Genomic DNA, 72,089 nt, shown 5'->3' on the forward strand with positions numbered 1-72,089 from the left:
TATGAAAATTACAAATCAAATTAAAAAAAAAAACAAATTTGATAGAATTAAACTGTTTTGGTCACTGAAACCAAAAAATGTTTTCAGGGGCTTAAAACGTACAGATCTATTTGTGGTGGAAGCTTTTTGTGTTCCCCCAACACACCACAGAGACCAACACTCACATTGATATAACCCACAGTTATTGTTTGTGAATTCCCTAGGGTTTTCAAAGTTCTTGCCCCATTGATCTTTTCTGCTGAATCATATTTTACATATTTAAGACAGTTGCGTATATATGATGCATATTTTTTTTCTAGAGCAACAGAAAGGTGATAAGGAGCAGTCCATCTGTGACATGAGTATAGAATCCAATGGAAAGTTTCAGCAGCAAGGCCTGACTGATTTACAATTTCCACTTCCTACACTAGTATCTCCAGCACACAGGAGAGCTTTAATTTTCTAAAGAGACTAAAAACAACATGACTCACAGAAGCGAATTTCCAGCTTCAATGAGGTAATTTATGCACATCTTTCAGTAAATCCTCCCAAGGAATTTAACATTACATGGGAAAAAAATATTAACCTATCATGGAGGGATCTTGCAGAGAGCACAGAGAAAATGAAATACAGAGACCCATAATGATTCACAGTTGTGTCAGGTACCTAGCATTCTTGAAAGGACATATAATAACTGCTGGAAAACACATGTCCAGAGCAGCAAGTAAGTAAATCACAATCTAAAAGGAAACATGAAAACATGTTGACAGGAACCCCAGTCCTCCTGCTGACTGACGTCCTAACTTTTTTTCTTTCAAGGATGATGTTCTTGTATTCCTTCCCGAGAGTACCCAGAGCAAGGTACCTCTCCATACAAACGTTATTCATCCAGTAAGGTAGAAGAGGAACAGGCAGAGTCCCCTACCTCATTTATCTCTAGGAAAGAACAATAAAAACGTGAATCCTTTCGAGGTGGTAGAAAAAGAGAGGGAAGAGGCACACCTCAAGTGGGAACCAACAGGTTGAATCAAGTGTCCACGAAATCCAGCTTGAGTTCATTCATGGGCACTAAGTGTGTTTACAAAATGAAACAAAACCACACAATACTTCTATAATCAGAAGCACACTGCCCCTTCTAGGCTGTAGAACGTAAGCCCCAGATAAAATTCCAGGCCTGCATCACAGGAAATGAACAGTTTCAAAGGATGCTTAAACATGGGGAAGAGGGGGCGCCTGGGTGGCTCAGTCGGTTAAGCGGCCGACTTCGGCTCAGGTCATGATCTCACGGTCTGTGAGGTCGAGCCCCGCGTCGGGCTCTGTGCTGACGGCTCAGAGCCTGGAGCCTGTTTCGGATTCTGTGTCTCCCTCTCTCTGACCCTCCCCTGTTCATGCTCTGTCTCTCCCTGTCTCAAAAATAAATAAAAATGTTAAAAAAATAAAAAAAAAAAACACGGGGAAGAGGACAAAATAGGTGAGCCTAAGGCCCTTCTCTTTCCTCTTTTCATTCAAGCTGCCTCCACCCTTGCATGGAGAATTTGGTCATCCACTTTTATTTCTCCTCCTTCTAGTCACCATGCCAAACATATTCTTGGAAATAGTTGCCTCTTTTACCTAGCAGTGCAGGTACAACAGCTTCTGATTGCAGTGTTGCATTTCTTAGCTTGGAGCCCATCGATTCCATAACTTTTAAAAATATCAAGTTTTCCCTGTCCTTTTAATAATTCCCACAGCTTCATGCTACAGGATGTCTTGTGTTTTCAACTCAGGTTTCTTCCCAAAATCTGACTAAAACGAGCATGGACATAAAGTTTAGTTGCACTTTGGTATTTTCCCAAAAGAATTCACTTATACAGAACAGCCTTCAGAAGACATGTGCCCATTATTACAGGCACTTTAGGAGAGGAGAGATGAGACAGAGCACCCGGCAGGGCAAGCAGTTTGAGAAGCTCTCACAGAAATTACTGTTCTTCATTTATCTCCTGGGATGCTCAGCCAGTGAGGACTCCAGACTCCTCTAGATGCTCATATTCACTTTTCCACTCGGCTACGCACACTCTCCTTTCTCCCATGTCCTACCTGTCCTCCAGCAATTTACCTTTATCTCCATTTTGATAAAGAGAAATTAGTCTTCCTAAGTCTGCATGAACACCTAGGAGGAGCATGATTTGGAGAGTAAGTTAGCTTTCATTATAGACAACTTCTTAACAAAATGGTTTAACCTATACATGTACATGTGGATTGGTATCTACTTTTTCTCTCTTTTTCTCTTCAAGTATACTTGACGCACAATGTTACATCAGTTCGATGTACAACTGTGTCATTTGACAACTCTACAGGGTTAATTATGCTCACCACAAGCGAGCTACCATCTGTCACCATACACTGCCGTTATAATACCACTGAATGTATCCCCTGTGTTGTATCTCTTATCACCATGACTTATTGATTCCCTAACTGGAAGCCTATCCTTCGCTATCCCATTTACCCATTTTGCCCATTCTCTCTCCCTGTTCCACCATGGTAACCAGATGTTTCTGCTTTTGTTGTCCTTTCTTGCCATTTGTAACAATGTACATAGACCTAGAATGTATTCTGCTATGAAACATAAGTCAAAGAATGAATAGTATGTGATATCACATAAATGTACTAATAAATAACAAAACAAATGCACAAACAAGAGGAGAAGCCAACACATGAATACCTACTTTGTTTGATAAAGACCATGGATACTCTCAAGACCTATAAAAATTGCATGATTCCACACATTCCATAAGGTAACAAGCTGGTCTGTAACTATTTTCCAATCCTGGCTGAAGATAGGAGACTCCTAGATCAAGATCTAAGAATTGTATGGCTCATGACAGCAAACACCATAAACATCTTGATCACTCTAATATCACCTGTCAGCCCCCCACCCCCAACTCCTACAGGTAGATGATGCACATACCATGGGTTTGTGAGACCCTGGGCATAGGAAAACCCGGTATCTTCAAGGAATATCTAGCTCCTTCCAACCAGGTACCATAGAGCTAATCTGAATGCTCTGGAAATCACCCAAAATGCACATTGTAGCACAAGGGATACACCCCTAACCACTCTATAAACATACCAAAATTTGTGCACCCAAAATCATGGCAGACATCTTTTTATCCAAAAGCTATCACTGTGGTTTAGATTCCTTTAGAGACAGTGATGAATGATTTGGCTATACTCGTGTTTGGCACTAAAGTCTGTAGAACTTAACCATTCTGCTATGGAAATAGAGGAATAAGCATTCATGGCAGCAAGGAGGCACCTTGTACGTTTTTGAGTTCAAAACTGATATTGAGAATGTAGTCTCATGAGATTTGTAATCACTACTAGAGGCAGAAAAAGAGAACTAACAGAAGTCTCTTCCAAGACGACACTGATGTTAATCCATGTGAAGAAATGACTTGTTCAAGCAAATGAAGAGAGCACGCTAGAACATTTTCAGAATACACTGCAATTTGTTAGCCACGTTGGAGGAAAAAAAAATAAAGATAGAAACTCTCTGTCCGTACACAAACCACATAACACGGTTATTTTGAATACATTTCTGATTGAAATTGGAAAGATAATGATATGCTTTGAAAAAGAAAAATATTTGTGCCTGTGGTCTCTACATAAGAGAGGATTTCTAAAAAAGATTAAAAAAAACCCCACTAGCCATCAAAAGGAATTATAGAGGACCAACATTTATGTTTCTTGATCTCAGTGGCTTACAGATATGTGATCAGTTTGTGAAATTCCATTGAGATGTTTCTTTATGATCTGCACATGTGACTTCATTGAAAAGAACAAACTCCTCATCAAAAAATAGAAGTCAATAGATAAGTATCAATGTACACACAATGACACATTGAAATTAAATGTAGAAAGTAATGTCACACCGTGACTAGATTTTAAAGGCTTGCTTCAAAAAAGGGATGTTTTTATTTCTACCTAAAGCAATATGTTGCTGAGTATACAATGCCCACAGAAATAGAATGATACGTAGATCTATTTTCTGAATGTGAATACAGGAAAACACAACAAAAAAAATAATAAGTAGATAAGGTGTAAGGAAAAAACAAACATGGTAAATCCAAACCCCAATATCTTCAGTAGAATATGAAACATAAATAAACAATATGTTCCTGGTAACACAAAACTTTGCTTGAAGATACTACATTGAAAATTTCCTAGAACTATACCTAAAAGAGAATGATAAAATTGGAAAAATAAACAAAAAACAAAACAAACCATGTAGTCATAACCAATCAAACAAGCAGCAAAGCAATATATCATATAGAATAATCTTTAAAAGGAAGGAGTTTGTCCCTGTGTTATTACTGTTATTTTTCAATATCAAGTTACACTCTTTCATTATTCTACTCCATGGATAACAATCTTCGTGTATGTGTGCATATTTATACACACACATACATTTGTATTAAGCATACAAATATAAATACATGAATATAGGGAAACCTTTCTTTTCTTAGCTCATAAGACATAAAAACATTCGTCACAAAGGAGTGACATCACAAAAACGGTGACAGAGCTAGTTCCCACTCAGTACTTTTCAGAGTAAGCTCAGCTGCCAACTATTCACATTAGACATCACTGGGGAAATCTCAATACCCCAAAATAACAGGTATTGAAAAGAAATTCTTGTCCTTCCATTGAACCAATGCGAAATGTGAGTAGAACATGCTACCCTACTTTATTTTATTGGTTTCTGCAACTGATAGATATCCTCTTCCCACTCAGGTCCGAATGGGTGTAAGGACAGCCCAGGCTGTGAAACATCATAGGGACATCTAGCCTAAAAACTGGGTAGGCTGTTTAGAGCAGAAATATGCTCAGTGCCAGGGACTGGTGACCAGCTTCCCAAGGAATCAGTGCTCTGAACATGGTTCGGAGCATAGACTAGACTCAACACAGGGCTGAGTGGATATGAGGGAGGTCTCTGCCAGCTGTGGGTCAGGATCCTTGGAAGGTCACCCATCAACAATGGATGAGACCTATGTTGGACTTATATACCTGGGATGCCAGTGCTTTGAGGAACTACCTACATGACTTGCTGGTTCTGACTATTAGTGTCCAGTAGCCTTTGCATCTTTAACACCAACTCTGTCATGTGACATCTTCAAGCAATGCCCACAATGTTCCCCTCTCCATCAACCTCCACAAAACTGGGCCTGGGAAAGTGCAGTTATCTATGGCATCCAACAGCATCTGCTCCACAGTACCACTAGAAAATTGTTTAATCATGAGTAAAGAATCTGACATCCCTCAATCCCAGAAAACCACCAGGCTGGTTCCCAAGTTCCCTTCTGGGTCACATTTGTTCATCACAAGAATTGTCCTATGATCTTGCAGTGATCAAAGGGAGCTTCTTGTCAGAGCTTTCATCACATTTCAGGGGTTTTACATATTTGTTTTTGTAGGATCTATCTTCCTCTCAAAGCATACTATCCTCATGTTTTATCTGTCCTCATAACTCTCTCCATACCAATTGCCTGAAGTAATCCTGTAGACAATTGATTGTTTTCCTGTTCCTTCCATTTAAGTGGTGATAAGATTGTACTGAAATATTAGAGATGGGTCAATTGATCCAATTAGCAACCATTTCCCATTATATTAAAAAATTCTAGAGGTGCCTGGGTGGTTCAGTCAGTTTAGCACCTGACTTCAGCTCAGGTCATGATCTCATGGTTTGTGAGTTTGAGCCCTGCATCAGGTTCCGTGCTGACAGTGAAAATCCTGCTTAGGGTTCTCTCTCTTTCCCTACTCTGTCCCTTCTCCATTCTCTCTTTTTGTCTCCCTAAGATGACGAAATAAACTTAAAATTTTTTGAAAACTATAAGCTACTAAGAAACAAGAAGAGCCTGCATGGATTTCATGTCAGGGAGAGAATCTATCTAACACAGGAAAGAAAAGTTGTGATGGCTACATCATTGGAATGGAGATGAGGAGACAGACAAACCAGAGCAGATTTGGAAAGAAAAGGAGTAAAATTTATCCTTCTATAATTCAGAGTCACTTGTGCAGCCTACGTCAGATGTCCTTCCCCATAAGAAGAATTTATGCCAATGCTTCAGCCTAGATGTTTTTTTTAACCTCTTATCTTGGGCTGCATCATCACTCTTAACAGAATACTGTTTTCTTCCTATATTTAGAACATCTACTAAGCCCTCAGCACTGTGCATATTTGTTTCCTTCAAATAAAGGTGAACACAACCCATGACTCATGAATCTCCAAGTTTTCACCTCATCAAATTTTTTCACACAAGTGAATATCTTGGATGAGGTCACTCCCAAGAAGGGAAAGGAATAGTAACTAAAGAAATCTTATTCAGTGTTCCTCTCCCATTGAGTAGGAAGGAAATGTATCAAATAAATTACATGGAATTTAATATACTCCCTATAGAATTACTCCATATTCAAATTAACATTTGAACACCACGTCATTTCATGCAAGAGAATCTTAAAATCCCTGAGCCACTCATAGAAGCAAAAGTTCATGAACATTGGAACGTGGAAATAGAATACATTCTACAAGAATATTAACCAGGTAGACAAGAGAGGATTTGCATGGGAAGATTCTCAAACCAAGATATGCAGAGATTTAGGAGACATAAATTCATCACCAAAAATGTAGAGAAGTATTCCTGTTTTTATAAATCCATAACATTTTTGGTTGTCAGGAAATTATCAGTTTTGAGATTTAAATAATCCTCATTTCAACAAATATTCCCATTCCTTCTGAAGATCTTGGTTTGCATACATACGCATTCTTCTTCCTTATCAGTACTGTTATTCCAAAATCCATCTTTAGCTTAACATAATATATTGCATTCTGTGCATTTCAAAACTGTGAAAATCTGGGTTCAATATGCTCACAAAAACCACACTGAAAAAAAACAAAACAAAACAGAACAAAACACATAGGTTAAGACTTCAAATAGTGACTAAGAATCTGTAGAGAGGTCTTAGATTTGTAGTGAATTTGTTTAATTAGCAGTTGTTAAGTAGAACCGCTGAGCATTATTTTGTGAGCCAAGGATCAATAAACAAAAAAGAAACAATTTACTACTCATAGGCCATGGTGAATGTGTACAATGTCATGAGGGGCAAGATGTAGAGGTTAAGGTTGAGTGCAGGCAGAGAGAATGTCAGGAACTGGGCAGATGCCTTTTTGGGGGTGCATGGTTGGAGGACAGTGGAGCTCCTGAGCTAAGTCTAGAATGTACAGTTAACCTCAAAATCAGTGGAGAATGGCAGATGCTTTCTGCAGGGGTCCTCTCCAAAGGATGTGCAAGGTGAATGAATATACTCAGAGTGGACACTCATACAAATGATTAGAGAATTCCTATCAGGAGCTTCTGTTTGCTTGTGACTGTGGGGCTCTTATCTAGTGAGTTTGCTACTGGGTGGAGCTAGAGTCAGTTCAAACCCACCTCCTGCAGCCAGCCTGTTTATACAAAATGGATTGCAAGGCAGAAGTATCAGGAAATTGTTCAGCTACATTCTCAATAATACTCTTATATGATCGTTATTAAAAGCTCCTAATGCCCCATCACTTACCAAAAGGAAGGTAGAATATGTAAACTTTGGGAAAATTAAGTTCAAATAACTTGAGGTTTAAGGCCACTGGGCAAAGAGATCATTAGTGATAACATCCCACTGCTTAAACAAGTACCAGTGACTCTTGAATAATGCAGGGGTTCAGTGTACCCACCACCCATGCAGTTGAAAATCCGTGTACAAGTTTGACTCCCCAACACATCAATTTTAATAGCTTACTACTGAGAAGAAAAGTAGTCAATTAAAATATACTTCACATTTTATAGGTGTTCATTATGGTATTCCTACCATCAAGGAAACTCATCAAAAGAAAATATTAAGGAAATCAAAAGGAAGAGTACATACATTTACACTACTGTACTATAAATAAATCTTCCTGTAAGTTGGACTCACACAGTTCAGACCCATGTTGTACAAGGGTCAAGTGTACTTTGTGTTCCTGTTTACCTGCAACCTTGATGAAGATGGGGCAGGCTAAGGTTGCAGCAGGACACCACTTCTTTCATTATAAATCAGAGTTAACATATTAAAATCCATTCTGGCTTATTAATGAACAGATATTAATTTCAAATGTACTCTTAAGAAACCACTGCAAAATCACTGTATGATCCTTGGTCAAAATGCACATTAAAGTCTTTCAAGAACCATTCTTTTTCCCCATATGTATTGATTTGTGAGTTGTACTTTCCATGATGTTTGAATTAAAGCTAATTATTGAGTAAAAGTAGATTGATAATCATCTTTCATCCCTTTACAGAAGACTTAGCTATACTTTCCTCAGATATCTGAAAATCTCTTTATTTGAACTACATAACTAATATTCTTCATTTATAATAAACGCTATTATGAAGATACACTCAGATATTTATGAGCTGCTACTGTATTTTTTCTATACACTGACTGGCAAAACATTTAAATTCAGAATGTTTCTGTCTCACTTGAATGTAAAGAACAATGCCCTGAACACTTCTTGGTGACTGATATCATTGTTATATATCAATCCCAAAAAGCATCCCCATGTAGACTTCCTTCACATGTAGTACCTAACAGTGTTCTTTTTCTTTTATTTTTTTTCTTTTGTTACCATTTGCTTCAGGTACCTTTTTTTTTAAATAAAGTTTATTGTCAAATTGGTTTCCATACAACACCCAGTGCTCATTCCAAAAGATGCCTTCCTCAATACCCATCACCCACCCTACCACTCCCCATCAACCCTCAGTTTGTTCTCAGTTTTTAAGAGTCTCTTATGCTTTGGCTCTCTCCCAATCTAATCTCTTTCTTTTTTTCCTTCCCATCCCCCATGGACTTCTGTTAAGTTTCTCAGGATCCACATAAGAGTGAAACCATATGATATCTGTCTTTCTCTGTATGGCTTATTTCACTTAGCATCACCCTCTCCAGTTCCATCCACGTTGCAACAAAAGGCCATATTTCATTCTTTCTCACTGCCACGTAGTACTCCATTGTGTATATAAGCCATAATTTCTTTATCCATTCATCAGTTGATGGACATTTAGGCTCTTTCCATAATTTGGCTATTGTTGAGAGTGCTGCTATAAACATTGGGGTACAAGTGCCCCTATGCATCAGTACTCCCGTATCCCTTGGGTAAATTCCGGGCAGTGCTATTGCTGGGATATAGGGTAGGTCTATTTATAATTTTTTTAGGAAACTCCACACTGTATTCCAGTGTGGCTGCACCAATTTGCATTCCCACCAACAGTGCAAGAGGGTTTCCATTTCTCCACATCCTCTCCAGCATCTATAGTCTCCTGATTTGTTCATTTTGGCCACTCTGACTGGTGTGAGGTGATATCTCTGTGTGGTTTTGATTTGTGTTTCCCTGATGAGGAGCGACGTTGAGCATCTTTTCATGTGCCTGTTGGCCATCCGGATGTCTTCTTTAGAGAAGTGTCTATTCAAGTTTTCTGCCCATTTACTCACTGGATTATTTGTTTTTTGGGTGTGGAGTTTGGTGAGCACTTTATAGATTTTGGATACTAGCCCTTTGTCCGATATGTCATTTGTAAATATCTTTTCCCATTCTGTTGGTTGCCTTTTAGTTTTGTTGGTTGTTTCCTTTGCTATGCAGAAGCTTCTTATCTTCATAAGGTCCCAGTAGTTCATTTTAGCTTTTAATTCCCTTGCCTTTGGGGATGTGTCCAGTAAGTAATTGCTACAGCTGAGGTCAGAGAGGTCTTTTCCTGCTTTCTCCTGTAGGGTTTTGATGGTTGCCTGTCTCACATTCAGGTCCTTTATCCATTTTGAGTTTATTTTTGTGAATGGTGTGAGAAAGTGGTCTAGTTTCAATCTTCTGCATGTTGCTGTCCAGTTCTCCCAGCACCATTTGTTAAAGAGACTGTCTTTTTTCCATTGGATGTTCTTTCCTGCTTTGTCAAAGATGAGTTGGCCATACGTTTGTGGGTCTAGTTCTGGGGTTTCTATTCTATTCCATTGGTCTATGTGTCTGTTTTTGTGCCAATACCATGCTGTCTTGATGATGACAGCTTTGTAGTAGAAGCTAAAGTCTGGGATTGTGATGCCTCCTGCTTTGGTCTTCTTCTTCAAAATTACTTTGGCTATTTGGGGCCTTTTGTGGTTCCATATGAATTTTAGGATTGCTTGTTCTAGCTTCGAGAAGAATGCTGGTGCAATTTTGATTGGGAGTGCATTGAATGTGTAGATAGCTTTGGGTAGTATTGACATTTTGACAATATTTATTCTTCCAATCCATGAGCAGGGAATGTCTTTCCATTTCTTTAAATCTTCTTCAATTACCTTCATAAGCTTTCTATAGTTTTCAGCATACAGATCTTTTACATCTTTGGTTAGATTTATTCCTAGGTATTTTATGCTTCTTGGTGCAATTGTGAATGGGATCAGTTTCTTTATTTGTCTTTCTGTTGCTTCATTGTTAGTGTATAAGAATGCAACTGATTTCTGTACATTGATTTTGTATCCTGCAACTTTGCTAAATTCATGGAGTCTATCGGATTTTCCATGTATAATATCATGTCATCTGCAAAAAGTGAAAGGTTAACTTCATCTTTGCCAATTTTGATGCCTTTGATTTCCTTTTGTTGTCTGATTGCTGATGCTAGAACTTCCAACACTATGTTAAACAACAGCGGTGAGAGTGGACATCCCTGTCGTGTTCCTGATCTCAGGGGGAAAGCTCTCAGTTTTTCCCCATTGAGGATGATGTTAGCTGTGGGCTTTTCATAAATGGCTTTTATGATGTTTAAGTATGTTCCTTCTATCCCGACTTTCTTGAGGGTTTTTATTAAGAAAGGGTGCTAAATTTTGTCAAAGGCCTTTTCTTCATCTATTGACAGGAACATATGGTTCTTTTCTTTTATTAATGTGATGTATCATGTTTATTGATTTGTGAATGTTGAACCAGCCCTGCAGCCCAGGAATGAATTCGGCTTGACCATGGTGAATAATTCTTTTTATATGCTGTTGAATTAGATTTGCTAGTATCTTATTGAGAATTTTTGCATCCATATTCATCAGGGATATTGGTTTGTAGTTCTCTTTTTTTACTGGGTCTCTGTCTGGTTTAGGAATCAAAGTAACACTGGCTTCATAGAATGAGTCTGGAAGTTTTCCTTCCCTTTCTATTTTTTGGAATAGCTGAGAAGGATAGGTATTATCTCTGCTTTAAACGTCTGGTAGAACTCCCCTTGGAAGCCATCTGGTCCTGGACTCTTACTTGTTGGGAGATTTTTGATGACTGATTCAATTTCTTTGCTGGTTATGGGTCTGTTCAAGCTTTCTATTTCTTCCTGTTTGAGTTTTGGAAGTGTGTGGGTGCTTAGGAATTTGTCCATTTCTTCCAGGTTGTCCAGTTTGTTGGCATATAATTTTTCATAGTATTCCCTGATAATTGTTTGTATCTCTGAGGGGTTGGTTGTAATAATTCCATTTTCATTCATGATTTTATCTATTTGGGTCATCTCCCTTTTCTTTTTGAGAAGCCTGGCTAGAGGTTTATCAATTTTGTTTATTTTTTCAAAAAACCAATTCTTGGATTCATTGATCTGCTCTACTGTTTTTTTAGATTCTATATTGTTTATTTCTGCTCTGATCTTGAATATTTCTCTTCTTCTGCTGGATTTAGGCTGTCTTTGCTGTTCTGCTTCTATTTCCTTTAGGTGTGCTGTTAGATTTTGTATTTGGGATTTTTCTTGTTTCTTGAGATAGGCCTGGATTGCAATGTATTTTCCTCTCAGGACTGCCTTCGCTGCATCCCAAAGCATTTGGATTGTTGTAGTTTCATTCTCATGTATTTGTTTCATGTTCATATATGTTTCCATATATTTTTAAATTTCTTCTCTAATTGCCTGGTTGACCCATTCATTCTTTAGTAGGGTGTTCTTTAACCTCCATGCTTTTGGAGGTTTTCCAGACTTTTTCCTGTGGTTGATTTCAAGCTTCATAGCATTGGGGTCTGAGAGTATGCATGGTATGATTTCAATTCTTGTATACTTATGAAGGGCTGTTTTGTGACCCAGTATGTGATCTATCTTGGAGAATGTTCCATGTGCACTCGAGAAAAAAGTATATTCTGTTGCTTTGGGATGCAGAGTTCTAAATATATCTGTCAAGTCCCTCTGATCCTATGTATCATTCAGGGCCCTTGTTTCTTTATTGACTATGTGTCTAGATGATCTATTCATTTCTGTAAGTGGAGTGTTAAAGTCCCCTACAATTACCACATTCTTATCAATAAGGTTGCTTATGTTTGTAATTGTTTTATATATACGGGGGCTCCTGTATTCGGCGCTTAGACATTTATAATTGTTAGCTCTTCCTGATGGGTAGACCCTGTGATTATTATATAATGCCCTTCTTCATCTCTTGTTACAGCCTTTAACTTAATGTCTAGTTTGTCTGATATAAGTATGGCTAGTGGCATGATAAATAGTTCTCCATCCCCTCACTCTCAATCTAAAGGTGTCCTCAGGTCTAAAATGAGTCTCTTGTAGACAGCAAATAGATGGGTCTTGTTTTTTTATCCATTCTGATATCCTATGTCTTTTGGTTGGCACATTTAGTCCATTTACATTCAGTGTTATTATAGAAAGATATGGGTTTAGAGTCATTGTGATGTCCATAGGTTTCATGTTTGTAGCAATGTCTCTGGTACTTTGTCTTACAGGATCCCCCTTAGGATCTCTTGTAGGGCTGGTTTAGTGGTGACGAATTCCTTCAGTTTTTGTTTGTTTGGTAAGACCTTTATCTCTCCTATTCTCAATGACACACTTGCCGGATAAAGGATTCTCGGCTGCATATTTTTTTCTGTTCATCACATTGAAGATTTCCTGCCATTCCTTTCTGGCCTGCCAAGTTTCAGTAGAGAGATCAGTCACGAGTCTTATAGGTCTCCCTTTATATGTTAGAGCACGTTTATCCCTAGCTGCTTTCATAATTTTCTCTTTAACCTTGTATTTTGCCAGTTTCACTATGATATGTAGTGCAGAAGATCGATTCAAGTTACGTCTAAAGGGAGTTCTCTGTTCCTCTTGGATTTCAATGCCTTTTTCCTTCCCAAGATCAGGGAAGTTCTCAGCTATTATTTCTTCAAGTACACCTTCAGCACCTTTCCCTCTCTCTTCCTCCTCTGGAATACCAATTATGCGTATATTATTTCTCTTTAGTGCATCACTTAGTTCTCTGATTTTCCCCTCATACTCCTGGATTTTTTTATCTCTCTTTTTCTCAGCTTCTTCTTTTTCCATAATTTTATCTTCTAGTTCACCTGTTCTCTCCTCTGCCTCTTCAATCTGAGCCGTAGTTGTCTCCGTTTTATTTTGCAGCTCATTGATAGCATTTTTTAGCTCCTCCTGGCTGTTCCTTAGTACCTAGATCTCTGTAGCAATAGATTCTCTGCTGTCCTTTATACTGTTTTCAAGCCCAGTGATTAATTTTATGACTATTATTCTAAATTCACTTTGTTATATTGTTTAAATCATTTTTGATCAGTTCGTTAGCTGTTGTTATTTCCTGGACGTTTTTCTGAGGGGAATTCTTCCATTTCGTCATTTTGGATAGTCCCTGGAGTGGTGCAGGACTGCAGGGCACTTCCCCTGTGCTGTCTTGAATAACTTGCGTTGGTGGGCGGGGCCGCAGTCATACCTGATGTCTGCCCCCAGCCCACCACTGGGGCCACAGTCAGACTGGTGTGTGCCTTCTCTTCCCCTCTCCTAGGGGTGGGATTCACTGTGGGGTGGCATGGCCCGTCTGGGCTACTTGTACGCACATTGCCAGGCTTGTGGTGCTGGGGATCTGGCGTATTAGCTGGGGTGGATCGGCAAGGTGCACAGGGGCGGGAGGGGCAGGCTCAGCTCGCTTTTCCTTCGGAGTTCTGCTTCGGGAGGGGTCCTGTGGCACCGGGAGGGAGTCAGACCCGCTGGAGGGATGGATCTGCAGAAGCACAGCATTGGGTGTTTGCGAGGTGCAAGCAAGTTCCCTGGCAGGAACTGGTTCCCTTGGGGATTTTGGCTGGGGGATGGGCGAGGGAGATGGTGCTGGCGAGCGCCTTTGTTCCCCACCAAGCTGAGCTCTGTCATCTGGGGCTCAACAACTCTCCCTCCCGTTGTCCTCCAGCCCTCCCGTTCTCTCAGCAGAGCTGTTAGCTTATAACCTTCCAGATGTCAAGTCCCGCTTGCTGTCAGAACACACTCCGTCCGGCCCCTCCACTTTTGCAAGACAGACTTGGGGGCTCTGCTTGGCCGGTGGGCCGCCCCTCTGCCCCGGCTCCGTTCTGATAGTCTGTGGAGCGCGCACTGCCTTTCCGCCCTTCCTACCCTCTTCCCTCGGCCTCTTGTCTGCGCTTGGCTCCGGAGACTCCATTCTGCTAGTTTTCTGGCAGTTTTCTGGGTTATTTAGGCAGGTGTAGGTGGAATCTAAGTGATCAGCAGGACGCGCGGTGAGCCCAGCATCCTCCTACGCTGCCATCTTCTCGGGTCCCTAACAGTGTTCTTAATCTTCCAAGTAAGTATAGGTCAGCATGAATTTCCCATCATAAAAGAGCCCCTCGTGTCTGTGAGACAACAGTCAAATCAGTTTGCATGACATAAACAATAAAGCAATAGCATGAGATGATCTATGAGTAAAACTAATAAAATATGCCATGCAGGGGCGCCTGGGTGGCTCAGTCAGTTGAGCCTCCGACTTCGGCCTCGGTCATGATCTTGCCATTTGTGAGTTCAAGCCCTGCATCTGGCTCTGTGCTGACAGCTCCGAGCCTGGAGCCTGCTTCAGATTCTGTGCCTCCCTTTCTCTCTCTGCCCCTCCCCTGCTCACGCTCTGTTTCTCTCTGTCTCAAAAGTAAATAAACATTAAAAAATTTTTTTAAAAAATTAATAAAATATGACATGCAAAAAAAAAAAAAAACACCTCAGATATGGTCAATAGAAAAAAAGAGAATAATTATCCTTCTCCAGATATCCATTACCCCTTGATCCTTTCAGGCATCTTCAAAATATAGCTGAACATTCAAGAACATGGGTCTAAACAGTGTGCATCTGTTTAGACAGAGATTATTTTAAATATAAATCCAATGAACTACTGTAAATATGTTTTCATTATAGGTTCCTTAATCTTTTGTTTTCTCAAGCTTACTTAATTATAACAATACCATTTATAATATGGACAACAAAGAAATGAATGGGATGATTCACTGGCAATGTTCTAGCTATTTTCATGGAAAAGTAGGTATGGTTTTAAGCTCTGGAGACTCAAGAGGTACCCACAGATTTTCCATCGCGGGGCGGGGGGGGGGGTTGGTTAGGGCCCCATACGCTCACACTGATGTAAGTGTTCTTGGTGTTTAAACTTTGGGTTTTCCTCTAAATAAACACTCTGATTTAGAATCATGTGTGAAAAGTAGTATTGACTTATTGCTTCCTGCTGTGAATTCTGACTTTCTTAGATTTGCCTTTTCATTCCATAGTTTGCCAAACGTCTACATCTGTAAAGTGTTTACGCTTTATAAAGACACTGGTATTTACTGAAGTGTATGTTAAAACCAAACATCCTTCCTCATTCATTACATTTCTAGGGTTCCCGTCCAGTATATTTTCTCTGATGTTAAGTAAGGGTTCAATTCAGGTCAAGACTGCCAATATTCTTGACATTTGTAAGTCATCTCCCCAGGACGTATTATCTCATGTTGAATAGTTTTGCTTACAAACTAAACGCTTCACCACATCCTTTGTATTTGTAGGGTTTCATTCAGTGTGCTCTCCCTGAGGTTCAGAAAGTTTGTAGTTGGGCTTAACAATTTTGCTCATATTTAAATATTTTTATTTAGCCTTCTCCCCAATATGTATCTCCTTAGGTTGTAAGTTTTGAGTGGTAAGGACTTTGCCTCATTGTATAAATTTGTTAGATTTCTTCCCATTATGAAATCTCTGCTGTTGAGTGAGTTTTGAAGACTAGATACAAGCGGTCCCAGAGTTACTACATTTTTAAAAATTCTTTTTGCAGTGTTTTAATCCATGTAGGCATGCAACTATCATAATTTAAAGGATACTGCTTAGTGCTTAGTAATTAATTAGACTGTAAGAAAAAACTCTACCACAAAATTACATCTCTAAGTGATCAGGGTCCTCAGGATCTCTACATTTTTAAGTCTTCTCTCTAGTCCGGATACAATGATGTACGAGAAGATTCGAGCTTACATAGAAGACTTTCTCACATTTCTTACTTTTATACTGGTTCTCTGGAGATGGAGTTCTCTCATGCTTATTAGCATTTCACCCTCAATTCATGTTTTCCCCCACTCATTGCTTTTGTAACTTCTGTCTCCACTATAAACACCTCAGTAATTACGGAAGCTAGAGTCCTCAACAAAAGGCTTTTGTAACAACACACACATAAATAGTTGCTCCAAATCAAGTGTTGTATTATAACTATTGAACAGTGATGTTTGGATAAAACCCTCCTGTGTTTATCAAAATCAGAGCCTTGGGAACAGCGGGATTACGTGTTGGTGGAAAAATAATGAGACCTCCAAGCAGGACTTCTCAAATCAATCACATTTAGAATTTTTATCTCCCTTTTCAAACGTCTAACTCACAGAATTGTTTCAGTGAGTGGTTAATCCAATTTTATATTTGGAATACTTTCAGTATGGGCTAGGTGACTTTTCAGAATTTCCAAATGTCCTTCCAGACAATATGTATCTTTAAAAACTGGATTTTTGACTTTTGCTCCAAAGACATTGTTCTCCAAATATAATGAGTTAAGGTGAGGTTTTCCCCAGAAGGTTTTTTATCCTTGATCTCTTCTACCAGTAGCATTTCATTACCAGTAATTGTGCCCGTTTGGTTATATCCATCATAGTAAACATTCTGCATTTCCCTACACCCCATCACCTTCCCCATCATCCCTTAAGTTTAAATACTCAGGGCCACAGTGTCTACTTTTTCCCATATCACTGTACCAAAGGACTCTTCTTGGTTGTTGGCCAACAAGCCTAGGGTGTTACGGGAAGACACAACTAAAAGATACAAAAGAAGTCATCACACTTACTACATTGCATATATGTAAGTATGCTAATGTGCAAAAGTAATATCCATGATAGGACATCAGTAGAATGAAGAAATAGGAAGCACCAGAACTTTGCTCCTTCTTGGAGACACAAATAGACCAAAGGAATTTTTCAGGACTCCAGAAGCACATCAGGAGAATACAGCACACCCAGGCAAGTACAAAGGAAGAAGAGTCACAGTGAAAAGACAAAGAACGTTTAGGACACTTGCCTACAACACATGCCCACTCTCCCTGACACTCCATGGCAACACAGTGACAAAAGTCTTCCCTCTGTCGAGGAGAGAAACAAATGTATGTTCAATGATCTGGTTTCTTTGCTGTCTTGAGGGACTTGTTTCTGTCATGCACGGCATGGGAAGCAGAAGGAATGAGAGCACCCTCTGGATACACTATGGTGGGTGCTCAGACAAAATGTGAGCATTTGTTCAAACACTGGAGAGACTACAGAGCTGAAGAACAAGAGGGGAAGGCATCACGGTCTCCAAAGAGTAACTACACTTTTTAACTTTAGCAGTTACAGAAATTCAGACATGACAAATGCCCAGAACATGTGTCACTGTACCTAGAATTACTGTATTTTTGTGTTCCTCTGTACAAACCAAGTCCATAATCCTGGGCCCAGAGGCTGTTATTTTCACTTTTGGGTTTTGTTTCCATTGTTTTTTCGGGTTTTTGTTTCTTTGCTTTTTAATTCCCAAATGTCAACCAAAGGTATAAAATGATACAAAGAAATAGGATTTTGTGTTCCAATTGGAGGAACAAAATACATCTCCAAAAGTGGCCCTAAATTAATCAAGCACTATTAATTGACTGACAAGGAATTCAAAATAACCATCATAAAGATGCTCATGGAGGAAGAAGAAAAATAGGTAGGTATCTAAATGATAGCAGGAAAACTATTCATGACCAAAATGTAAAGCCAAGGAAACAGAACATATCACCAACAATGAACAAGAAATTGGGAGATAAAGAGTACAATTGCTGAATTTAAAAATACACTAAGGGGCCAACAACAGACTTGATCAAGTAGAAGAAAGAATCAGACAACCTAAAGTACTCTTGTGTTCAATTACCTGCTAAGAATCAAAGGACAGGGTCTAGGGACTCATGGGACACCAACAAGCGATCCAATATGTATATTAAGGGAACCCCTGAGGAGAGGGGAGGGAAAGGGGGCAGAGCATCGATATGAAGAGCTCAAGTCTTATACGTGGAAAGAAGAGACAAATGTAAGAAGCACAGTAAATTCATAGCAGGATAAATGTCAAGACATGAACAGGGTGACACCTTATAATTAACCCATCAAAACTCACAGGCAAGAAGAGAAATTTGAACCAGCATGGCAGAAGCCACTCATCTCTTCCAAGAGAGCTCCTGTAAGCTTAGTGGAATGATTAGTAGATCTTATAGGAAGAAGCGCACAGGCCCATGTATTCAGGTATTGAAAGTTCAAAACATATTCACTAAGAATACCCTACCTGGCCAAACTGTTTTTCATGAATGTAGAAATGGAGACTTTCCCAAGTAAGAACCCCTCTAAGTTTCCAAGTAGACCTCTCCTATAAGAAACATTAAAGGAGGTCCTTCTGGTTGAAATAATAGGATTCTAAACAATAACTGAAACCACATGAGAACAAAAAGCCCTCTGCTTAATGTAAAAATTTATACAATTGGGGAGCCTGGGCGACTTAGTTGGTTAAGTGACTGACTTTGGCTCAGGTCAGGATCTCAAGGTCCATGAGTTTACCCCCACATTGGGTTCTGTGCTGACATTCAGAGCCTGCAGTCTGCTTCAGATACTGTGTCTCTGTGTCTCTACCTCTCCCCCATTTGCAATCTCTGTCTTTGTCTCAAAAATAAAAACTCATTAAAAATTTATAAAAAATACACCAATCTGTCATGTTGTAATGAGGTAGCACAAGTCACTTTAGTTTCTGCTACAGTATCTTTTTCAATGAGAGTATAAAAAAATCAGCGGTGCCTGGGTGGTTCAGTATGGTAAGCAACAGACTTCAGCTCAGGTCATAATCTCACAGGTTATGAGTTTGAGCCCACATCAGGTTCTGTTTTGTCAGGACAGAGCCTACTTCTGATCCTCTATCCCCACCTCTCTCTGCCCCTTCCCTGCCGATTGTCTCTAAATAAACAAATTAAAAAAAAAAGAGTACAATAATCATAAATCGAGGTAAGTACATATTCAAAGACAGAAATTGTATTATCAGTAATTTAAGGTGGGTGCAGGGGTGGAGGTGATATGTAGAATAATTTTGTATGCAATTGAAAATATCAGTTTAAAATGTGTTTGTATACCTTTAAGATGTTTTATGTAATCTCTATGTAAACCACAGAGAAAACACTGCAGAAGATGGAAAAGTTGAAGAGAACGGTACCAAAGCATGTCATGGGTATAAGACCACAAATAAGGATTAAAAAAAAAATCTAAATTTGATACAGAGGTACAGAATATACGTGAGAGAGAGGGAGAGCAGGGGAAGGGCAGAAGGAGAGAGGAAGCGAGAGAGAGAGAGAGAGAGAGAGAGAGAGAGAATCCCAAGGACGTTCCATTCTCAGCTCATAGCCTAACATGGGGCTCAATCTCATGACCCTGAGTTCATGACCTAAGCCAAAATCAAGACTCAGATCCTTAATAGATTGAGTCACCCAGGCACCCTGCAGGTATAGAATGTTGAAAAATGACTTTCAATGCACAAAAGTAATCCTCTCACGCAAGAAGAATATAAGGTCACCAATAAATACATGATGAAATTATTTATCTGTTATGATGACTCACCAAGACATTAGTTGTCTATTATTATGACAATTCACCTAGACATGACAAAACATTTACTGACCACTAACCAAGGAAGGAAAGAAGATGAGTCCCAAAGTATGTATGGGTCATATTTATACCAAGAAATACATACATAAATTTATTGGTAAGGGGCCTGGTTGATTCATAATTGACTTAAACTCACATTGTCTTAAAATGCACTAGATGAACATTGTCATCCTGTAACAAGATACACAGGTAAATGAAACCACAACCACCTCGTGGGGAAAGTCCCATACAAAAGAAAGTACATTATTATAGAATGCAAAACCAGAATAAGACAAAATTTAACCACAGTCTACATAAAAAAAAAAAAAAAATAGATTAAGCCTTTCAAAGGAAACCTACCATATAACTATAATTTTAAACTGCGACTATGTACCCATGAAAAAGGAGCATTTGGATTGTTGGCATGTCTTCATTGACCGTAAAACAGGAAAGGTATTTTTTTTTTATATCAAGCGTAAAATGCTCTAATGAAAAATTTTACAAATAAGCATTTAAAACATATTAAAAATGTATTATTTTCTTAATATATTCCTCCTCTTACACAGAGTGTAAGGGTATAATCCATTGTTTAGAACCAAGCTGACTAGCACAAAACTTTCTAAATCAACAAACACTGCCAAAGTTGGAAAATATCCTGACAATCACTTTATAAACAAATAAATATTTGGGATGAAATTCAGATACATTCTGAGAAAGTAGAAGAATAATCTTGTGATTAATTTTTTCTGAAGTAAAATAACATTTATGAACAATCCTTTTTTTTGTGAACAATCCTTTTTTTATATGGAATTTCTTCCTTAAATGTTTATTTATTATTGAGAGAGAGAGCGAGAGCACACGGGCAAAGGAGGGGCAAAGGGAGAAGGGATAGGTGACCTAGAGCAGCCTCACACGGACAGCAGACAGCCCCATGCTAGGCTCTAATTCCCCAACTGTGAGATCATGAACTGAGCCAAAGTCCAATGCTCAATCGACTGAGCCATTCAGGCACCCACTAACTCATTTCTTATATGGCACATATCCATATCATATAGAACTTTTGATTCAAAAAATTTCGAGATGTGTCTCACATACAAATTATTTGAAAGTACAAACACCTATGAAAAAGTCACAGGAACTTCCTACTAAAAGTATAAAATGATGCAATTACTAGGAAATAAGGTAACCATTGAGACTTTATTATAGGCTGCGAGAAACAAACCTTATGTAACACGCAGCGTATGTATGGAAGTGTCCTCTCAAGGCACGTGTGCCACCTTATGCCCAGTTCAGGTAAAATGACAAGGCTCCACTTCCTAATTGTCCACCCGAATCTTAAATAAAAGGAAATCATCGCCCCACCCCCCTTACTCTGTGAGTCTCTCCTTTGGAGGTTATTCCCTCTGATCTCCTTATTGGTTGAAATCAAGCTTCCTGTGTGTGACAACCCCTGCTGCTGCACTATGACTCTATTATATTTGAGGATCAAGACACACAAATATGCCAATTTTTTTATTCTTGTTTTCATTTTCCGAAAATATAAAGCAATAAATAAAAGAATATTTCTGTGACAAGACTGTGGAGGAAAATAAAAATTTATTTTGGCATTTTTTTTTCATTTTGTACTTTATCATGTTTTGCTGTTTTCTTTTTCTCTCCACCTGGTGATGAGACTCTTTCAGTGACACAACTTCAAGGGGACAGATGATTCATTCTCCTCAAGGAAACTCCCACATTTTATCAAGTCTAAAGACATCTGCCTTAACCTTCCTAACTCCTACTAAATTCCCAACTGACTAATCTTCACTCATAGGTAGGAACTGATTCATCAGGAAGAAGTTACAGAAGCGGAGACCTTCCACTTTAACAACCTTAAAGATGTAAGGGTCTACGTTGTTCAAGGGGGGCAATGATGAGGGACACAAAGTCAAGAGTCGTGTAGCTTCAATTAAATTTCTTTATACTTTGCAACTCAATGACAGGATATGCCCTTCCTCAAGTAAATCATAGCTGCTATCATACCTTAATGTTTAATTTTTATTAAATACTTGAGACAGGCAGAGTATGACATTCCTTTATCAATGGGCTCCAAAGTGTAAGGAAATTTAATTGAAGCTACACTTCTTTTGCCTTAGTTCTCCCCACCAGAAACTACAAGCAAAGAGAAACTCAGAAGAAAGAAGTTTCCAGCTGAAATGTGATGGCTTCTGCACATCGCTCAGTAAATCTAAGATCCTTAGCAAAGATGGGGGAGGGGGGAGAGGATGAACGTTATAAGGGAGAGATCTGGCAGAGAGAACCAGGCTAGTTAAAGAAGTGAACACGAAGTGTAAGGAAACAAATTGCTATCAGTGCCTAAGACACACCAAAGGACACATGATCCCTGGTGTGTTCTGTTGGCCCCCAAACAGTGAATCTGATAGTCTAATTATGAGAGAATACAGTGGATTTATACAAACTTCAATCACATATACTTTTAGTAGAGCCTGCTTTGAGGCAGTTTCAAGCACGGATTGTAGAGGAGTCCACAGGGCCCACCTGGCTGAAGAGAGGCAGGTCCAGCAGGTGACCTGCCTCAAAATATCTATAGGCCCTAACTAACTAACAAATGAGTACTTACAACCAGGCAGAATTACCACATGAGGGCAAATTCCATAAGTCACCATACATACTCATCTTCCTCCAGCAAAACCAGCCCCAAGTCACTGCCTCAAGGCAGGAGCCTCTCCTCTGCTGTGCTTCCCACCACTCCCTTGAGGTGTATTCATAAATCTAATGTCTTATTCTGCTAGAGGTGAGTTCTTTTCACCACTCATGCCCTCGGCTTCCACAGGATCAGTGACCCATATTTGGGAGCCCCCATCTGAATGGGAGAAGCACCACATTTAGACGGCTGTTTCCCTGTCCTGTATGTCTAATATATTTTAAACAGAGTATCTTTTTCACATTTTACAAACCATACTGCTCCCCCCCCCATCCTTTTTTAAGTTTCCAAGTTATTCAGGCCTCATATCCATTCTCTGGTTTTTTTTGCATTTAGTATTTGGTCCAAAAAGGTAGTTTTATTATAACACAAAGAGAGGACATGTGGGCACCAAGATCCACAGTGGGGTTGTGAAGAGTGACACTGCAGCCAGGGGAGGGAAAGGCAAAAGGAAGGTCTCCAGAAGGATTCCCATATGCTTAAGAGGACTCCTAAGATACTGGGGGCCTTGTATTTTTCATTTTCTTAATCCTGCTCTACAGACAGGTACTAAACAGGGAACTAAGGGGGAACGGTTCTTCTCGACTGAAATCCCACCACCAGACCCCATCAGCAACAGGAATCTTGGACTCAACACCTTCCCCTTTGGATCTGTCCTAAAGGGAATGTTTGCAATACTTGCAGGACTTTACCTCAAAGTGACAAGTGTTGATGTCCTAGTGAAAGCCTGGTTGGAGAATGTAGAGAAGACTCCCGGTTATAGGGGAGAAGAGTTCTAAAGACCTAACCTTGAGTATTGTTCCTGAGAAGGTTGTAAAGCTTTAGTGAAAACATAAGGCAGAAACACCAAACACAGAGAAATCAACATTTGCGGTTTCTAAATGCATGGAATTTTAGGGGGGAAAAGATGACAGCCTCCGACCTGAAACACCAGGCTTACCTGAGAGCTGGCCATTTCTTCTTCTTTCCCCTCATCCTCTAGATCTCTTTTTCAGAAGGTATTTCTGGAGAAATCACATCTGAATCAGGAGAAAATGTCCTCAAAGGCACCAACAGAACATCTTCACCAGAAAAGTGCTCACTGGCAGGCGGAACTTTGAAATGCAGGAGGACCAAACTTGCTAGTTTTTTGTGTCAGAACTTTTCAGAAACGGAGACTACGTACTTGGAGCCCAACCTCTGAGTTTTCCTTGTATAGTTTCAGTGGCTCACTCCCACAGACACCCATAAATTCTTCTACAGCATAGGAACAGTGTGCTGCGCAGACCTAATCCTCCCACACTCATGTAGACGAGACTACATTACCTCTTCTTGAGCAAAAGCCTGCACTCAAATCTCATAAATTAATGGGAAGCCTTGCCGACTGACTCTGGCCTCAGGGAGAATCACCTGGAGCACTTAATTAATTTGACACTGTTGTTTCCAACCACAACAATTGACAGAACCTGAGGAGGGGGGCAACAGCAAGGGTCGGTTTTGAAACTCCACACGGGATGCCTTTGGGAACCATTTAGAGCAGTAAGGAAGGCTTTGGTTATTATCCAGGTTTAAACCCATTTCTTCCCCAGTGATCAGAGTTTCTGGACATTGGAAAAAAGAGAGTTACAAATTTAAGAGCCAAACACACCTTCAGCTCTTTAGCCAACCTTTTCCATGTCTTCCTACTTCCCAAACACAGGGCTCCAAGGAACCACAGGTGTCTTCCTAGTCCTCCCTGTCAATTGGCTTGGAGAAACTACTCTGTGCCTTGGGGATAAATCTCCCTTTGTCCTTATTGATACCTGAGCTACACTCTTAGTGCTCAAACCCAGTGCTACCAGCAGCCCCTGCCTCAGAGACCTTAAATCAGTTAAAAAAACACGGGTCTCCCATAAATAGCAACGGGTCCCAGTCTATGAACTTATTCCTTTGTATCTAGGCCTTTTGAGCATTACACACCCATTTCTCCTTAGTTTACCTGCCCCAATTCATTTACTGGACTGAGATTTCTTTGAAAAATGTCATGCCAGAATTTCTTTTTCCCAAAAAGGGGGAAGGAAAATCTAGATTTGACAGCAGTAACCACATTTGGAAACAAGGGGAGATAAATGACATTTCAACGTGTTGTCTATGCTCTGTCTCTGATGGCACTTTAGCTGAGGTTAGTGGTACTGATCAAATGATCAGTCCTATTCAATGAGCTACCAATGTTCTTGTGAGGAAAATGTTCAACTGATACTGGCACACTCCACAGTGCATCACTCATCAAGCTTCAAATAGATCCGTCAAAATCTCTGCCCTGAATTAATCATTGCCCCATAAATAAGGAAACCCAACAGTGCAGCAAGCACATAATAGAGGAATACAAGGCTTAGGCCGTAGATCAATGGTCATGCTCAAGCCATCTTCGGCCACAGCTGCATCGAAGGCCAGGACTTCAGCCCATGGCAGCCATGGGGGGCAGGGGCTGGAGAGCATGGGGTGGAGGTTCCAGGGGATAGGAGGTTCCTGGGAAGGAGAGTCCTGGCAAGGGAAGCAGATACTAGTCCCTGTATGACCCCTATTGTACCTGAGAGAAAACCCAAAGGCTGAGGATGGAAGTTTGATTAGGACCCCTGAGCAAAAAATAACATTGCTATCTGTCTTTATCTTTTGTTCCCAACGTTCATCCACTAGTGATGTCGATTCCCACTGAAAACTGATTGTTCTCTGAAACACCCATGCAGTCCTTTTCAAAATAGTCCAGTTGATAAGGATAGCCAGTACTTTTTACCTTCAGTTGGGAGGAATGGCAATACACCTGTTGAGTAACGCCTCAGGGTTCCACAGAGGGTCCATTCTATATGTGACAACCTTAAATGTTATACTACATGACAGTAAGTTTTCTGCAGGCTCTCCTTTGTTATAGTATGACATAATTTCATTCTCTGCTCCCCTTCTCAAGGTTCTTTGCATGACACCAGCATACACCTGTGAAAACTTGTGGCTTTAAAGAGACATCAGGTGCCCAAAGAAAAATTGCAGTTTGCTCAAAACCAGCTTAGATATTTAAGTCACCTGCTGTGAGAACAAGGACTAGATTTCAAGACATCCTGGAAATCAAAAACCTGAAACTAAGTACCAATTCTGAAACTCTCTGGGACTGTTTGTTCATTTCTGAAGTTTGATTCCAAACTTCTCTCTTACAGTTGAAAGTGCATATGCTTTACTAAAACAGGACAAACCTTACCCAATTATTTGAAAAGAGGGGGATAACACAGTAATTGAGACATGAATGAAAAGTCTAAATCTATACAAGCTTCTCAAAGTCAACACCCACAAATCAAGCAACCCAGGTAAGAAATGGGCAAAAGACATGAATAGACACTTTTTGAGAGAAGATAGCCAGAATGCTAACAGACACATGTAAAGATGATCAACATCCCTCATCATCATGGCAACACAAATCAAAACACGGATGAGATACCACTTCCCACCTGCCAAAATGGGTAAAATTAACAACACAAGAAACCATGGGTGTTGGTGAGGATGAAGAGAAGGGGAACCCTGTTGCACTGTAGGTGGGAAAACAATGTGGTGCAGCAGCCATTCAGGAGAACAGTATGAGGTTTTAAAATAACTAAAAAGGGAATTAGAGGTGCTTGGGTGCCTCAGTTGGTGGAGGGTCTAACTCTTGATTTTTCTCAGGTCTTGGTCTCATGGGCATGGGTCAAGCCCCACATGGGGCTCCAAAGTGAGCATGGAGCCTCTCTTCCTTTCTCTGCTACTCCCCCATTCACACTTGCTCACAATCTCCCTCAAATAAATAAACATTAAAAGGAACAACTTAGTTTCAATCCATGGTGGCCAAAGTAAGATATTTGTATGATTTAACTCTTCCTACATTTCTTAAGACTTTTTTTTTTTTTTTTTTTTGCAGGCTTGCACATCATCTATACTGGATGATGATCCTTATACCTCATATATTTTGTGTTTAGGACTCATTTATGGTTTTCATGCTTTGTTCATGCACAAGCTGAGGGGCCAACCTATTGATAGGAAGTAATCACAAGTAGATAGTGTCCTGAGATAACAGCTACCCCAAACATCCTTGTCCTAGGGAGCATCTTTGCAACTTTTTATACCCTGTCTTCCATCATTACAATTTTTCTCTTTTTCAGTAGGCCACCTGGAAGCAAGTAAACAACTGGGGCTTAATAAAGGCATTTTTCCCCACTGTCAGGACATTTATCCTGAGTGACAATCACTACGTGTTCACGCTCTTCTCTGTAGCCTGGAGAAATTACAAAACCTCCCCATCTCATAAGAAATATGTAGTCTGTTGTTCTTCCTGTCAACCATTTATATATTCATGCCTCCAAGAGTGTTATGTTCAATTATGCATCAGTGACCTTGTAAGTAAAATTGTGACTAAAGTAATCTATTCTAGGGATGCTTGGGTGGCACAAGTCAGTTCAGCCTCAGAGTCTTGATCTTGGCTAAGGTCCTGTTTTCATGGTTTGAGTTCCAGCCCCACATCAGGCTCTGTGCTAAAGGCATGGGATTCTGTCTGCACTTCCCTGCCTCCTCCCCTTTTTGTGCTCTCTCTTTCACATACACACACACAAAATAAATTAATAAACTAACCAAAATATAAGTATTCTAGTAATAAATAATAAATTACAGGCATAAAATGGACCCTTTTATAATTATCATATAAATAGCTGTTCGAATATGTTAACGGCCCCAGCAATAAGGCCAGAATCTTATCAGTAATATAACAGTTTGTCCTGTAATATTGAAGAAATACTTTAAATTATCTTTGAATGTGTATCTTTCAATATGAGAGATTATAGTTGTCCAACATTGATCTGGGCATGGGGTTTGAAGACTGTTGCACAAAGATAGTTCAAAGTTCCTTCAAGAAATACGGGTAAGGGCAATTGTTTCTGAATTTTAATGTGACTGATCACAGGTGAAGGTGTAGGGAAAGCTAGGTTTTAGGGAATGCAGGCATTCAAGACCAAGTGTTGAACATTGTGCCTTGTGTCCTAGGAGAAATGTTGACGTCTTGATATATGAAATGCTCAAGGAAATCCATTAGCATATTTAAGTGTTTTCAGTCATAAGTGTAATAGTGAACTGCCTGGGACAGAAGAAAATGCAGACGGATGTGTCAGCTGATACATATAAAAAGAAAGCTGGTGGTAGTCAATAATGAATAGACATTTCCAGGCTGAGGACCTGAAGTGGATAGGTGTGCTGAAGTTCACTTGGTCTATATTGAGCTTTAATGTCAATTGACTCTTTTGAAAAGAAACAGGTTACAAGGATAGTCTTTGCTAGTCTCAATTTTCTTAAAAACGTTAGTTTATTGATTTTGAGAGAGAGAGAATGGGAGACTGAGAGAGAGAGAGAGAGCAAGTGAGAACCAGGGAGGGGCAGAGAGAGAGGGACAAAGAGAATCCCAAACAGGCTCTGCGCTGTCACAGCAGAGCCTGATGTGGGGCTTGATCTCACAATCCCTGATCTCACAAACAAAATCAAGAGACCCTTAACCAACTGAAGTCACCCAGTCTCATGTCAATTTCTTAGTTCAGCCTGAACAACTGGAAAGGGACAGGAATTCTGACACCCCCAAAAGGGGATAGGACATTCTTGCTCCATGGGAGTTTCAGGAGCCAACCCATTCATCACCCTGTTTCCCATTTCTGAACATCTAGAGGTCAGTCAAGTGTTAAAAAGTAAATATACATAGATTTTATGAAATGGAAAGAGGACCCAGCAGTGCCTTCAACTGTCTCTCTTTAGACCTTTGTCTGTACTTTCCAACTGATTCCATTCTTTTTCCAGATCAGCATTTAGCTCAGGAAGAAGTCCCAGCAGGCAAAGCATCCCAGGATGGGGAAGGAAACTACCCCCTCCAGCAATAGGGACTGCCCTGAGCCAGCAGGACCCTACCTGCCTGATAGCAATGCAATGATTGGCCTGGCCTTCACCACCTGCATGTACCACCACCCTTCATTCTACATTTTCTTTATATAAACCTGGAAGGATTTTCAGCAGGTTGGGGACAGTGTTTGAGTTGTTGGTCACCTCTCCTCTCAGTGTTGGCCTCCGTGAAAAAAATCTCCTTCTTGTTTTATCACCAATCATCCCACTGTTGTTCTTGCCTTCTCTGGGGGACCCACACAGACCAGGTTTGGCCACTACCACAGACAAAATCCAAAGGCAGAGAGATGAGAGGTGGCAAAACACGAGAGGAAGTTATTTCAGGGAGGCTGACACTGCAAAGATGGCTGAATAATGTCTCAAGGACTGTCTCCAAAGTGCTGGATACACTTCCAGGTGTATGGAAGGGAAAAGGGGAGAGGTGGGTGGAGGGGCAAAAGGAGTCAGGACCTGCAGGTAGACAGTGAAGTCTGTCATTGTCCTGGAGTCAATCCAGGGTGGGGTCTTTCTGCTCAGGGCAGTCCTTGAGGCTTGAGGGGTAGTTCCAGTTCCCCTGAGGGATACTTTGTCTTCAGGGTCTTCCTCCTGAGCCAGAAGACAAGCTGGAAGGAACCTAGTGAGGAAGTCTGAGGTCAAAATTCAGGCAGCAAAAGTCCTCTGTCTTGCCCTTGGATTTGGTCAGCCATGAGTGGCAGAACTGGGTCTGTCTGGGGCCACTGGAACCAGGTGCTCCTGTACCCTTGGGTCCTGCTTACAAAGTCATTACCACAATCTATCCAATAAACATATCCCTCATCTCCCATTGTTAATACATGTGTGTGTGTACGTGTGTGTGTTGAGAACACTTCCGATAGCCTCTCTTAGCAAATCTCAAGGGTGCAATACACTAGTACTAACTATACACACTGAGGTGTAACATTCACTGCTCACACATCCCTCATTAGTAGTGCTTTTTGCCACTTGACCAACATCTAAACATTTCTCCCATCCTCAGCCCCTGGCAACAAACACGCTGATCTTTAATAATTTTGTCTTTTTTAAGATTTGCATGTATGTGATTTCATACAGTATATATTTTTCTGTATGTGGTTTATTTAACTTAACAAAATATCCTCTAGCAACCTCTAAGTTGCTGGCAATGGAAAAATGTCCTTTTCTGAGGCTGATACATATACCAAGAATAAATTAGATGAGGGACCTCTACTAGGAAAGAGTTAATAGCAGAGATGAACATTTAATTTTTATTTTATTTTTTTATAGTTTATTGATTTATTCTAGAGAGAGACAGAGAGAGAACGAGCAGGGTTGGAGCAGATAGGGAGACAGAGGATCTGAAGCAGGCTCTGTGCCGAGAGCAGAGAGCCCGATGTGGGACTCAAACTAACCAACTGCTAGCTCATGACCTAAGCCAAGGAGGGACACTTAACTGAGCCATTCAGGTGGCCCCAGCGATGAACCATTTATAAAGAGTTATCTGCGCGGCAGTGCAAATATGTTTTATAAACATTTGTCTTTCCTTGCTCATTGAATGTAGATGTTGTTCCTCCTTCTTGAGATGTAGATCCCTACCCCCTTCTCCTTCATTCCAAATGGCATATGAGCATCAATTGCCTGTCTTTGAGCCTCATATCTTTGAAGTTGCCATAATTAAGAAATTATTTTTTTTCTCTTTTGAAACTGCCTGATGTCAGTTTAATTGTTAGACTGGCCAAAGAATAGAGAACAGATGAAGGAAAATGTTTTCTTCTCGTACACATTCATTCTGTGGTTAAAAACTGATCTCTGTTCTTCAGAGCTAAAATATAATGTGAAGACAGAGTTTGGTCAAAAGAGGAATAAGAGCTTTATTGTTTTCCCAGGCAGAAGAGGCTGAAGCAGGTTAAGACCTTCAAAACTGCAAGCCCACCCAGAGGAAGGGGCTGGGGTTTTTATAGGGAAAAACAGGATCCATCCTGTTTCAACAAGAAATGTGTTTGTGTTGCCAGCCTTTGTCATCATATTTCCAGTGTGGTACTTGGTTAAAAAAAAAGGGGGGGGGGGGTTAAGAAGGAATAATGGGAGGTTGCCCCAGGAGAAAAAAAGTTACTAAGTTCAATAGCCAGCCTTGTTGATGTTTTAATGCCTCCATTTTCAATTGTTCAATTTTATGCTTTTAAGTGGTTTCAGTTTCAGGCAGCAGCACAACTGTCTTAGATCACTCCATGTTTTACTGTGAGAAACCACTCAATATTTTCTAGAATGGCTACAATAAGGAAAAGATGATAACACCAAATTTCAGTGAAAATAATGAGGAATTAGAAATGTCAAATGAATTAAAGAATGCATTCAGTTGGGAAAACTGTTTAGTGGTGACTTAGGAAAAACTTTGCTACTGAAGGGGAGCATTTTACCATTCTAAAATGTGTGTCTTCACCCGAAAAACAAATAACCCAGTGAAGAAATGGGCAGAAAACATGAATAGACACTTCTCTAAAGAAGACATCCGGATGGCCAACAGGCACATGAAAAGATGTTCAACGTCGCTCCTTATCAGGGAAATACAAATCAAAACCACACTCAGATACCACCTCACACCAGTCAGAGTGGCCAAAATGAAGAAATCAGGAGACTATAGATGCTGGAGAGGATGTGGAGAAACAGGAACCCTCTTGCACTGTTGGTGGGAATGCAAATTGGTGCAGCCGCTCTGGAAAGCAGTGTGGAGGTTCCTCAGAAAATTAAAAATAGACCTACCCTATGACTCAGCAATAGCACTGCTAGGAATTTATCCAAGGGATACAGGAGTATTGATGCATAGGGGCACCTGTACCCCAATGTTTATAGCGGCACTCTCAACAATAGCCAAATTATGGAAAGAGCCTAAATGTCCATCAACTGATGAATGGATAAAGAAATTGTGGTTTATATACACAATGGAATACTACGTGGCAATGAGAAAAAATGAAATATGGCCTTTTGTAGCAACATGGATGGAACTGGAGAGTGTGATGCTAAGTGAAATAAGCCATACAGAGAAAGACAGATACCATATGGTTTCACTCTTATGTGGATCCTGAGAAACATAACAGAAACCCATGGGGGAGGGGAAGGAAAAAAAAAAAAAAAGAAAAGAAAAGAGGTTAGAGTGGGAGAGAGCCAAAGCATAAGAGACTGTTAAAAACTGAGAACAAACTGAGGGTTGATGGGGGGTGGGAGGGAGGGCAGGGTGGGTGATGGGTATTGAGGAGGGCACCTTTTGGGATGAGCACTGGGTGTTGTATGGAAACCAATTTGACAATAAATTTCATATATTAAAAAATAAAAAAAAATAAAAATAAAAATTAAAAAAAAATAATAAAATAAAATAAAATGTGTGTCTTTGGCACAAGGATTACTTTAAAGGAGCAGACAAAGGAAAAGCTCTGAAACCCTTTGAAAGAGGCATTTGCATGTACAAGGGAAAGCTCCCTGTGGAAGGGTGTCTACCACTGCAAAGAAGAAAGAGGGGGGATGTGTAAATCTCCAGAAACTCTGATCAGTGGAGAAGGTATGGATTTAAATCTGGACAATAACCATAGCTATGATGGTGCTTTTTGCATGGTCACCTTCCCTAATACTTCCCAACAGGATCACTTGTGGAATTTCAAAAAATGATCATATCGCCCCCCCCCCCCCCATATTCTGTCAATCAATGTTTGTTGAAACAATGGTGTTGTTTTAATTAAGTGCTCCATGTGATTCTAAGGGAATCCAGGATGAAGCACAAAGGTTTCCCAATAATTTAGGAGAGGTGAGTGCAGGCTTTGGCTCTAGGAGAGGTACCAGGTTCTCCTCTACAGGAGTTGGAGAGGATCAGGGCCGTGTAACAAAGTGTGCCTATGATGTAGTAGCATTTGTGGGGGTAGTGGCATCTGTGGGCGGAGAAGCCTCCAGAAGCCAGAGGATGAAAACTCATAAGTTGGCATCCAGTTAGGAGCTCAAAAGGTTCTGAATAGCTTTTTACGCAAAGGAGTAGGAAGTTGGGTCTTTTCTACTTTTCAAAGTCTGGCCTGCAGGTGATCAGTTTACAGTGGAAGAGGCTGTGTTAGTGGCTTGGAAGATAGTTTTTCCTTCTGCAGCTGTGATATCTCTAGCAAAATCTTTGAAGAAATCTAGCGGACCAGGTGAAAGAAGGAATGGCCAGTTCTCAGGTAAGCTGTGCTTTCGAGGGCAGAGCCCATTCCCTCTTTTTCTCTTGACAGTCCATGCTAACTGAAATTACAAGTGTTGGTTTTTCTAGTTCTGAGATTTCTGATCTATTTTTTCACCTAATTTTTAACCTTTTCCGATGATACTCAAGATTAGGTTTGTAGAATACTCTTGCATTGTATCGCTGAGCCTTCTCCCCCTTCTCCAACTCCAAATTAAAGTTATGCAAGTATTGAAAATATTCCCTTTGTGAACGATCCACAGGGGAAGGCGTTGAGTCCAAGATTCCTATTGCTGATTGGGGTCTGGTACTGGGATAGCACTCAAGGAAAACCGTTCCCATTTAGGTCAGATCTGGATGCTTAATCTCCTCTTTAGAGACCAGGAGGAAGAAAGTGCACAAATACACAGGATGGATAATGAGGCCCGGATTAACTCCAAAGTTGTCTGATAAAAAGAAGACTTTTGCTCTTTAGAATGTAAAAAAGATACCCCATTTTCAGCTTATTTCATTACAATTGATTTCATTACTGCTGATATGAAATGCTTTAACTTGGCTTTGTGCTCTCTGCTAGATTTCTCCTCTATAACGTTCACATTTCCCTTCTCATTTGTAAGGGTTTTAGGTATATTTCCTGAGTGATGTGCAGAAACCATCCCATTTCAACTGAAAACCTCTTCTGAGTTTCTCTTTGCCTGTAGTTATTGATGAAAGGAACAGAGGCAAAAGAAATACCGATAGGATTAAATTTTCTTACAGCTTGCCACCCATTGATAAACACTAGATATAGGCAGAGTATGACATTGCTCAAGGAATTCACAATTGCCTTCATGTGAATGCTTTGCTAGAGGCAGAAGGGAAGCTTAGCATGATGAGAGTCAGACTGCCAGTATTCTGTGTCTTCTTGACTATCTGGAAATGCTTTAGAAACTTCTTTTATCTCTATGCCTCCAACTTAAAGCGTATCATCAGTGTCTCCTCACAATCCTACTGCAGCCCTTGGTGCCACAATTCCTCTCCCTGTGCTTTCATGAAAACAGCTTTTTTGACCAAAGAGGGCTCCAGAATCCTTTCTTGACCCTTTCTCCCAACCCACATCCCAGCAGTTTCCACTGGACAATGAAGGCCCTCACCTTTGTGTAATAGAGATATTGACTTCTGGGAATGGAGATTCTAAATCACTCAGACCTCCATCCTGTAGATTGCTAGTTTACTCCACACTCTTGATGCAAATCTATTCATCTATTTACTTTGTCTTTTCAGAACAAGAAAAGAAGAATCCCATAGTTTACATGCTTGCACCTTAGAATCCTGAAATAGAATAGAGTAGAAATGAGGATTGAAACAAAAGCTTTCAATGCAACAGTATATGGTGGGATCATCAAGCACAATGGTCGAGAAGCTATTCTTGAGATGTTGGATGATGCAAGATAGTTTATTGGAGTAGCACAGAGACTGGACCTGTGGTCAGAGCGATACTGTGGCTTCACGAAGCTTATATGTCCTGGGGGGGAGGGGAGTTGCACACAGTATAAGACCACAAATGTTCCTTTTATTTTTTTTTAAGTTTATTTACTTATTTTGAGAAGGAGACAGAGCACGTGTGGGGGGAACGGGGAAAAATGGGGAGAGAAAGAGAATCGCAAGCAGGCTCCACATACTTGGCAGCATGGAGCCCTACTGGGGGCTCAAACTCATGAACTGTGAGATCATGACCTAAACTGCAACCAAGAGACAGGCTTAACCCACTGAGCAACTCAGGAGCCCCTTCGTTTGAATTTCTGAGTGTAAAACTGCTTCTGCAGGATTTCTCTGGTGATTACCATTCAGTTCAACATTACTTATTGAGACATGTATAGGCAGTCAGGAGACCCCTTAAGAATGTAGCAACCAGCACTTACTTGATGCTTCTTAAAACTCTGCAGGCTCTAGGTCAGCCTTCTCTGGTGAAGGTGCACATTTTCCTGTTTGTATCCCCCATCATACTAGATTCAGAAATAATAGCTGGTTTATGTATATCTTTCAATGTGTTTGTGTTGACAGTGTGAATAAAAGACCTAAGCATCATTATCTAAAACTAGATTTATGAGTGTAACGTCATTGAGGATGTTTCTTAGTTTCCACGACCATTTCCTGCTCTTCACTTGTTTTCTGTAGTTTGTGTGAGAGACGGGAAGATCGAGAGAACAAGTGGAGAAGGGGCAGAGAGAGAGAGGAAGAGAAAGACAGTTTAAAAACAGGCTCCCTGTTATCATCGTAGAGCCCAACGTAGGGCGCAAACTCAGGAACCTTGAGATCACAATCTCAGTCAATATCAAAAGTCAGATGCTTAACCAACTGAGCCACCCAGGTGGCCTTCCACTCTATCACTTTTAATATGTATATAACTGCTTTCTAAATGTATGGTTGTGTGCATGAAGTGTAAAACAGGAGATCAATTTTGTGTGGACACTTTCTTCTTTCCATCATTCTTTTTAGCTTTCACACGTGTTACGAACATTGCTTTAGGGTCCCGTCTGGATATTGACCACTGTGACATTTTAGATCAACTCTAGGTCACATAACCTGGGTTAAAACGGAATCTCTTCCATGTACTGGATGCTTGACAAGATATTGACAGAGAAACAGAAGAATAACCTGTTTGCTCTCATAGATGATAATTGTTTATAATTATGATTATTCATTTTCCATTAATTTATGAAAAATGAGTAGATGCTATGTACTAAGTAGGAAATGCTCAGAAGTCTCCTTGTTGCCTTTTTTGCTATTCTAATAGAACCTGTGGTTGTTATAAAACCCATTTAGTTCCAAGTACTCCATGAGTTCCTGCCTTTGAATTCTTGCTCTTTGTTATTCAAATATCTATTCCCTGGCCAATAGGCTAATGTCTTGTTAGCAATGCAGAATCTGGGGGCACTTGGGTGGCTCAGTCAGTTAAGCATCTGACTCCTGATTTCAGCTTAGGTCAGTAGCTCATGGTTCCTGAGATGGAGCCCCAAGTCAGGCTCTGCACTGTCAGTGGGGAGCCTCCTTGGGATTCTCTCTCTCTCCCTCTCTCTCCCCTCCCCCACTTGCTCTCTCTCTCACTCTCTCAAAATAAGCATATAAACTTAAAAAAAATAAAGCTCTTCAATGCACCATTGTGAAATTGTAATTCATATTAGAATATGCTATGTACATTGTAACACACCCAGACTTTCTATCCAAGAAAGAGACACCAGGTATACTATGTGATGTGAATATAGTATTTAAAAACGTGGATGTCTTTGTTGATGCCTTCATTTTATAAATTCACTTGAATAAACACAATATTTACACTAGTTCTTACCTCAAAGTTAGAAAATACATGAAAGCATATTACTGTGTTGAAAAAGGTCTTCCTGCAGAAAGCAGGAACCTCCTCTACGTCAGAACCAGTTTTCCTAATGTACCTGAACAAACAAACAAATTCACTTCTTGGTGAGTCACAGATAGAATCTATACCAGCTGGGGTTGTCACACAAGGAAAATGTGAATTTCAACAATTAAGGAGATCACAGGGAATCATTTCCAAAGCAGAAACCCCGGGAAGGGAATGGTTTCATATATAGTCAGGGTGGAGAATTAGAGGGAGAGCCCATCATCTTATGTGAAGGTAGGGATAAGGTTGCACTTGGGCCTGAAGAAAACAGTTGTATACAGGAGGGGCCTGGGTGGCTCAGTTGGCTGAGCATCCAACTTCAGCTCAGGTCATGATCATGCAGTCTGTGTGCTCGAGATCTTGTGCTCGATCCCCGCATTTGGCTCTGTGCTGGCAGCTCAGAGCCTGGAGCCTGCTTCCAATTCTGTGTCTCCATCTCTGTCCTTCCTCTGCTCCTGCTCTGTCTCTCTCTCAAAAATAAATACACATTAGAATGTTTACTTTTTGAAAGCAACTTCCATACCTACTATGGATGTTACATAGTAAATGAGGTTTGTGCTCGCTCTTAGGTGGAGAGTTTAGCATTATAATGAGGTCATGGTAACAATCCTTTTCCGGTGGTTGGCACCACTGTTCACCTGCTCAGGAGTGAGTCAGGGGATAAGCTCAGACTGGGTGGGTATAAACTCTTTCTCAGATGACATACCTTTTGTTGTATACGTTCTGTTTCCATCACAAGGGACTATGGCCCTGGGGTGTTGTTACCTGAAGTAACAGATAAGGTTGAAAGAAGAATTAAAATAAAATGAGGGACTGAGGGCAGTGGGTATCAACAAGTAAGCAGTGAAGATCAGGTCTTGGGGTCCAGCTGGTGACATTAACTCCCTCTTGCATCTTAGGTACCATTATGAATGCTGCCTATGGCTACTTGGTAACTGTGGCATTTGTTGCAGGGACTGCTGACCTTCAGGGATGTGGCCATAGAATTCTCTCAGGAGGAATGGGGATGCCTGAACCAGAGTCAGCGAGAACTGTACAGGGATGTGATGTTAGAGACCTATGGACACCTCCTCTTCTTGGGTGAGGATAATTCCTTCCAGACTTCCCAAACCACACTCGCGGGTTTGTTCCTTCCTTGGAAGACTGTCTCTTGGAAGCTTCCTCTTGCATGACTGGGATTCAGATCCCTGCAGTCAGAGAAAGAAGTCGAGTTTGTAGATATAGAGAAATATCTTCATGAGGTTTCCTTTCCAGCTGTAGATTCCCCTTCTTTACGGTGAGGTAAGAGCATCATCATCTGTAGATGAGTGGTAATTGTAAACATTGAGTGGCATAAAATGGTACTGCCCACTTAAGCTCCCAACTGCTACTCATTCCTGTCGTGGTAGTACTTGGACGTGAGGTCACGATGTGAACGTTGGAAATTCCTGTCAAGTATACTAAAGGGGCTTGTGGGCAACAATATTCAGAAATCATTTTCTGGAATTCTACAATGTCCTCTCTCGTGTACTGAGCACAGTATTGGGGTGAAAGAATCTGAGAAACAGGCATGTTCTTTTTTTTTTTTTTTTTTTTTTTTCTGATAATCAGGCCTCATTGTGTCAAAACCACACCTGGTCATTTTTTTGGAACAAAAGAGGGAGCTCTGGGATGTGAAGAGAAAGAAGACGGTAGCCTCACCAGCAGGTAGGTGGGCATGAACAAAACAGATGACAGTGGTGATATGCAAATATTTAAAGTATGGCTCAAGTAGCTCTCCTTGAATGGAAATTAGTTTGGAAGCCCAGTTTTATGTCTGTCCCACTCATAGCGGGACATCAGCTTTCCAACCCGTCATACTCTTACATTCTCGAAGGATTCTTTGTTCTGCTCCAGTGATGGTCCATCACATCCACAGTGAGTGCCAGGAGACTCCCCTTGTGCGTTGAGTATCTCCAAAGTCTGAAAGCTTCTCCTTTGCTTTGAAGGCCCTGGAGAATTCTCCATATTCTGAGAAACTCTATTGTAAGTCATTCCCAGTTTCTGTTTTCGTGAGAAATGTGTCATAGTAGTGGTGGACAGAGTGGGTTTTGGTGTCCAAATCCCAGGAGCACTGGAGACAGGGATCACGTGATTTCCGGTTTATACTTTCCATTGTTCCTGAGGCTATAATCTTTGTTTTTATTTCAATGTTTGTTTTTGAGAGAGAGACAGAGAGAGGCAGACAGACAGAGCAATTGTGGGGGAGGGGCAGAGAGAGACAGAGACATAGAATTTGAAGGAGCCTCAGGCTTTGAGCAGTCAGCACAGAGCTTGATGTGGGGTTCGAACTCACAGACCACAAGATCATGACCTGAGCTGAAGTTGGATGGTCAACCAACTGAGCCACCCAGGCGCCCCACTGATGCTTGAGGCTTAATCATACAAAACTGAGATTCAGTAATTCCCTCAGATAAAAAAGCATTTTCTAAAATGAGAAAATCTCATGCTCTATTTCACTTCAGAAGCTTATTTTTCTTATGAATGATAATAAGAAATTTCCAATTTATGTCTTCCATTCCTCAATGGTGAAATAATTTGTCCATGTGTATTCTAATATTCCTACCAACATTAATGCCACAGGGGAACTAGAACACTGAGAACTTAGAACTCACGGCCTGCCATAAAGACTCAATGGGTATGTTATTTCTCAGTAACATCATAATTTTCATCTTTTTTCTTGTATAATAGAAACTTCCTGTGCCTTTGTCATAAATGTTTTCACTTTCTGTGTGGCTCTTTATGAGATTCATTTCTGATTTATTAGATCAAAATTCTGACATGGCATGTGCATCATGAGGTATGAGGTAGATCATTTGGGTTGACCTGTTGGTCTTGCAGAGTTTTCCTGATATCATTTAGTTACCTGTTCTCTCTTCTTCCTCCATAAGTCTCTCTAAGATGATCATTTGAATTGTTTGCCATGGAATAGTGGCTTGATATTTGAATAAAATGGTTATTTTCCTTTTGGCTGTTAGACCGTGATTTACATATTTGTCCTGGACATTTATTTCACAGCTGTCGTTCTGTGTTCTTTGAAGAACATTAGCCACCTGATCCCAGTGTCACCCATTACAGGTTCCTTACTTCCTGTGTGCTGTCTGCTGGATCCCTCCACTAGAAGGTTGATATTTTTTCTCTGTTATCATTAAGTATCTTTATGGGAAGATGTGCACTAATCATCTCATTTATTCTGGAAGCTTCCTCCTTCATTTCACCTTGTTTGTTGTCTGCTTTGGAAAATGAAGGATTCCTCCTATGATTGCTGTAGGAATTGGCTGTTTAAAGTAGAGATTGTGAATGAGAGCTCTGTCCTGTAAACTTCCATTTTATTCTGCCCTCATGTCCCATAGATACTCTTCCTTATCTCTTTTCTGTTGCTGCAAATAAAGAAAATGTGTATCACATTAGTTCAAATGCCTTAAAATTGTGAATGTAATCCAGCACAAAACATAAAGGAGACCTAGATTTTAATGGTATAGAAGACTCAAAAACAATACCTATTGGTATTTCTTTCTTTTTTTTTTTAATATGAAATTTATTGTCAAATTGGTTTCCATATAACACCGAGTGCTCATCCCAACAGGGGCCCTCCTCAATACCCATCACCCACCCTCCCCTCCCTCCCAACACCCATCAGCCCTCAGTTTTAAGTGTCTCTTATGGTTTGCCTCCCTCCTTCTCTAACCTGTTTTTTATTTTCTTTCCCTCCCCCATGGTCCTGAGTTTCTCAGGATCCACATAAGAGTTAAAATACATGGTATCTGTCTTTCTCTGTATGACTTATTTCACTTAGCATAACACTCTCCAGTTCCATCCACGTTGCAACAAAAGGCCATATTTCATTCTTTCTCATTGCCAAGTAGTATTCCATTGTGTATATAAGCCACAATTTCTTTATCCATTCGTCAGTTGATGGACATTTAGGCTCTTTCCATAATTTGGCTATTGTTGAGAGTGCTGCTATAAACATTGGGGTACAAGTGCCCCTATGCATCAGCACTCCTGCATCTCTTGGGTAAATTCCTAACAGTGCTATTGCTGGGTCATAGGGTAGCACTATTTTTAATTTTATCAGGAATTTCCACACTGTTTTCCAGAGAGACTGCACCAGTTTGCATTCCCACCAACAGTGCAAGAGGGTTCCCGTTTCTCCACATCCTCGCCAGCATCTATAGTCTCCTGATTTGTTCATTTTAGCCACTATGACTGGCGTGCGGTGGTATCTGAGTGTGGTTTTGATTTGTATTTCCCTGATGAGGAGCGACGTTGAGCATCTTTCAAGTGCCTGTTGGCCATCTGGATGTCTTCTTTAGAGAAGAGTCTATTCATGTTTTCTGCCCATTTCTTCACTGGATTTTTTGTTTTTTCAGGTGTGGAGTTTGGGGTGTTCTTTATAGATTTTGGATACTAGCCCTTTGTCCGATATGTCATTTGCAAATATCTTTTGCCATTCCGTTGGTTGCCTTTTCGTTTTGTTGATTGTTTCCTTTGCTGTGCAGAAGCTTTTTATCTTCATGATGTCCCAATAGTTCATTTTTGCTTTTAATTCTCTGGCCTTTGGGGATGTGTCAAGTAAGAAATTGCTGCGGCTGAGGTCAGAGAGGTTTTTCCCTGCTTTCTCCTGTAGGGTTTTGATGGTTTCCTGTCTCACGTTCAGGTCCTTTATCCATTTTGAGTTTATTTTTGTGAATGGTGTAAGAGAGTGGTCTAGTTTCAACCTTCTGCATGTTGCTGTCCAGTTCTCCCAGCACCATTTGTTAAAGAGACTGTCTTTTTTTCCATTGGATGTTCTTTCCTGCTTTGTCAAAGATGAGTTGGCCATACGTTTGTGGGTCTAGTTCTGGGGTTTCTATTCTATTCCATTGGTCTATGTGTCTGTTTTTGTGCCAATACCATGCTGTCTTGATGATGACAGCTTTGTAGTAGAAGCTAAAGTCTGGGATTGTGATGCCTCCCGCTTTGGTCTTCTTCTTCATTACTTTGGCTATTCGGGGCCTTTTGTGGTTCCATACAAATGTTAGGATTGCTTGTTCTAGTTTTGAGAAGAATGCTGGTGCAATTTTGATTGGGATTGCATTGAATGTGTAGATAGCTTTGGGTAGTATTGACATTTTGACAATATTTATTCTTCCAATCCATGAGCACAGAATGTTTTTCCATTCCTTTATATCTTCTTCAATTTCCTTCATAAGCTTTCTATAGTTTTCAGCATACAGGTATTTTACATCTTTGGTTAGGTTTATTCCTAGGTATTTTATGCCTCTTGGTGCAATTGTGAATGGGATCAGTTTCTTTATTTGTCTTTCTGTTGCTTCAATATTAGTGTATAAGAATGCAACTGATTTCTGTACATTGATTTTGTATCCTGCGAGTTTGCTAAATTCATGTATCAGGTCTAGCAGACTTTTGGTGGAGTGTATCACGGGTTTTCCATGTTTGGTATCATGACATCTGCAAAAAGTGAAAGCTTAACTTCATCTTTGCCAACTCTGATGCCTTTGATTTCCTTTTGTTGTCTGATTGCTGATGCTACCACTTCCAACACTATGTTAAACAACAGTGGTGAGAGTGGATATCCCTGTCGTGTTCCTGATCTCAGGGAGAAAGCTCTCAGTTTTTCCCTATTGAGCATGATACTAGCTGTGGGCTTTTCATAAATGGCTTTTATGATTTTAAGTGTGTTCCTTCTATCCCGACTTTCTCGAGGGTTTTTATTAAGAAAGGATGCTGATTTTTGTCAAATGCTTTTTCTGCATGGGCTGACAGTCTCATATGGTTCTTATCTTTTCTTTTATTAATGTGATGTATCATGTTTATTGATTTGCGAATGTTGAACCAGCCCTGCAGCCCAGGAGTGAATCCCACTTGATCATGGTGAATAATTCTTTTTATATGTTGTTGAATTAGATTTGCTAGTATCTTATTGAGAATTTTTCATTCATATCCATCAGGGATATTGGCCTGTAGTTCTCTTTTTTTACTGGGTCTCTGTCTGGTTTAGGAATCAAAGTAATGCTGGCTCTATAGAATGAGTTTTGAAGTTTTCCTTCCCTTTTTACTTTTTGGAATAGCTTGAGGACAGGTATTACCTCTGCTTTAAATGTTTGGTAGAATTCCCCTGGGAAGCCATCTGGTCTGGACTCTTATTTGTTGGGAGGTTTTTGATAAATGATTCCATTATTCGCTGGTTATGGGTCTGTTCAAGCTTTCAATTTCTTCCTGTTTGAGTTTGGAAGTGTGTGGGTGTTTAGGAATTTGTCCATTTCTTCCAGGTTCCCCAGTTTGTTGGCATATAGCTTTTCATAGTATTCCCTGATACCTGCTTGTATTTCTGAGGGATTGGTTGTAATAAATCCATTTTCATTCATGATTTTATCTATTTGGGTCATCTCCCTTTTCTTTTTGAGAAGCCTGGCTAGAGGTTTATCAATTTTGTTGATTTTTTCAAAAAACCAACTCTTGGTTTCATTGATCTGCTCTACTGTTTTTTTAGATTCTATATTGTTTATTTCTGCTCTGATCTTTATTATTTCTCTTCTTCTGCTGGGTTTGGGGTGTCTTTGCTGTTCTGCTTCTAATTCCTTTAGGTGTGCTGTTAGATTTTGTATTTGGGATTTTTCGTGTTTCTTCAGATAGGCTTGGATTGCAATGTATTTTCCTCTCAGCACTGCCTTCACTGCATTCCAAAGCCTTTGGATTGTTGTATTTTCATTTGTTTCCATATATTTCTTAATTTCTCCTCTAATTGCCTGGTTGACCCACTCATTCTTTAGTAGGGTGTTCTTTAACTTCCATGCTTTTGGAGGTTTTCCAGACTTTTTCCTGTGGTTGATTTCAAGCTTCATAGCATTGTGGTCTGAAAGTATGCATGGTATGATCTCAATTCTTATATACTTATGAAGGGTATAGCCTTTAATTTAAAGTCTAGTTTGTCTGATATAAGTATGGCTACTCCAGCTTTCTTTTGAGTTACAGTAGCATGATAGATAGTTCTCCATCCCCTCACTTTCAGTCTAAAGGTGTCCTCAGGTCTAAAATGAGTCTCTTGTAGACAGCAAATAGATGGGTCTTGTTTTTTTTTTTTTTTTTCAATTCTGATACCCTATGCCTTTGGTTGGCGCATTTATTCCATTTACTTTCAGTGTTATTATAGAAAGATATTGGTTTAGAGTCACTGTGATGTCTGTAGGTTTCATGCTTGTAGTGATGTCTCTGTTACTTTGTCTCACAGGATCCCCCTTAGGATCTCTTGTAGGGCTGGTTTAGTGGTGGTGATTTCCTTCAGTTTTTGTTTGTTTGGGAAGAACTTTATCTCCCCTTGTATTTTAAATGACAGACATGCTGGATAAAGGATTTTCTGCTGCATATTTTTTTCTGTTCACCACATTGAAGATTTCCTGCCATTCCTTTCTCGCCTGCCAAGTTTCAGTAGACAGATCCGTCACGAGTCTTATCGGTCTCCATTTATATGTTAGAGCATGGTTATTCCTAGCTGCTTTCAGAATTCTCTCTTTATCCTTTCACTATGATATGTCATGCAGAAGAGTGATTTAAGTTACGTCTGAAGGGAGTTCTCTGTGCCTCTTGGATTTCAATGCCTTTTTCCTTCCCCAGATCAGGGAAGTTCTCAGCTATGATTTCTTCAAGTACACCTTCAGCACCTTTCTCTCTCTCTTCCTCCTCTGGAATACCAATTATGCCTATATTATTGCGTTTCATCAGATCACTTAGTTCTCTAATTCTCCCCTCATGCTACTGGATTTTTTTAATCTTTTTTCTCAGCTTCCTCTTTTTCTATAATCTTATCTTCTAATTCACCTATTCTCTCCTCTGCCTCTTCATTCCGAGCTGTGGTCGCCTCCATTTTATTTTGCACCTCATTTATAGCATTTTCTAGCTCCTCCTGACTGTTTCTTAGTCCCTTGATCTCTGTAGCAATAGATTCTCTGCTGTCCTCTATACTTTTTTCAAGCCCAGTGATTAATTTTATGACTACTATATTAAATTCATTTTCTGTTATATTGGTTAAATCGTTTTTGATCATTTCGTTAGCTGTCACTACATCCTGGAGTTTCTTTTGAGGAGAATTCTTCCATTTTGTCATTTTGGATAGTCCCTGGAATGGTGCAGAACTGCAGGGCTCCTCCCCTATGCTGTCTGGGGTAACTTGTGTTGGTGGCCGGGGCCGCAGTCAGACACGATATCTGCCCCCAGCCCACAGCTGGGGCCACAGTCAGACTGGTGTGTACCTTATCTTCCCCTCTCCCAGGGGCAGGATTCACTGTGGAGTGGTGTGGCCCATGTCTGGACTACCTGCACACTGCCAGGCTTGTGGTGCTTCTTCTATGGGATCTGGTGTATTAGCCAGGGTGGATCCGCAAGGTGCACAGGGGCGGGAGGGGCAGAATCAGCTCACTTTGCCTTCGGTGGTTCGTGGTCCACTTCAGGAGGGGCCCTGTGGCACTGGGACAGAGGCAGACCCGTTGGAGGGATGGTTCCACAGAAGCACAGCGTTGGGTGTTTGCGCGGTGCAAGCAAGTTCCCTCATGGGAACTGGTTCCCTTTGGGATTTTGGCTGGAGGATGGGAGAGGGAGATGGCGCTGGCCAGCGCCTTTGTTCCCCACTGAGCTGAGCTCTGTCCTCCAGGGCTCAACAACTCTCCCTCCCATTGTCCTCTAGCCCTCACACTCTTGGAGCAGAGCTGTTGACTTATAACATTCCAGATGTTAAGTCCCGCTGGCTGTCAGAACACACTCCGTCCGGCCCCTCCTCTTTTGCTAGTGAGACTAGGGGCTCTACCTTGCTGGGCAGGCTGCCCCTCCACTCCCCGGGCTCCCTCCCATCAGTCTGTGTAGTGCATACCGCCTCTCCCCCCTTCCTACCCTCTTCCGTGGGCCTCTTGTCTACGCTTGGCTCCAGAGAGTCCATTCTGCTAGTCTTCTGGCAGTTTTCTGGGTTATTTAGGCAGATGTGGGTGGAATCTAAGTGATCAGCAGGACACAGTGAGCCCAGCATCTCCTACACTGCCATCTTCTCCTCCTTTTGTCCTCATCTGTATTTCTGAGTGTGTGTGTTTGTGGTATATTTGCAAGTCAAAAAACCTTTTTCCACAAATAGATGTATAATCTGTATGTCACTGAAAACATTTCTTAGTTTCAGGGAGAGTAAACATTTTTTATTCTATCACTTTTATTCTTTTGTATTCAATTGGTAATTTTTGTATTTTACGTGGAATCTTCACTTTTCTTTTTATGTTACTCAGTTTCATGGTTTTAATATATTTGCATTACCATCACCAGGTTGAAACTTTCTGTAAACTTACTTTTAGGATTGTCTCTGTATAATGGTTGGTGTGTTCCTCTTAGATGAATTCAAAGTCAGATAATCTGGATAAAGACACATTTATACTATTAGTGCAATTTTGCCAGATATTCTTTTGAAAGATGAAAACAATAGTATTGTTCTCATAGGTTACTGGGATCGGTGGGTAAATTTATGGAAAACTGTTAGAATGGTCTATACTGTGTCGTAAGTGTTCAAGGAGAATGGTTGTTTCTGTTCATGATATGAGGATTAGTAATTTCCTCATTTTTCTTCAAGTTCAAAGTCCTCCATGATTTCTTCTTGTGTTTTTTTATTTCTTGGAATATAGAAGTGTGGCTCTTGAAGTGAAGATGTTTGCATCAGGGTCAGGCTTGTGAGAAATGTCAAAACAGACCCCACATAAAAATTGAAATCAGAATGTGAGTTTTAAGAAGATGCTCTGTTCGTTTTCATATGTCACATTGAGAATGTCACATTGACATTGAAGTGCACATGTAGCTCACCATCACTTTTTCATTATTCTATGTCTGTTTTCTTCTGTAATCCATTAGTTTGACAACTGATTTTATAGTATGTTGTAAATTAGAAAGTGTGGTGCCACCAGAGTAGTCTTTATGTTTCAAGATTATTGTGAGTATATATTATCCTGCGATACCCATGTGAATGTTCCATTTGGTTGTGATCTTTCTGCCAAAAATGTCACTGGGAATTTGATGGAGATTGCATGAAATCAGTAGATCACTTTGAGTATACTGACAGTTGGATAATTTGAAGTATTCCAATGTAAGAACATGGATGTGGTTTCACTTACTTCTTTCAATTCCTTCACAATACTTTATAGTTTTCTCTGCACCAGTTTTGACCTCTAAAATTATATTAATTCTTCGGCAATTTATTCTTTGTGATGCTACTGTAACTGTAATTGTATTTTGGGGGATTTGTTCTTTGTTGTGTATAAACCATGAGTTCTTATGTGTTGGGTTTGTAATCTCCAATTTTGTAAAATTTTTCTTGAGTGTTAACAGGTTTTCCGAAATGAGGATTCTTTAGGGGCACTCGTGGCTCATTTTGGTGGAGTGTCTGACTGTTGATTTTTGCTCAGGTCATTATCCCAGGGTCATGGCATCAAGCCCTGCCTCAGGCTCCACACCTAACATGGAGCTTGCTTGAGAGTCTCTGTCTCCCTGTGCAAGTACCCTACTTGCACACACACTCTGTCTCAAAAAATAATAACTTAAAATATAAAAAAATAGGGATTCTTCAGGGAAGAAGAAGATAGTATCGTGACAGACTAGGAGTACCCTACCCTCCTCACATCCCACAAACACATCTAGATAACCACTAAACCGTCCTAAGTATCCCAACAAGCAACCTTAAGACTGACAGAGGAATTACCCAGCTAATGTGAGAGAAGAGGCACATCAAAGATTGTAGGAAGTATAGAGATTTGGCTGGGGGAGCAACAGATTATAGTGCTGCTGAAAGCAGGGAGCTGTGGTGGAGAAGGATGAGAGAGAGTGGAGCTCAAAGAAGAATGCACAAGGAGAACATTTCCCTAATGTCATTGTCTTGGAAAATGAGAAGACCTGCATTTGTGCATTCTTACAGTGTGGCTTCAAGCCTCGAGTTTTCAAGGTCGACAGGCTTAGCTGGGAAAGATCCAGGAGGGTACTGCCCTGTCTTGGACAGAAGGTAGGCTCACAACCTGGGGGTAGACAGCATGGAAACAGCAATGTGAAGAGCATTTGGGACACAGATGAGTGAGATTATTTGATATTCTAGGGGCCCTTCAATGAGGTGCATGATGGGGAACAAAGGAGCTGACTGGTTCCATTTCCTTCCCATGTTCCTCAGCATGAACACAGAGCACCCTGAGAGAAAGGACTCAGCAGGGACACTGGCTGCCTGCCTTGCTTACAACAAGCCCCAAGCCCCTATGCTCTGGTGGAACTGCCCTTCTCAGTCAAGCCTGACTCAATCCCAGCAAGGTTGGCCCCTACCTCAGGGGACCTGCATAATCTGCTGCCCACACCACATGTGACCACACAGTTCTGCATGGCTTCAGTTCTGGTGGAGTTGATGTCTGGTCTCATCTCACAAGCAGACCACAGCATAACCAGTCAAAACTCGCCCCATTGAGGACAGGGTCCAAACACTGGCAGGAGAGCTTCTGCACAGCACTGGCATCAAAGATAGAGCAGGAGACATAACTGGCTATTTTAACATACAGAGGGTGGTGGAGATGTAGACAAAATGCCAAGATGGAAGAATTTATCCGAAATGATACAAGTTGTGGCCATGGCCAGAGATCTCAGTGAAACACTGTATCAGTAACATTCCAAATGGAAAATTGAAGGCAACTATCATAAGGATACTCACTGGGCTTGTGAAAAGAAGACAGCAGTGAGGCTCTTACTACAGAGATAAGAGGCTTAGCAAAGGAAGAGTGATGTAAAATGCAATAAATGAGATGAGAAATGCACTTGATTCAATGAACAGCATGTTGGAAGAATGAGAGCAGCAAATTGGTGGCCTTAAAGACAAAATAATGGAAAATAGTGAAACTTAAGGAAGAGAGAGAGAGAGAGAGACAGAGAGTAGAACTATGCAACATGAAATAGCCTTAGGAAACCAGGGACTCCCTCAAAAGTGATAAGATTTATATTACAGGGGTCACAGAAGAAGATGAGAAAGTGGGTCAGAAAAATTATTTCAGGGAATAATAGAAGAAAGCATCCTTAATCAGTTGAAGGAAACAGACCTGCAGATTCAGGAGGCACAGAAATCACCAAAAGGAGGCCAACACCAAGACATCTTGGAATCCAATTAGCAAACTATGGTGATAATGACAAAATCTTAAAAGCAGCAACACAGAGGAAGTATTTCACCCACCCTGAAAAGCATAAGGCCAGCTCAAGATTTCTCAACAGAAACTTGGCAACCCTGAGGGAGGGACATGACAGATTCAAAATGCTGAATGGGGAAAATAGGCAGCCAAGAACAGTCTCTCCAGGAAGACTATCATTCAGACTAGAGGAGAGAGAGAGATTTCCAGTCAAACAGAAACTAAAGGAGTTTGTGACCACTGGAACAGCCCTCCAAGACATGTTTAAGGATAGTCTTTGACTTCAGAGGAGAGACCAAAAGTGAGAAAGACAAGAAAGTATCAGAAAAAAATCTCCAGAAACAATGCCAAAAGTAATAATAAAATGGCAGCAAATAGGTATCTAGTCAATGATTCCTTTGAAGGGAAATGTACTATGCACTCCAATCAAAACACATAGGGTGTCTGAATGGATTTAAAAAAACCCAAACCGATTAATCTGCTGCCTACAAAAGACTCAATTTAGACCTGAAGCCGTCTGCCAATTGAACGTGAGGGGCTAGAGAAGTTATCATGCAAATGGATGTCAAAAGAAGGCCAGTGTAGCAATATTTATATTCGACAAACTAGCCTTTTTTTGTTCTTGTATTGTGGTTATGTCCTCTTTGGTATCAGGGTAATGCCTGCTACCTAGAGTGATTTTCAATGGGTTCCCTCTATTCTACTATTTGTAGAATTTTGATGAATTTTATCATAATTGCTTTTTAAAAAAAATATAATGTTCTCCATTACCTTTTTAATAATTATTTATTTTGAGAGACAGGAGATAAGAGGGAAGAGGTAAGGAGAGAGGGAAATAGAGAGAATCCCAAAAAGGATGCCCACTGTCAGTGCAGAGCCCAGTGTGGGCCTGGAACTCACAAAGTGAGATCATGACCTGAGCCCAAACCAACAGTTGGATGCTTAACCAACTGAGCCACCGGAGCATCCAAGGAGTTACTTGTTTAAATGTTTGGTCAATTGACCAGTGAAGGCATGTGGTCTTGGTCTTTTCCAAAATCTAATATGTTAGTGTATGATTGCTTTAGGAATCTTTTATCACACTATATGTTTCTGTGGGTAACTGTTGCCTCGTTTTCTTTTCCATTTTTCGTTTGTGGGGTTTTTTTTTCATTGTAAATGTATTTAAGGTATTGCCAATTTTTTGTGCTGTATTGGAGAAATGGAATTACTTCCAATGTTATATTATTGTTTATTGGGGTCTTCATTTTACTTCTTTCTTATTTTTCTTTAGTGTTTCCTTTTACAGAATTTTATCTAAATTTCTTTTCTTTTGTTCATTGAGTGTAATAAAAGAAAAAAGGTGAAATACAGTAATTAACTCAATCATTTATAGCATAAAAAATTGAAAGTGGAGGGTCTAGTAGAAAAATTAGCAAAAATGAATAATAATGGTTACCAAAAAAAAAGTTCCCTAGGATTTTATATAGATAATTTCATCCTCTAACAACGATAATTTTGCTTTTTCTTTTCCAATTTGTTTCGATTTTAGAATTGTTTTAATTTTATTTATTTTGAGAGAGTGGGAGTGGGGGAGAAGCAGAGAGAGAGGGAGAGAGACAGAGAGAGAAAACCCCAACAGGCTCTGTGCTATCATCATGGAGCCTGATGTGGGGCTCAAATTCACAAAGTGCCAGATTGAAAACCAACAGTCAGACAATTAACTGAGCCAACCAAGCGCCCCCAATTTGGTTTCCTTTTATGTATTTTTTTTCTTGCCTAATTGTTCTGAATAGTGCCAGTACTGTGTGGAATGGACATGGGAAAGTCGCTTTCAATACCTTATTTCTGATCCTATAGGAGGAGCTTTCAGTCTTCTCATCGATTATGTTGGATTTCAGCCTTTCACACATACATGATCTTTATTAGGATGAAGTAGTTTCCTTTGATTCTTCCTTTAGTGAGTACCTTTAATCATGAAATGGTGTACAATATGCTCACTTCCTGTCCTTTATCAATTAATCCTCTCTTTGTGATCTTTAGTCTGTAATGTGCAGTCCCAACTTGATAGTTTGCCATATGGTGAAACACCCTTGAATTTCAGGAGGAATTCCCAGCTGATTATGTCGTAAAATGGTAAAACGTTCTTTTGATTCAGTTTGTTTTTCATTTGTTTATTTGTTTTGAGAGGGAGAGGGAAGAAGAGGACAATGGGAGGGGCAGAGAGTGAGGCGGACAGGGGATCCCAAGCAGGTTTTTCAGTTTGCAATGAGCTGGACATGGGGCCTGATCTCACGACTGAGGTCATGACCTGAGCTGAAGTCAAGAGTCAGATGTTTCAACAACTTAGGCTCTCAGGCTCCCCTATTTGCTTAGTTTTATGGCGGACGTTGCATGAATATTCCCCACAGATGGTAATTCATAGTCTTCTATACTTGTAGCATCTTCCTTCAGCTTTGATAACCTGTTAAGGCTGGTATGATCAAGGGTTTTCATAATCTCCCTTCTCTTCACTCCCTAGAAATGTCTGGGGAGATTTCAAGTACTTTGTCATGTGTGTCTATGAATTATCCTGTGAATTCATCTGGCATAAGGATTTTCCTTGTTGGAAATTTTTTTTAAAATTTTTTTAATGTTTATTTATTTTTGAGACAGAGAGAGACAGAGCATAAATGGGGGAGGGTCAGAGAGAGGGAGACACAGAATCTGAAACAGGCTCCAGGCTCCGAGCTGTCAGCACAGAGCCCGACGAGGGGCTCGAACTCACAGACCGCGAGATCATGACCTGAGCCGAAGTCGGCTGCCCAACTGACTGAGCCACCCAGGCGCCCCGGAAATTTATCTTTATATTTATTTTTAATTTAAAAATTTTTTTTAATGTTTTCATTTATTTTTGAGACAGAGACAGACAGAAAGAGACAGAGCATGAGCAGGGGAGGGGAGGAGAGAGAGGGAGGCACAGAATCCGAAGCAGGCTCAAGTCTCTGAGCTGTCAGCACAGAGCCCGATGTGGAGCTCAAACTCATGGATTGTGAGATCCTGACCTGAGTTGAAGTCAGATGCTTACCCAAGTGAGCCACCCAGGCGCCCCATTGGGAGTTTATTTATTACAGTTTTAATCTACTTAGTAGTTGTAGATCCGTTGATATTTTTCTTTTTTTCTTTTTCTTTTTCTTTTTTTTCTTTCTTTCTTTTTTTTTTTTTTTTTTTGAGTGTGAGAGAGTCAGTAAGTGGGGGAGAAGGCAGAGGTATATAGAGAGAGAATCTTAAGCAGGCTTCTTGCTTAGGGTAGAGCCTGATACGGGGGTCCATCACATGACCCTAAGATCATGACCTGAGCCAAAATCAAGAGTTGGACGCTCAACCAACTAAGCCACCCAGGCTCCTCTTTCATTATGTTCTTTTCTCCATGATGATGTCAGGTAGGTTATACCTTTTCTTGAAATAGGTACTTTTTTTTTTTGATACCTATTTGTTAGCGTGTAATTATACTTTGTGCCAATTATAATTATTTTTATATCTATATCACATGTACTGTGTCACGTTACTTCTTCACTTCTGATTTTAGGAGAACTTCAATTATTCATCCTTACTTGATGGTGTTATAGATCTGTAAAATTTTTGGGTTATTTCTGAAAACAAACTCGTCCTGTTGTTTTATTCCTATTGCTATATCGTATTTTCATCATTTCTGTTTGACTTTTAAATTAAATGTCCTTCCTTCTAAATTTTGGCTCATAGGATACTTTCCTGATTCTTTGTGACACAGGAATGTGATTTGTGCTACACCATTAAACAACTGCAGGATGATCTATAAGGCTATGTCTTCAACACGTTGTATGTAAGTTTCTGTGTCAAGGAAGAATGACGTCCCGATGAATCCTTCTCAACCATCTTCCTGGCATTCTCTGACTGATTTGAAGGTTGTATATTAGAAGTTGTCAGTACCTTCATGTGAGAGTAGTAATTGGAATGATGTTCCTTTTTTTGTTATTTGCTATCTTTCAGCTATATCTTCACATGGCACCCAGAATTTCCTGCCAAAGCCATGCATAGAAGCCTCTTTACAAAATGTGTCACTGGGTACATGGAAACATCATGCCCTTGAGAATTTACACTTGATAAACTGCGACAGTGATAGAAAGAATGAAGCACATCAGAAGTTTTATGAAGGACGTGGTCCAATTGAGACGAGTGCCCATAATAAGAACCTCACGGCCGCAAGTGGTGAAGGACATAAAACATCTTGGAAAACCGCCCTTTTTACATCCACTATTTGTGCAAAGGAGTGTGCATCTGTAAGAAGTTCCAATCAAATACGCAAACATACATATTTGTGCAATGAAAATTTGGAACATTTGGAAAGTTACCCCATCCACAATGAAAACAATGCTTTGAGCCATTGTGAAAGTGGGATTGGATTAACCTTTCAGTCAAATATTTCTAAAACTCAGAGATTCAAAAATGAAGACAAAAGGCCTAGGACGTGTCAATTTGGGAGGCGCTTCATAGAGGAAGTGGCCCTGCAACATTACCAGAGCATTTTCAGTGGAGATACACTGGCTCAATACAGTGAATCTGAGACACAGTCTAACCAGGGCTCCCATGTTAGCAAACATCTGAGGACTCCGCAAGAAAACCATTTTGAATCTAATAAAGATGAGGAAGTCTTTTACCCAAACTCCAAATGTACCAAGAGTAAGAGAACGCAGAGGGGAGAAAATACTTCTAAGTATGATGAATGTGGGAAAGCTCTGAAGCAGTCCTCCAGTATTGCTGATCATCAGAGGATTCGTGTGGGGGAAAACCCATTCACAGGTAATGAATCTGGGAACATGTTTAGTCAATCGTTAAGTCTAAATACATATAAGACAAGTGGTACTGGAGAGAAAAGGTACATTTGCAAGGAATGTGGCAAAACCTTTGACAGGCACTCAACACTATCTCAACATCAGCAAATGCATACTGCAAAGAAAATTGACAAGTGTGAAGAAGGTGGTCAAACCTTTAAGGATGGGTCATCACTCCATACACACAGGCAAATCCATACTGCACCTCACAAATGTCAAACATGTGGCAAGGCCTTTAGCAAGCAATCATCCCTTATTCAACATCACAGAATGCATACTGGAGAGAAACCTTATGAATGTCAAGAATGTGGCAGGGCCTTTAGCCAGCAATCATTGCTTATTCAGCATCACAGAATCCACACTGGAGAGAAACCTCACAAATGTCAAGAATGTGGCAAGGCCTTTAGGCAGCAATCATCCCTTATTCGACATCACAGAATTCATACTGGAGAGAAACCTCACAAATGTCAAGAATGTGGCAAGGCCTTTAGCCAGCCAGCATCCCTTACTAAGCATCACAGAATGCATACTGGAGAGAAACCTTACAAATGTCAAGAATGTGGCAAAGCCTTTAGCCATCCAACATCAATTAGTCGACATCACAGAATTCATACTGGAGAGAAACCTTACAAATGTCAAGAATGTGGGAAGGCCTTTAGCCAGCAATCATCCCTTAGTGGACATCACAGAATCCATACTGGAGAGAAACCTCACAAATGTCAAGAATGTGGCAAGGCCTTTAGACAGCAATCATCCCTTACTCAGCATCACAAAATCCATACTGGCGAGAAACCTTACCAATGTCAAGAATGTGGAAAAGCCTTTAGCTATTCCTCACGACTTACTGAACATCACAGAATTCATACTGGAGAGAAACCCCACAAATGTAAAGAATGTGGCAAGGCCTTTAGTGAATACTCAGCCCTTACTCGACATCACAGAATTCATACCGGACAGAAACATTACCAATGTAACAAATGCAGCAAAACCTTTAATTTGTTTTCTAGCCTTACTAAGCATCACAGAATCCATACTGGAGAGAAACCTTACCAATGTCAAGAATGTGGCAGAGCCTTTATCCAGCAATCATCCCTTACTCAGCATTACAGAATGCATACGGGAGAGAAACCTTACAAATGTCAAGAATGTGGTAAGGTCTTTCGTCAGCAAACAACCCTTACTCAGCATCACAGAATTCATACTGGAGAGAAACCTTACAAATGTCAAGTATGTGGCAAGGTCTTTAGCCAGCAATCATCCCTTAGTCAGCATCAGAGAATTCATACTGGAGAGAAACCTTACAAATGTCAAGAATGTGGCAAGGCCTTTAGGTTGCAGTCAGACCGTAATGGCCATCACAGAATTCATACTGGAGAGAAACCTTACCAATGTAAGACATGTGGCAAGGGCTTTACCAAATGCTCAGGACTTCGTCAACATCACAGAATTCATACTTGAGCCAACCTTACCAATATAACGTGTGCAAAAGGCTTTAATCACCAATCATCCTTTATTCAAGATTATAGAAATCATCTTGGAGCAAATGTTACAGAGTTTAAGATTGTGAGGGATTTTTTTCCCCACTTTTTAAAAAGTTTTTCTTCGATAGAATGAGTAGGAGGGTGCAGAGGCAGACACACACACAGAATGAAAAGCAGGTTCCAGGCTCCAAGGTTTTGGCACAGACAGCTCAGAGCCTGATGCAGGGCTCGAACCCATAAACTGCTATATAATGACATGAGGTGAAGTTGGATGCTTCACTGACTAAGCCACCCAGGCACCCCAAGACTGTGAGAGAACTTTTAAGGACAGCTCAACGCTACTCCACACCACAGAATCCACATTGAGGATTAACGATACCCAAGTAAACAATGTGGCAAGACTTTAACCAATGCTGATCCCTGATTTGGTGTCAGAGAATGTGTTATAGAGATGATTTTTCACATAGAAAGATTCTGGAAAGCCCTTTAATGGTGCTCAATTCCACACCACCAAATTCATACTTGAGAGATCCTTACAATTGAAGAGAATGTGGCAAAACATTTCACTCGGCTCAAGCCTTACTCACCATCACATTGTTCATACATAGGAGGAACATTGCAAATGTGATGAATGTGGCACACCCTTAGGTGGAAGTCCTACCCTATTCAACATCATAATTCCCATATGAGAGGAAAACTCTAAAATGTAAAGAGAATGACAAAGCTTTCATCTGGAACTCAATCCTTATTCAATATCTCCAAATGCATGTGAGTTCAAACCATTCAAACTTAATGCATGAGGAAAGCCCTTTTTCATAAATATACCATTTGGAAAACATCAGAGAGTACCAAAAGGAAAGTAAGTTGAAAGATTGAAGTATTTAAAAATATATTTAACGGAACATAAAATGTCAACACGTGTCACAGGATTCACAGCAGAAAGCAGTAAGTCTGTGTATTCAGACATTACATCAAAATACTTATTAGCAGGAATAATACAAAGGTAAACATTTAGATAATGTATATGCTCATGCTTTAAATGATAAAAGGGATGGCGTTTTGCATACGTATACTCTCAATATTTTTACATTAACCTATTTAAGATTTGTGACTAGTAAACATTAGTATACTTCTTATTCTCAAATCACTTCAGAAAATTCATTTATTCCTAGTGGACGTGTGAATGTATGTGGCTGAGTATTGCTACATCAATGATATGAGTTCCCTTCTTTCTTAGGTGGGACTCATACATATGTAATTTTCCATGGAAGGTGAAGAAGAGTTGAATAAAATCTAAATGGAGATAATTTCTGTGCCTCTAACCTTGCTGTAATTATCATGAAAGAGGTGTTCAGGACACAATTGTCCATTTATTTCAACTAAAAGTGTATATCACAAATAAAATGTTGTACTAAATGATCTTTAAGGGAAAGAGGGTCAGTCCACTGAAAAACGTGATGCGGGTTCATCATAGCAATAGTTACAAGTACAGAATATCAATATCAATATCCTGTGTAATTGAAAGGAAGAAATATTCACAGATATCAGAAAGAGAATAGCAAAACCTTCCTAAAATGGCTAGGATACTACATTCACATTTTTGAACAATCACCCCAGGCCTGAAAGAATTTCAGTAGGCAAACTTAAGCTGTACATAACTTAAAATAGACTGTCATGTCTTCTTGAATCTTCATGGTAACCATGGAGCAAACTGGTAATTGATACCCAAAAGATAAAGAGAAAAGAATCAGGGTTTACCATTCTTGAAAATCATCAGATCACAAAGGAAAGAGAAAATGGATAAGAAAGGGAGCAAGAATTCTAAAGTAGCCAGAAAACCATGAAAAGAATGACAACAGTAACTCCATTCCTGTATCAATACTTCCTTTAAATATAAAAGGACTAAATTCCCGATCAAAAGATAGAGATTGGCTGAATGGAAAGAAATCCAAGACCCAATCCTATGTTGTGTTCACAAGACTCACATCTGCTTTCAGAACACACTCAGCCTGAAAGTGCAGATATTCAAAACGATATTGCATGCAATCGGAAACCAAAAGAAATGGGGTAGCTATGCTTCAGACAAAATAGACTTGAATGCAAGGACTATAATAAGACACGGCAAGGTCAGTATTAAACAAATGGGTCACTTTGTACACAGTTTTTAGTTAATGCACTATTTGGCAGAATGGCAATAAAGTCTCCCCCTGTTTTGGTTTTGGAGGACAATAATAGTTTGGTTCTTTAACTCGTACTGACACATTGAAAAGAAACACCTTTTTCCGTAAGTGTGGGTGGTGTTTGTGCAGATGCCTGAATTGTAGTTTGTGTAATGTTTCTCCACATGTGTATCTTATGACGCCTTGAAATGGCTACTTGATATTCAACAACCGATTGCTACCTTGAGAGAACTGGGGAAAATAAAAAACAATAAATGACAATGTGAGAAAGACTATTGCTTCCAGATTTTGAAGTGTGGGAAAATACTGTTGCAATGAAAATCTTGGCAATTTACTGCAAAAGCAGCCAATAGTTGATCAAAACCAAATTGTACAGGCTAATACATCTTTCCCAGAGTATTCACTTCTCGAACACCATGCTATTGTACCTCGCAATTTTTTTCACTCACATGTTATTTACTTTTCATTGTTATCTACTCTTTTAAACACATCAAGCAAGTTATTTTTTATTTCAGACATGGTACCATAATATACCTGTCAGTAAGATTTCCGGTATTTCTGGGCAGTTCTTTGTATACATTTGCAATGATCAGTTTTTTATGGGTCATCGTGTCAATATAGCAGATTTATTTCAAGTTGAGTTCTTTCTGAAATATTCATCTTCCCATAAGCTAACCTTACATTCCACTTGGGTCCCACATTTTGGATTACATTACATGTGACCAAAGTTTTTATACATTCTGTGTGTATTTACTACATAGAAGACATTCACTCCTTTAATGTAGGAGAAAGGTAGCTATACCAAGTACTTAGCATTTGTTTGTGTTGCACTAAGCTGTAGGTTTGTACATGTGTATAGCATTTGTATTGACAAAACATTTAGTTGTGTCTTGCTTTTTGTTCCATGAATTACATAATACACTTATTGTGCATTGAATTGTTGTGTTGATTTGGTCACATTTGGATACATGTGCATCACTTAATTTTGAAATCATTTTCTTTTATAGATATAAAGTAATGTTTTATAGTTTTTAGCTGCTTTTGCTAAGAACAGAACTGAAAAAATAAAGGAGTCAATTCCACCAAAGGATAGAACTTGTATAAATATTTATCCCCCCCCCCACATAAAAGCACCTATGTATGTATACAGTAGGATTTCAGCACTGCACTTTCAATAATGGATTGAGTATTCAGACATGACGTCAATATGAAAACATCGGACTTCAAAGACATTCAGCAGACGGACTTACAACATTGCATGCAACAGCAGCAGAAAACTCATTCTTCCCACACGGACACAGAACACTCTTCAGTATAGATTATATGTTGGCACACAAAAAAAGTCTTAATAAATTTATGAGTGAAATTCTATCAAGCATCTTTTCAACCACAATGGTATGCACCTAGAATCAGGTAAATGGACAAAACTAGAAAACTCACAAATATGCAAAAACTAAGCAACATGCCCCATTATTCATAATAACCAAGACATGAAAATAACTTGTGTCCATAGTCAGTTGCGTAGATAATATGCTGCATATATACAATATAGGCTGGCTAAAATGAGCAATGGTGCATTGGTCTCTTAGTCTAAGCACACTGTGGAATTACTGTCTCACAGTTCTGGAGGTTCTTGAAGTCTGAAGTGAGCTGTTGGCAGGGCCACACTGTACCTAAAGAATTGAGACTTTGCTCTTTCTAACTCCTGGGACTGTCAGCTGTCCCTGGCCTGGCTTGGCTTGTCAATGTATCTCACTCCACCATTGCCTTCATCATCACACCTTGTTCTGTGTGTGTCTTCATTTTTCTTTTCTTATAAGGATACCAGTCATTGGAGTAAAATTGACTCAAATCTAGCATGACCTCATTTTAACGTAAAGACATCTGCCAAGAGCTTACTGCCCAATAAGGGTACAATTACAGGTAATGAGGGTTAGCACTCAGGCATATTTATTTGACGCACACTATGTAACCCACACTAAGGCTAAAAGGCACTAGGTTGTGAAATGTGACTGAAGGGATAAGGCAAACTACTCATTTTAGGTTGGGAGTGGAGTGTAGGCAGGGACATTAAGGCTGGGCTACATGTGTTGACAGAATAAGAGGGTAAAAGAAGTCCTAGGAAGGAGGGGAATAATGGATGACAAATTAATTCGCAAAAGGGAGTGAAGTGACAAGGTTGGGTAGAGAGCATAGAAACTTTTTGCCAATGAAGGATTAAAGAAGATAGGGATGGAAGGGAGATAGTTGCCTGCGACTGGAGTCCTGGGAGTACTCAGTGCTCCAACCAGAGAGAAAGAGTAGAAAGAAAAGATGATGCCTAGGAAACATGGGCACAGGGAGTTAGTGTGGGTGGACAGAGACCTTCAGAGATGGGAGAACAGTTGGCATCAGGAGGCTAGAGGGATCATGAGAAAGAGTCAGGAAGTGTGGAGTTGGGGGTAATAAGTGTAGGGACATGGGGAAACTAAGGACTCCTGATAAATGTTGGCTGGCACACGAGGACAGTGGACATAAAAGACACAAGAAGTGGGCTGACGTATTGGAATGGGGAAGGAGGAATGAATGGAGAATGGAGTATTTAGGGGCAGCGGAAGGGGAGGAAATTCGGGATGAGGGCTGTGGGATCACGTGAAACATGCTTGTTGGTATAGAGGTCTAAATACACCTGATGGCATAGGGCTCGCTGCTGTCATGCAGAGCCAGCTTCGGATCCCCTGCCACTCTCTCCTTTTGCCTCTCCCTTGCTCATGCTCTCCCAAAAGCAAACAAACATGTTATTTTACGTTTTAAAAGAGAAAGAAATACATGTGTCGGGGTTCCTCAGTAGGTGGAGTGTCTAACATCGACACAGGTTTTGATCTAACGGTTCATGGGTTTGAACCCCACATCAGGCTTGGTGCTGTCGTGCTGAGCCCGCCTCACATCCTCAGTCCCCCTCGCTCTCTGACCCTCCTCTGCTCAAACTTTCTCAAAATTAAACAAACATATACAAATTAAAAAAAAAAGTGCACCTGCAGGACTGAGAAGAGCAATGAAGAAGACTAGAAGTGTCATTTTCAGGGAAAGAGTCAGGTTTCATGGATATCTAGAGGCACCAGGAGTGGAGATTGAGGTCACAATGTGGGACACAGAGAAGAGGGGTTGAGATGGGGGAGATGACAATTGCAGGGTCCCTTTGTACATCATGGATTCATTCTCATTAAGTCTCTGATTTGCACTTGATTCACAATTGTGAGTGGTGTAAGTTCAACCACAAGGCAAAAAACTTACTTCCATAAAACACCCAGTAATCCTTTCAAATGAATAGACAATAAAGGACCACAGTTGAAATCTTGAGTAAACAGTGAGACTCAACACTTTTTCTCTTCTTCGGACATAACCATGCACAAGGTGTGGCCATGGAGATCATGTGGAAACCATGGTAACAAAATGGATTCTGCCAACAACCTGAATGGTCCTGGAAGTGAATGCGCTTGTAGAGGTTCCCAAGTAGATCCAATGCCTCATGAATTTTTATTTTATTTTTTTTAATTTTTATTTTGTTAATATATGAGATTTATTGTCAAGTTGGTTTCCATACAAAACCCAGTGCTCATCCCAAAAGATGCCCTCTTCACTACCCATCACCCGCCCTCCCCTCCCTCCCACCCCCCCATCAACCCTCAGTTTTGAACCTTGGTTTTAACATCAGAGTGCCCTCCACAGAAAGCTGAGCCAAGTCCACTGAATTTCAGACTTATTAACGACAGAATTATGTTTTTATAGTCCCTAAATGCATGCAATTGATTGTGGTAGTGGTAGAACACAACTACACCTAGGCATGTCATTAATTGTAAAATGAAAATGATAAACTCAAAATATTTAAATCAAGTAAAAATCTCTATTAATTACCTACATCAATAATAGATCGATCTTCAAACATAACAGTCTGTCAAGTTGAGGTAGCTCCTGCCTACTATGCAGTTTCACAGTGTATGTAAATTGCATTTGTAATTGTTTAACACAAAGACACTAAAATATTTTGTACTTGGTTCAATGTTTACATAAGTATTGTCACATCGAACTTATCAAATGCTTCCCTTAACCATGTTACATGAAGGTGATATTTTCACACAAGTAGAAACGGATCTACTGCAACACAGAAACACCTCATATCCCAAGGTAATTGTAAGGAAAACCTCCATGTGGAAACACTCTTTTTTAATACAACTGCATGGTTGAATGTATCTGTCTTCTGTTATCACACACATCTTGAAATGTGGATGTTTCCCTTGTACATATGTGACTTAATTGGGTGGTTCTGGGACATGGGATTGTTGTACCATAAGAACCATTCTTATAATGGGTGGACAATTGCTAAACACACTGACAAATGGATTAAAACACAAACAAACAAACAAGGTGCCCTAGTGTTTCAGTCAGATGAAAAACTCATTGGAATTTGGAGCCCAGCTCATATTCCTAGAGTTGTGAGATACAGCCGTGAGTTGGACCCCACTCTGAGTATGGTGCCTGTTAAGACTTTCTCTATCCTCTGTCACTCTTCCCCTGCTTGCACTATCTCTCTCAAATAAATAAATAAATAAATAAATAAACAAAAAGAAAAGAAAAACAAAAAAAACACAATGACAGCAGCAACAACAAAAAACATAAATCTGGTAGTATCCTACCAAATGTGCTTCCACTGTGAAGTAAATTAAATAGGGAAGCCATAACCTGAGGAGGCTCTCATGCCATGGCAGCCTCTGTAATGAAACCAGAACTTAATTCTCAGTCATTGCACTTGAATGGAAAAAAAAAAAATATGAGCAAATAATTGCAGTCAATTAGGACTCCCAAAAAGAAGGGAAATGCTTAAGATATATCCAATCAACCACTGCCCTTGCTTTGTTTCCACATGGTCTCTGTAAAAACCTTACTACCATTTCCTACAGATGGAGCATGTCTATTTGCATACAAATAAGAAAGACAAATTAAATGGTCAAATTAAGTCTTGAAAACTGGAATGTACATCAGTTCATCTTTTAACTCTACACAGTACCCCTTTTCATTTTGATTGCTTTCCCACATGGCTTGAACACCTTGCCCACTTGAAACTTGGGCAGAAGACTCAGCGTGACACCTTTCACAGCCTCTCACCATCCTCTTTGCACATGCACCTAGGACACCAGTGTGACTCTGCCCTCCCTTGCCCAGACTTCAACTTTGGCAAAGGCTCTCCATAGCTCCTGCACAGTTTCCCCAAGAAATGTTGTACATGACTGCAGAGGACGGGTTGAACCTATAGCTCCTCCAGGGCTAAAACCTGCATTCATGTGCTCCTTTTCTCACCATCCCAGGTCTCCAGGGCACTAGCTTTGAATCCCATCTCAACCAAGCCCACACACCTGAATTCACATTTTTGATAAACTGATACCAGAGTCTATGTCCAGACCAGTCCTCCCTCTGAACAATGTTGTAACCACACCCAGAGTTTTTCTTCTTCTTCTGTTTAATGTTTATTTATTTTTGAGAGAGACAAAGACAGTGCACGTGGGTTAGGGGCAGAAAGACAAGGAGACACAGAATCTGAATCAGGCTCCAGATCTGAGCTGTCAGCACAGAGCCCCAAGCAGCGCCCAAAGCCACAAACTGCTAAATCATGACTTGAGTCAAAGACGGATACTCAACTGACTGAGTCACCCAGACCCCCTTATCACACCAAGAGTTTTTGATGCCCTCTCCCAATTCTGTCTTTCCTGTTGCCAAAACTTCCCACATGTTCACAGAGAGAATGCAGGTGAAGCCCTCCAGGACCCGGATGAGGCCCTTCACGCAATGCACAGGACCACAGAGAAGAATGGGGAGTGGAATCTGGTTACTCAGCACTACACTGTGTAGTAGAAACTCATGAGCCAACCGTCAGTCCCACCTCTCCAGTGGAACTTCTCACGTCCCCAGTTGCCGGTTTCATACTTCAGGCTTACTGTTGTGGGTACACAGCTCAGCTGCCCCAGATTATGAATTGGGAATAGTACCTCTGCCTACATGGGGCCTGAAGACCCTAACAGAGTTTGTCCCTTCAGATTCTGTCAAAAATTACCTCTTACGCCACAAAATTGTTCTCCACAGCTCCACTGCTAGTCTCTGATCCTCCCTTCTGAGAACAGAGTTCCTGACTTTTCTACCTGCTGGGCCGCCCAAGTTGACATTCATACTTTCCTGACATTCAGACTCACATAGAGGAGAGAAAGGACTTACAGTTTGGGGAGGCAGTTTCACCTTTCTGGTTTAAACTTTGCTCCCAAGTTAATATGTTGCATCTCATCTTCTGGTTCTGGGCTGTCCATTGACAGTCACACATTCAAATTGACCAAATACACAAATGCAAATGATTGACCATCAAATTTTCCTCAGAGCCTCTATTTCAGCCTTCTTTACTATCTCCCACTCTGCTGTGTATACTTGTGCCCTCACCTCCAATATTATTTGTAATATTATTTTTAAGATAATGCAAAAGAAGAGAAACAATCTCTACTCCCAGGAAGGCTCACCCAGCAACCAAACCCTCCTCGATAAATGAACATACCATACTCATTTCCCAGGGTTTTAGAAGGAAGAACTCACATAAAATAAGATTACCAACCCTAGGTAAAAAAAAAAATTACCTTAAATTCCAAAACCTGTTTGCTTCTCAAAGAGAATATAAATTCACCCACAAATAGGTGATGACAAGAATACCATATGACAGCCTACCCAGGATGAAACAACCTTTGACAAGTTACCATGAAAAGAAACAAACAGGGTACGTCATATACCAAAAATGTACGTTTAATATTGACACAAAAAATACACATATAACAATATTGACAACTGATATCTGACTGATTCCTATTTGGATTAAAACTGATACAGTCTTCTGGGTGCCTGGGTGGCTCAGTTGGTTAAGCATCCCAAGTCAGCTCAGGTCATGATCTTAGAGTGTGTGCGTTTCAGATCCACACCTGCATGCGTGCTGAGAGCTCAGCTATATGGTCAACAAATCTTTGACAATGCAGGAAAGGATATTCAAGGCAAGACAGTCTCTTCAATAAATGGTGTTGGGAAAACTGGAGAGTGACATGCAGAGAAATGAAAGTACGCCATCTTCTGGGGTACCTGGGTGGCTCTGTTGGTTGGGCATCTGAGTCTGGATTTCAGCTCAGGTCATGATCTCGTCATTCATGGGTTGTAGCCCTGTGTCAGGCTCTGTGATGTTGGTGTGGATGATTCGTTTGGAATCCTGTCTCTCTCCTTCTCACTTTCTTTCCCTCTCACCGCTCCCCCACTCATGCTCCCTCTCTCTCAGAGTAAATAATTAAACTTAAAAAACAAAGACATTGGATCCTTTTCTTATACCATACACAAAAATAAATTCAATACAGATGAAAGACCTAAATGTGACAGAGGAAACCATCAAAGTCCTACAGGAGACCACAGGCAGCAACCTCTTTGACCTCGGCTGCAAAAACTTCTTACTAGACATGCTGGCAAAGGCAAGGAAAACAAAAGCAAAAATGAAGTATTATGACCTCATCAAGATAAAAAGCGTCTGCACAGCGAAAGAAACAATCAGCAAAACTGAAAGACAACCTAGAGATTAGAAGAAGATACTTGGAAATGACAACTCAGATAGTGGGCTAGTAACCCAAACCTATACACATGTTATCAAAACCAACACTCCAAAAATAAATAACCCAGATAAGAAATGAGAAGACACGAGCAGACATTTTTCCAAAGAAACCATCCAGATGGCCAACAGATATATGAAAAGATGCTCAACATCACTCATCATCAAGGAAATACAAATCAAAACCACGGTGAGCTGCCACCTCACACGTGTCAGAGTGGCTAAAGTTAACAATTCAGGAAACAACAGATGTTGGTGAAGATGCCAAGAAAGGGGAACCCTCTTTCACTGATGGGATGAATGCATTTGGTGCAGCCAGTTTTGAAACAATATGGAGGGAGAGAGGGAAGATGGTGGCGTAAGAGGACGCTGGGCTCACCGCGCGTCCTGCTGATCACTTAGATTCCACCTACACCTGCCTAAATAACCCAGAAAACTGCCAGAGGATTAGCAGAACGGAGCCTCTGGAGCCAAGCGCAGACGAGAGGCCCACGGAAGAGGGTAGGAAGGGCTGCGAGGCAGTGAGCGCTCCACGGACTGGTGGGAGGGAGCCGGGGCGGAGGGGCGGCTCACAGGCCAAGCAGAGCCCCCGAGTCTGGCTGGCAAAAGCAGAGGGGCCGGACGGACTGTGTTCCGACAGCAAGCGCGACTTAGCGTCTGGGAGGTCATAAGTTAACAGCTCTGCTCAGAAAGCGGGAAGGTTGGAGGACAAAGGGAGGGAGAGTTGCCGAGCCCGCGGACGACAGAGCTCAGTTAGGTGGGGAACAAAGGCGCTCGCCAGCGCCATCTCCCCCGCCCAGCCCCCAGCCAAAATACCAAAGGGAACCAGTTCCTGCCAGGGAACTTGCTCGCTCCGCGCAAACACCCAACTCTGTGCTTCTGCGGAGCCAAACCTCTGGCAGCGGATCTGACCCCCTCCCGCTGCCACAGGGCCCCTCCTGAAGTGGATCACCTAAGGAGAAGCAAGCTAAGCCTGCCCCTCCTGCCCACGTGCACCTTGCCTACTCACCCCAGCTAATACACTAGATCCCTAGCACCACAAGCCTGGCAGTGTGTAAGTAGCCCAGATGGGCCACACCACCCCACCATGAATCCCGCCCCTAGGAGAGGGGAAGAGAAGGCACACACCAGTCTGACTGTGGCCCCAGAGGTGGGCTGGGGGCAGACATCAGGTCTGACTGCGGCCCCGCCCACCAACTCCAGTTGTACACCACAGCACAGGGGAAGTGCCCTGCAGGTCCTCACCACTCCAGGGACTATCCAAAATGATCAAACGGAAGAATTCCCCTCAGAAGAATCTCCAGGAAATAACAACAGCTAATGAACTGATCAAAAAGGATTTAAATAATATAACAGAAAGTGAATTTAGAATAATAGTCATAAAATTAATCACTGGGCTTGAAAACAGTATAGAGGACAGCAGAGAATCTCTTCCTACAGAGATCAAGGGACTAAGGAACAGTCACGAGGAGCTGAAAAGCGCTTTAAACGAAATGCAAAACAAAATGGAAATGACGACAGCTCGGATTGAAGAGGCAGAGGAGAGAATAGGTGAAATAGAAGATAAAGTTATGGAAAAAGAGGAAGCTGAGAGAGAGATAAAAAAATCCAGGAGTATGAGGGGAAAATTAGAGAACTAAGTGATACACTAAAAAGAAATAATATACGCATAATTGGTATCCCAGAGGAGGAAGAGAGAGGGAAAGGTGCTGAAGGGGTACTTGAAGAAATTATAGCTGAGAACTTCCCTGAAATGGGGAAGGAAAAAGGCATTGAAATCCAAGAGGCACAGAGAACTCCCTTCAGACGTAACTTGAATCGATCTTCTGCACGACATATCATAGTGAAACTGGCAAAATACAAGGATAAAGAGAAAATTCTGAAAGCAGCAAGGGATAAACGTGCCCTCACATATAAAGGGAGACCTATAAGACTCGTGACTGATCTCTCTTTTGAAACTTGGCAGGCCAGAAAGGATTGGCACGATATCTTCAGTGTGCTAAACAGAAAAAATATGCAGCCGAGAATCCTTTATCCAGCAAGTCTGTCATTTAGAATAGAAGGAGAGATAAAGGTCTTCCCAAACAAACAAAAACTGAAGGAATTCGTCACCACTAAACCAGCCCTACAAGAGATCCTAAGGGGGATACTGTGAGACAAAGTACCAGAGACATCACTACAAGCATAAAACATACAGACATCACAATGACTCTAAACCCGTATCTTTCTATAATAACACTGAATGTAAATGGATTAAATGCGCCAACCAAAAGACATAGGGTATCAGAATGGATAAAAAAACAAGACCCATCTATTTGCTGTCTACAAAAGACTCATTTTAGATTGGAGGACACCTTCAGATTGAGAGTGAGGGGATGGAGAACTATTTATCATGCTACTGGAACCCAAAGAAAGCTGGAGTAGCCATACTTATATCAGACAAACTAGACTTTAAATTAAAGGCTGTAACAAGAGATGAAGAAGGGCATTATATAATAATTACAGGGTCTATCCATCAGGAAGAGCTAACAATTATAAATGTCTATGCGCTGAATACCGGAGCCCCCAGATATATAAAACAATTACTCATAAACATAAGCAACCTTATTGATAAGAATGTGGTAATTGCAGGGGACTTTAACACCCCACTTACAGAAATGGATAGATCATCTAGACACACGGTCAATAAAGAAACAAGGGCCCTGAATGATACATTGGATCAGATGGACTTGACAGATATATTTAGAACTCTGCATCCCAAAGCAACAGAATATACTTTCTTCTCGAGTGCACATGGAACATTCTCCAAGATAGATCATATACTGGGTCACAAAACAGCCCTTCATAAGTTACAAGAATTGAAATTATACCAAGCATACTTTCAGACCACAATGCTATGAAGCTTGTGGTCAACCACAAATCAACCACAGGAAAAAGTCTGGAAAACCTCCAAAAGCATGGAGGTTAAAGAACACCCTACTAACGAATGAGTGGGTCAACCAGGCAATTAGAGAAGAAATTAAAAAATATATGGAAAAAAAAACGAAAATGAAAATACAACAATCCAAACGCTTGAAGCTTGTGGTCAACCACAAGCTTGTGGTTGAAGCTTGAAGCTTGTGGTCAACCACAAATCAACCACAGGAAAAAGTCTGGAAAACCTCCAAAAGCATGGAGGTTAAAGAACACCCTACTAACGAATGAGTGGGTCAACCAGGCAATTAGAGAAGAAATTAAAAAATATATGGAAAAAAAAACGAAAATGAAAATACAACAATCCAAACGCTTTGGGACACAGCGAAGGCAGTCCTGAGAGGAAAATACATTGCAATCCAGGCCTATCTCAAGAAACAAGAAAAATCCCAAATACAAAATCTAACAGCACACCTAAAGGAAATAGAAGCAGGACAGCAAAGGCAGCCTAAACCCAGCAGAAGAAGAGAAATAATAAAGATCAGAGCAGAAATAAACAATATAGAATCTAAAAAAAACTGTAGAGCAGATCAACGAAACCAAGAGTTGGTTTTTTGAAAAAATAAACAAAATTGACAAACCTCTAGACAGGCTTCTCAAAAAGAAAAGGGAGATGACCCAAATAGATAAAATCATGAATGAAAATGGAATTATTACAACCAATCCCTCAGAGATACAAACAATTATCAGGGAATACTATGAAAAATTATATGCCAACAAACTGGACAACCTGGAAGAAATGGACAAATTCCTAAACACCCACACGCTTCCAAAACTCAATCAGGAGGAAATAGAAAGCTTGAACAGACCCATAACCAGCGAAGAAATTGAAGTGGTTATCAAAAATCTCCCAACAAATAAGAGTCCAGGACCAGATGGCTTCCCAGGGGAGTTCTACCAGACGTTTAAAGCAGAGATAATACCTATCCTTCTCAAGCTATTCCAAGAAAAAAAAAGGGAAGGAACACTTCCAGACTCATTCTATGAAGCCAGTATTACTTTGATTCCTAAACCAGACAGAGACCCAGTAAAAAAAGAGAACTACAGGCCAATGTCCCTGATGAATATGGATGCAAAAATTCTCAATAAGATACTAGCAAATCGAATTCAACAGCATATAAAAAGAATTATTCACCATGATCAAGTGGGGTTCATTCCTGGGATGCAGGGCTGGTTCAACATTCGCAAATAAATCAACGTGATACATCACATTAACAAAAAAAAAAAGAGAAGAACCATATGATCCTGTCAATCAATGCAGAAAAGGCCTTTCACAAAATCCAGCACCCTTTCTTAATAAAAACCCTTGAGAAAGTCGGGATAGAAGGAACATACTTAAAGATCATAAAAGCCATTTATGAAAAGCCCACAACTAACATCATCCTCAATGGGGAAAAACTGAGAGCTTTTTCCCTGAGATCAGGAACACGACAGGGATGCCCACTCTCACCGCTGTTGTTTAACATAGTGCTGGAAGTTCTAGCATCAACAATCAGACAACAAAAGGAAATCAAAGGCATCAAAATTGGCAAAGATGAAGTCAAGCTTTCGCTTTTTGCAGATGACATGATATTATACATGGAAAATCCGATAGAACCCACCAAAAGTCTGCTAGAACTGATACATGAATTCAGCAAAGTCGCAGGATACAAAATCAATGTACAGAAATCAGTTGCATTCTTATACACTAACAATGAAGCAACAGAAAGACAAATAAGGAAACTGATCCCATTCACAATTGCACCAAGAAGCATAAAATACCTAGGAATAAATCTAACCAAAGATGTAAAAGATCTGTATGCTGAAAACTATAGAAAGCTTATGAAGGTAATTGAAGAAGATATAAAGAAATGGAAAGACATTCCCTGCTCATGGATTGGAAGAATAAATATTGTCAAAATGTCAATACTACCCAAAGCTATCTACACATTCAATGCAATCCCAATCAAAATTGCACCAGCATTCTTCTTGAAACTAGAACAAGCAATCCTAAAATTCATATGGAACCACAAAAGGCCCCGAATAGCCAAAGTAATTTTGAAGAAGAAGACCAAAGCAGGAGGCATCACAATCCCAGACTTTAGCCTCTACTACAAAGCTGTCATCATCAAGACAGCATGGTATTGGCACAAAAACAGACACATAGACCAATGGAATAGAATAGAAACCCCAGAACTAGACCCACAAACGTATGGCCAACTCATCTTTGACAAAGCAGGAACGAACATCCAATGGAAAAAAGACAGTCTCTTTAACAAATGGTGCTGGGAGAACTGGACAGCAACATGCAGAAGATTGAAACTAGACCACTTTCTCACACCATTCACAAAAATAAACTCAAAATGGATAAAGGACCTGAATGTGAGACAGGAAACCATCAAAACCTTAGAGGAGAAAGCAGGAAAAGACCTCTCTGACCTCAGCCATAGCAATCTCTTACTCGACACATCGCCAAAGGCAAGGGAATTAAAAGCAAAAGTGAATTACTGGGACCTTATGAAGATAAAAAGCTTCTGCACAGCAAAGGAAACAACCAACAAAACTAAAAGGCAACCAACGGAATGGGAAAAGATATTTGCAAATGACATATCGGACAAAGGGCTAGTATCCAAAATCTATAAAGAGCTCACCAAACTCCACACCCGAAAAACAAATAACCCAGTGAAGAAATGGGCAGAAAACATGAACAGACACTTCTCTAAAGAAGACATCCGGATGGCCAACAGGCACATGAAAAGATGTTCAATGTCGCTCCTCATCAGGGAAATACAAATCAAAACCACACTCAGATATCACCTCACGCCAGTCAGAGTGGCCAAAATGAACAAATCAGGAGACCATAGATGCTGGAGAGGATGTGGAGAAACGGAAACCCTCTTGCACTGTTGGTGGGAATGCAAATTGGTGCAGCCACTCTGGAAAACAGTGTGGAGGTTCCTCAGAAAATTAAAAATAGACCTACCCTATGACTCAGCAATAGCACTGCTAGGAATTTATCCAAGGGATACAGGAGTACTGATGCATAGGGGCACTTGTACCCCAATGTTTATAGCAGCACTCTCAACAATAGCCAAATTATGGAAAGAGCCCAAATGTCCATCAACTGATGAATGGATAAAGAAATTGTGGTTTATATACACAATGGAATACTACGTGGCAATGAGAAAGAATGAAATATGGCCTTTTGTAGCAACGTGGATGGAACTGGAGAGTGTGATGCTAAGTGAAAAAAGCCATACAGAGAAACACAGATACCATATGTTTTCACTCTTATGTGGATCCTGAGAAACTTAACAGAAACCCATGGGGGAGGGGAAGGAAAAAAAAAAGTGGTTAGAGTGGGACAGAGCCAAAGCATAAGAGACTGTTAAAAACTGAGAACAAACTGAGGGTTGATGGGGGGTGGGAGGGAGGGAAGGGTGGGGGTTGGGTATTGAGGAGGGCACCTTTTGGGATGAGCACTGGGTGTTGTATGGAAACCAATTTGACAATAAATTTCATATATTGGAAAAAAAAAAGAAACAATATGGAGTTTCCTCAAAAAGGGAAAAATAGAACCCCCCTTATGACCCAGCCATTACACCGCTAGGATTTACCCAAAGAATACAAAAATACAGATTCGAGGGGCACATGCACCCCCATATTTATAGCAGCCCTATCAACAATAGCCAAATTATGGAAAGAGTCCAAATGTCCATGGAGGGTTGAATGGGTAAACAAGATGTAGTATATATACATAATGGAATATTACACAGCCATCCAAAAGAAGGACATCTTGCCATCTGAAATGATGTTGGTGCAACTAGAGTGTATTAGGATAAGTGAATTCGGTCAGCCAGAGAAAGACAAATGAATTCCCTCATATGTGGAATTTAAGAAACAAAACAGATGAACACAGGGGAAGGAAAAGAAAAGCAAAATACAGTAAGAGCAGAGAAAGAGGCAAATCTTAAAAGGCTCTTAAGTATAGACTACTGAGGGGTGCTAGAAGGGAGGTTGTAGTGGGCTGGGCCAAATGGGTGATAGGCATTAAGGAAAGCACCTGTAATGAGCACAGGGTGTTGTATGTAAGTGAGGAACCACTGAATCCAACTCCTGAAACCAATACTATACTATATGTTATGTAACCTGAATTTAAATAAAAACGTGGAGAAAAAAAAAGATATTTTAAAATAAAGCTATTTTCCATTCCCCAAAAAAGAAGCTTTTTTATTGAATCGCAAAACAAGAATAAGAGGATAGTAACAAGAAATCTGAATAAAACATTTACTATTTTAAAAGGATCCTTTCATATAAGTATAAACTGAGACTGTACACTCAACTATCCCATGCATTTGAGGCACTAGCATATGTTATATGACACGAATTGCTCAGAATGGGGTGCCTGTGTGGCTCATTAGGTAAAGTGTCCCACTCTTGATTTCTGCTCAGGACATGACCTCGTGGTTGTGGGAATTAAGCCCCACAGCAGGCTCCTCGCTGAGAGGCTGGAGTCTTCTTGGAATTCTCTCTCCCCCACCCTTTCTACCCCTCCCTGCCCTCTCTCTTAAAACAAAGAAACATTAAAGAAATAAATTTCTCAGACAATCCATTATTACTGAGCAATGGGTTGTAATAACTGAGACCGAAATTGGAAGTAAAGAAATGA

At 40.4% G+C, this 72,089-nt stretch overlaps 1 protein-coding gene across 5 annotated transcripts; it reads left to right on the forward strand.

Moving 5' to 3' along the window:
* The first annotated feature begins 4,578 nt into the window (after window positions 1-4,578).
* LOC122207960 (zinc finger protein 345-like) lies at window positions 4,579-57,121 on the forward strand. Of its 5 annotated transcripts, none has more exons than XR_006197072.1 (5): window positions 4,579-4,681; window positions 37,090-37,216; window positions 37,727-37,822; window positions 52,048-52,147; window positions 52,315-52,401. XR_006197072.1 is itself a non-coding variant. In XM_042918403.1 (5 exons), the coding sequence occupies exons 1-5, from the start codon at window positions 4,673-4,675 to the stop codon at window positions 55,910-55,912; spliced, it is 1,080 nt and encodes a 359-aa protein (XP_042774337.1). In that variant the 5' UTR covers window positions 4,579-4,672; the 3' UTR covers window positions 55,913-57,121. The 5 variants fall into 5 exon arrangements, 4 of the variants coding, with proteins under 4 accessions (XP_042774337.1, XP_042774335.1, XP_042774333.1 ...); XM_042918403.1 differs by lacking the exon at window positions 52,048-52,147 and adding an exon at window positions 55,875-57,121 and having other exon boundaries at window positions 52,315-53,124; XM_042918401.1 differs by lacking the exon at window positions 52,048-52,147 and adding an exon at window positions 56,635-57,121 and having other exon boundaries at window positions 52,315-53,124.
* The last annotated feature ends 14,968 nt before the right edge of the window (window positions 57,122-72,089 follow it).

Source organism: Panthera leo, chromosome E2 (assembly GCF_018350215.1).
Source record: "Panthera leo isolate Ple1 chromosome E2, P.leo_Ple1_pat1.1, whole genome shotgun sequence".
Classification (NCBI taxonomy): domain Eukaryota; kingdom Metazoa; phylum Chordata; class Mammalia; order Carnivora; family Felidae; genus Panthera; species Panthera leo.

Bases quoted from the DNA above. Each gene is read 5' to 3' on its own strand.
- LOC122207960 (XM_042918399.1), top strand. The intron at 37,217-37,726 runs GTGAGGATAATT...TCTGATAATCAG, and splicing joins TGGACACCTCCTCTTCTTGG to GCCTCATTGTGTCAAAACCA. The intron at 37,823-52,314 runs GTAGGTGGGCAT...GCTATCTTTCAG, and splicing joins GACGGTAGCCTCACCAGCAG to CTATATCTTCACATGGCACC.